General features: G+C 36.1%; 3 protein-coding genes, 1 long non-coding RNA gene and 1 pseudogene across 8 annotated transcripts; 1 reads left to right on the top strand and 4 right to left on the bottom strand.

The window, feature by feature from the left end:
* Positions 1–3,235: 3,235 nt before the first annotated feature.
* On the bottom strand, positions 3,236–9,100 carry LOC142621098 (derlin-1.1-like). Its single transcript, XM_075794415.1, has 8 exons — positions 8,992–9,100; positions 8,368–8,503; positions 8,137–8,210; positions 7,706–7,799; positions 6,853–6,981; positions 5,756–5,916; positions 3,665–3,892; positions 3,236–3,522 (listed from the first exon to the last, which is right to left on the bottom strand). The coding sequence occupies exons 1-7, from the start codon at positions 9,006–9,008 to the stop codon at positions 3,667–3,669; spliced, it is 837 nt and encodes a 278-aa protein (XP_075650530.1). The 5' UTR covers positions 9,009–9,100; the 3' UTR covers positions 3,236–3,522; positions 3,665–3,666.
* A 5,705-nt stretch (positions 9,101–14,805) lies between these two features.
* Positions 14,806–35,484, bottom strand: LOC142618461 (derlin-1-like). The gene is made up of 7 exons (XM_075791403.1): positions 35,401–35,484; positions 35,166–35,239; positions 34,067–34,160; positions 33,849–33,977; positions 26,574–26,604; positions 16,768–16,897; positions 14,806–14,890 (listed from the first exon to the last, which is right to left on the bottom strand). Exons 1-7 carry the CDS (start codon positions 35,482–35,484, stop codon positions 14,806–14,808), a joined length of 627 nt encoding a protein of 208 aa, XP_075647518.1.
* A 1,839-nt stretch (positions 35,485–37,323) lies between these two features.
* LOC142619159 (protein FAR1-RELATED SEQUENCE 5-like) lies at positions 37,324–42,004 on the top strand (annotated as a pseudogene).
* Positions 42,005–42,088: 84 nt separating this feature from the next.
* Positions 42,089–44,432, bottom strand: LOC142621132 (uncharacterized). Of its 2 annotated transcripts, none has more exons than XR_012841709.1 (4): positions 44,180–44,432; positions 43,699–43,763; positions 43,518–43,591; positions 42,089–42,358 (listed from the first exon to the last, which is right to left on the bottom strand). It is a non-coding gene; the product is annotated as an uncharacterized LOC142621132 (long non-coding RNA). The 2 variants fall into 2 exon arrangements; XR_012841708.1 differs by having other exon boundaries at positions 42,099–42,358; positions 43,978–44,432.
* Positions 44,433–46,114: 1,682 nt separating this feature from the next.
* LOC142620005 (ceramide kinase) lies at positions 46,115–58,473 on the bottom strand. Of its 4 annotated transcripts, none has more exons than XM_075793437.1 (13): positions 57,979–58,470; positions 56,900–57,055; positions 56,641–56,808; positions 56,431–56,523; positions 53,562–53,654; positions 52,600–52,834; positions 52,468–52,494; positions 52,214–52,298; positions 48,853–49,002; positions 48,499–48,600; positions 47,243–47,623; positions 46,635–46,701; positions 46,115–46,553 (listed from the first exon to the last, which is right to left on the bottom strand). In XM_075793437.1, exons 1-13 carry the CDS (start codon positions 58,210–58,212, stop codon positions 46,416–46,418), a joined length of 1,929 nt encoding a protein of 642 aa, XP_075649552.1. In that variant the 5' UTR covers positions 58,213–58,470; the 3' UTR covers positions 46,115–46,415. The 4 variants fall into 4 exon arrangements, with proteins under 4 accessions (XP_075649552.1, XP_075649556.1, XP_075649554.1 ...); XM_075793441.1 differs by having other exon boundaries at positions 56,914–57,055; positions 57,979–58,118; XM_075793440.1 differs by having other exon boundaries at positions 46,414–46,553; positions 46,635–46,688; positions 57,979–58,473.
* Between the last annotated feature and the right edge of the window lie 10,880 nt (positions 58,474–69,353).

A 69,353-nucleotide genomic window follows, 5' to 3' on the forward strand; every position in this document is an offset into this window, starting at 1 on the left:
AATTAAGTCATTGTTATTGGAATAACCTTTGCCCTTTGGTAGAATGGATTGATAGTTTGATACAATTCCCAATTTGTAAACTTTCTTAATTTTCGTATCACATGTTTTTTTAATCCCTATTTATGTTAGTTTTGAGTTATTTTTATTGTTTCGAATGTGTAATGGTTTAGAGGCCTCTCTCTCTCTCTCTCTCTCGGAAAGCTTCCAAACGTTATGTTTTGGTTGATTGTGGTGTTTTTCATATATGATTTCCCATATTATGTTTTTCTCCCCTAATAATATTTTGTGTCTCTGCATGTATGGGAATCCATCCCTTAATATTTTATGCTTGAGTTTTAAAAATTGGAAGGTGATTTATAGAGCCATTTAGAGAAGAAGATTCCAGAATGATGTGAGCATGGAGAGCTCCAGAGAGAGAGAGAGAGAGAGCTCCAGAGAGAGAGAGATGGGGCACAGGCTTAGTTTGTATTTGGCAAAAATTATTTTTGCCAACTTATTTTTTCTATTACTCATGGGCACCACTGCACTTTTTTGTTCTATTTATGGATCCCACTATACTATTTCAGCTAACTTTTACTTTTATATACAGTACTTATAGCAAAAAGTTTTCAATTTTAGCAAAATAAGTAGATCCTAAACAGACCCTTAATAATAATTTAATGCTCTCTTACCCGTTAATTTTTAAAAAGTAATAACATGATACAAGTGTTTTTTTAACCATTAGATTTAATAGAAATCAATAGTTTAAAAAATGTGTAATTTTATATATATCAGGTGTAACTTGAACCCATTTATATATATATATTTGGCTTAGTATCAAGTTACCCATTTCTATGTACAAAATGCTTGGGCTGGTGTTTAGGGGGATAAGGTCCGAGATGCAAAGTTAGTAACATATTATAACTTGAAAAAAGAGAGTATTTAAGTTCTTTAACTTGAAATTAATTTTTTGATACGTTGATAGTTAGAGGTGGGGTTAGCATCGCATAAAATTATCGAATATAACCTAAACCTAAGGAAAGAAAATTTACTCAAATCCGTTGTAAAAGGTTACCTTACAGATTTAGGACCTCTCTCTCTCTTTCTCATGAAAGATTTTAGTATCATATAGCAGCAAACGTGGAATCAACAAGGGTAGTACTGTCGGAGAATTCTATATAAAATAAATAAATAATCAATAAATATATATACAAATTGTTACAAAGAAATCAAACAGCAGCAACTACTTCAAAAAATAATATGAAGAAGATCATAGGAATATTCGTTTGTTTGATATAAAATTTGATCGGAATAATTCATACACTAATTCAACGTTCTCCTGTATATATTAACGAATATTGTGTCCTCGAGTTTTCCAAATTCCAATTGTATTTGACGTCTTCGAATTAACATTCATGCATTCTAGATCGAGGATGATCTGATGATATCATGGATGACGCAGAGTAGAAAATACACAAGTTATACTTTCAACATTCTGATGATGATGGTGTGATGATGTCGAGATGACACCAAGTGGAACAACATATATAACGACGAAAGTGAAACAGAACAAGAAAATTCCAGGTTGTGTAAGGCTATACGCCAAAAAAGAAAAAGAAAATGAAGTTGGACCATTCATAGTATTTACCAAAGTATTTACCCACTTGAAATTTTGAATACTGATTGTTTGACGAAATTTATGATTTCAGTTGTTTCACGCAATGTGTATACAGACATGGTATACACGGTCTAACAAGAATTAAATCCTTTAATTAAGCATAAAAACATAAGTTATACGTACCATTATTCCTGTTTCTCTGTATTATGGTAGGCCCAAGTAAGTTGAATTGTGAGAATATATATGGAAATTTTCAATGTATTTTTTTTGGGTGACTATAACAAGACTAACTAAATAAAATTTGGTGAGTAAGCAATAAGAGACTTTTCATCTGTAAAACAGACAGAAATGGAATCTTTCTTTTTTCTTAAATAAGTTAAATATATGAAAACTGTAAGTTCACTTTGGGATGTCATGGTTGCCTACAAAAATATTTTTGAGTGGAAAGAAAAACATCATGATGTGGGTGTGATTTCATAATTATTGATAAGCTACTCCCCATATCTGAATGAAAGCTTTTGCATTAATCACGTGAATATCATTGATTAAAGGAAAATTTTTCAGGTGAATATATAACGTCATAAGGTCCATGCATTAAATTTCAGCTCAAAATAATCTCATCCATAAATATTTGAACGTTATATCTTTATTAGATTTCCTTTAAGCCTGAAGTTATTGAACTTGGCTTTAGGGCGAGTTGTCAATTACTATAATTGTATCAAGACTCAAAAGCCTTACAGGCTCAATTGCCATCTTTTGGTATTTCTAATGAAAATGTCAATACTTCAAATCTTCCATCGTGATTATAACTACTGAATTGAATTTAAAAAAAAAAAAAAATGAAAGCGCGCCATCAGTCATCATGATGTAACTCTTTAAGGACAAGTTCAGTTACTCAGAATTTCAAATCCTCAAAAATTTAAGGTGGCTTCTAGTTAAATAGATGTGAGCTCCCACATCATAACTCTAAAGGCATGATGGGTTGCTAGAATTTCATATCCTCCAAATAACTTCTATCCAGATCGATGAGGGGTCACGCTTGGTTGTGCACACCCTCATCATAGATTACTTTTTCTTTCTCGGGAGGCCCATTTATAAATGGTGGTGGAAATTTGGAGACAGATGGCCCCTGAGTCGGTGGGAGAATTTATTCATTTTAACCAATGTACTATCCAGATGTCTTAAGTCTTAATGGCTTGGAAGAGCTTGTGAAGTAATACAAGTTTCTCTTCTCTTTCACTGCGGTGGTTTATTTTCAAGACTTGTCAATGGCATAAGCTCTGAAGGGGTTATTGGGGTTAGAAGACTCAAAAGCCTCAAAGCATTTCCTTAGTGTCTGAATGACAAAAATGACCAATATGTCAAAATGTGGGGTAACCTCTTGAATACACAAGATTGTGCACCCACCAAATTCACTCCGCTGAAAACAAAGCAGCTATTTGTTGCTGCTGATGGCTCCTTGAGCTTCACTAAGAAATATGATGTTTTCATTCTTAGCAATAGAAGTATAATTATCATAAGGGATAGCAAAATAAGCTGGGAACCAAGTTTCATAAAGCTGAAATCATTAGTTAGAATCTCAATCTTCCCTGTATGATTAATAATACTGGATAACACAATAAACTGGAAATCCCTATCATTTAGCGGAAGTCATTAGTTAGAGTCATCCTTTTTATTAATAAAAAAAGGTGGCATTAAATACAACATGATATTCTCATGTTCATCAAAAAACTAACCATCTAAGATGTAACACAAAAAAGTACTTGTAGATATGACATTTTTAATAGTACGCTGCAAAAGCAAGGCCGCCAGTGTATTAAGGCAACTCACTCTGGCAGCTGAACACATAATTGCATCTTGTGACACAATGCCAGATGGGATCTACCACTTGGTGTTGGTGGACCCCAATATTGAAATCAGCAGTCCTGTTGCAAAAATTTACGAATTACCAAGTCACATGATCATACCAATAATCATATAATGTAATTCAGTTAGATTTTCTTTTTTGATACGAATTCAGTTAGATGTTGGTTTACATGTTATTCAAATATTCACAATGAATATTACCTCTAACGGCCATTAAGCCGATGGCTTCTGCCTCGGAAAGCAACACCATCAGCCTGGTTGGGCTGCTGTGCTTGTGCATGACTATCTGTTTCTGCCTGCCCTGTAGTGCTTGGTTGAGTTCCATTGAGACGGTAGCTTCTTCCTCGGAATGCAACTCCTGCTGATGGATCACGCTGCACTGGGGTATTCATTTGTGTTCCCTTGCCCCAAAATGCAGCTAATTTGTGACTGGAGAGTCATTAAGGATAATACAATTATTTCACAAGAAGTGTCTAACCTTCAATAAAATAGTTGATGCCCAGATATAATCCCAATTCGTATTTTTCTCAATTTTTTTCCTCCCTCATATTACCTCAAATGTTTGCCAGAAGAAAAAATCACAGATCAGGATGTTGGCTATGCTTAATTATTTGCATGATATAATATCTGCTATAGTGTAAAAAACTATGTTAAACCAGTGTTAGATCTATTAGTGCTCAAGGACCCAAACTTGTTGTGTAGTCCACAGTTTTGTAAATTTGCACTTACAGGATAAGTGAAGAATAGGGTTAGACTAGGAATTTTCTTTTAATGCATAAAGGATAGTGTCTATTACACACTTGTGTGGTGTCTGGTAAATGCATTGAAATTATGACTCTAAGTCATGTTTTCAAATTTGAATTCGTGACTTGAGTCATGATTTCAGTGTATTTATACACTTGTGTGGATGCACACAAGTGCGTAGCAAGTGATCCCCATAAATAAGTACTCTTTGATGCATACTCGATTTTCCATGTAGAATTTGAATCAGTAGTCTATTTCTCTAATAGAGTAGTCTGCATGGATCAAAACGACTCCACATACCCATTTTCCTTGATTCTTGATAGCCACAACTACTGTCAATGGGCCTATGCTATGAAAAGATCCATCAAAGGGTGTCTCTTATGGAGATATATCACTAGAGAAGTTCCTAATCAAGTCAAATTAGATGCAGAAATGTAGATTGTCTTCAAGAAACATTAATGACTGAGAGAGTAACACTTAGATTGTCACATGGTTTCTCAATACCTGTGCTCCCTTTATTAGAACATTACTCCGATGTTTAGAGACTGCACATGACATATAAAACTTTCTAGCACAACAGTGTCAAAAAAAATTTCTTGTTCATCAATATCAATATATGACCACTATCATCGCATGCAACAAGAAAAGGCCAATATATTGCTAAATTTAATTCATAAATGGGATCAAACTCGCTTCTTTTGAGCTAAATGTATCTGACATCGTGATTCACTTCATACACTTGATAGTACAGTCATGGAATTGATATCTGTATAAACATGCAAGAAGAAAGCTCAAACACAACGCTATAATTCTATATTTCCACCCTCACTATCTCAATTATGTAAAGATGGACAGTGTAGGATCCTCACACAATGAATACCATTGGGGTAGCCCTAAGGTGGGAATTCTATTTGAGCATTCCTCTCCTCTCTTCATCTTCCTCTCCACTTGCTCTCTACTGCTGCCACTCTGCCTCTTACCTCAGAGTCCTTACATACATGGCACACTAGTTTAGGTCATGCCTCACTGTCTCATCTTTAGCCTTTACTTTCCAATGGTCATTTAGGGTAGGACAGGTCTGAGTCTTTTCATTGTATTTCATGTCAATTTAAAAAATAATTTGCTTTACCTTTTAAGTGAATGTCTTTCGTATCCTCCGTTTGATCTTGACCATATCAAGAACATGTGCATGATGAAACAAGAAGCCTCATTTGCTATGTAGCTAGTGGTAATGTAACAAGGTGATGTGTGCATCAAACATCTTTTTTTATCATGCATTTTTTTTGGAGTCTCCAACATATAATGGTCTATGGTTCAAAACTTGCTGCATCCTTGACAAACAGGAACACAGACACATTGGTCTGTCTTGGGATTTGTGAAATTCTCCACAAGTTTATGGAGAAATACAATTTCAAACTACGAAGGTTCAATTATTTTGAAATCCTACCAGAAAAGCAAAAGAAAATCATAAGAACGAGGTTTAAGAGGTTTCAAATATAAGTCTAATGCATGCATTGCTAAAATAAAATAAAAAAATAGAACGGATACACCCAAAGAGGGGTCTTCAAGATGAATTTCCCCCCAGCATGAGGATGAAGCACTGTTAGGAAGTAATATAAATGTCCTACAACCATCCCTAGAATGCTTGGCTTCAAAGGATTTCCGAGTAACAAATCAACTGCTAGCATTGCATAAGGAAGATAGAATCCCTACAGTAAAAAATAAAAAATAAATAACTAGCCTCTTAGATTCCTTTCAATATCTGATTATGTAATAAACTTCAGAAATGACATGAATTTCCTTTCATTGTCTGTTGCATAAAGGAAAGCCAGAGGCATACAATAGCAGGGAGTACAATTGTACATAAGATTATAAGTTAAACAAAGAAATATTCTTCTTGAAAGTTTGGAACTACCAAAAAAAAAAAGATCTTGAAGATAGGCTGCATTATTTATAATTATGTGTAGAACTATTGATGGAAAGTTTCTTGATATTACGAAATAAATTACAGGTCAAATATAGTGGGCACACTTAACTGGGACCGCAACACCATGATTTCAAGGCTAACCAGGCAAAATTTGGGAGACCATATTTTTTCTTTGGTTAACTTCATCATGGTGGTACCTATTTATGGGGCATACCTCACTCATGATGCATTTTCAAGGGCCTCTAATAATAAAATCTACAGGAACTAAAAGTACAGCAATTCATGCATAAAGATATTTTTTTCCTTTATTGCACGTTCACACTCCAACTGCATTGGTACAGAAATAGTAATGAAAGAAGAAAATGACAAGATAGTAACAAGTAAGGCAAAAAAGACCAAGAGCATTTTTTATGCAGCCAATTGGTTGTGCAGGAAAAAGGCATAAATGAAGTTACAAATGTTGTATCAAACCTTCTTTGATTGATAATCTAGATGCAAAAATGAAGCTTTATAGCATGGTGGTGCAGGTACTGAAAGTTCTAGATATCAAGCTATTTTTAGAACACAGTAGACTCATATTGAATGTTACAGAAACAAAGAGGTCTAATTTCAAAGTCCATATACAGAAAAACAGTTGCTTGCTTATATTGCTCCAAATGCTAGGATAACTAAAACAGAACAGTGGAGAGAGATTAAAACAAAACTGGTAGAAGGGTACCTTCAATGACACAAGACCATAAATGCTTATTCGTGCATTTAGGAACTCACGGCTCCAAACATAGACAAGCATAACTACTAAGGAACCTCCCATGAATGGAGACCATAGATATGGAACAGCAGCCATCACCTAAGATCAAGTAACACCCTTGTCATTATTTTCATGAAATTTTGATTAGTATTGGGGGATTTTGGTTCACTTGTTTTGATATTGTGTTAACATATTATGTGAGGAAATTTCTTCTAAATTTTTAGAAATAATTCTTGTCAAATAAATATAGTAGGAATTATCATCTATAATCTATACCATCAGATGTCTTGATTTTGCATAATTGTTCTCCATACATGTTGCAAAATTCATTTCTAAACTGGGACAGAGTTGTATCATTTATAATTATTTGTTAGGTACTTATACTTTTGGAAATCTGCATCTCCAAACATATTATTTTAATTTTTACTAGACCACCAAATATATCTGGCATCTCTTGACAAAACTGCTTGACACCCTATTTCTCTGTTCTTTCCTTGTCAGTTACTCAGTTTGTCATTGGAAAAGAAACCAAGTGTTTCCAACCCCAATGCTTCCTTAGTTTTCCACCATAGAGCTAAAAGCTGTCTTTCTCTCTCTCTCAACCCCCCCCCCCCCCCCCCAAAAAAAAGAAAAAAAAAAAAAGAAAAAGAAAAAAGAAGATGCTAAAAGCTGTCTGATAAATTCATGTTATTTGGTAAATCATATGGCGGATCAATATTCCCCAAATTTTACCACTAATTAGGATGCATGCTCATACTTTAGTGAACGTTACTGGAAAAAGAAAAAGAAAACTCTAAATATAAGATAAATTGTTCTTACTTACAAGAAGTGATAGTGCTCCAAAGACAAACATCCATACATAATCTGCTGTTCTCTTGTCAAAGGGTCCTCTCTCAAGTGAAACACCATATCTTGCTCTATGCAAATCAGCATGACAAAGTATTTCAAATTTTCAGTATCACCTTGAAACATAGTGTACAGACTGTAAACCTTACATAACTTTTAATCTTGAAAATCAATGATCACAAGTGAATGATAGGGATTAAAAAAGATGTGTATGTACAGGCATCAATTAGATGATTAATGGCTTAATGCAAATGTGGATCTTCATTTAAGGTCTGATATTTCATCTATTGGATAATTTTAATTGCGAATGGCTTTTCCAAAACATTCTTTCCTACCACCTTAACACAAAATTTATAGTGAATGTAATATAATATGGTTGCGGAGGGTAGATAGAGTCAGATATCTTACGTCATTAACAGATGAAATGCAAAGGGAAATGAAAATGGCCCAAGAAAGAAGAAATTTGTAATAAGCCTCCAAACCTGCAGTATGTACAAACATTAACAATCGGGGCATAGGCAGAAAGTGAACCCTCAAATTTTAACTTACTACAACATGATCTTTGCAATACAAAATGAAAAAAATGAATTTAATCTCATGTATTACAGATTGGACAAATTGGCAACTTAACTTGTTTACCTGAAAACGTTTTAGTACCAGGCCATAAAATAATGCTATATTGTAAGGATCATAAAGTTGCAGATAGTATGCAGATGTGGTCATCAAGCACGCCACTCCATAGAACTTGCTTACAGGTGGGAGAGATCGATAGTATCTGAAACATTCTATGAAAAATCAGCTTACTTAAGTAGCAAAGAAGTTATAGAAATCATGAAGTATCAAAATTGCAAGCCTTGATATAAAATCAAGAGCCAGTTGATTTTTTTTTTTTTTTGGTTTAGTGTGTCCAAAAGTAAATAGTCAGAAACTAATGTGAACAAATAAATATATTACTTGCAGCAAGGGCAAGAAATATTGAATGCTTCTGAACCACCTAAAATTATTGATACATTATTATTAGACTGAGGGGCATCTGGTTTGTTTGGAATGAAATCCACAACAAAATAATATTATATATTGAAGAAAAGAAAGTACTAAATTTTTTTTGCATAAAATGATTAACACTACTTTTATGTAAGAAAATTAACCGAGTACCATTGTGTAACATTCAACTAACTAGCATGCAAATCAACAAAAGGTCATATATGCATGTGATCATTGAATGTTTGTGTGTTTGTGCATAGAAGGAAACAGAAAGATTACTCCGCTGGGGTAGACATTGCACAGAATGGTTTTCTTCTGTCAAGGTAGTGTGATGGTGGTGGAAAGAGTGGTCGTAGATTGAAAGACTATAATAACAAGAATATTGGATATGCATTGCACTGGTCTTCAACAATAGTATAATACTAGTATAAAGTATAAACCAATGAACTGGCACTTCAAAGAGACGACTTTGGAACCTGCGGAAACTTCAAAGTCAAGAAAATAATTTTTAAAGTCTTTCCACTCAATGACCATTAACTCTAACACTGCTCATAGTGCCTAGAGCAGTTGGGAGGAAAAAGTCAGCATTTGGATTTTCTTCTTGTCTCGTAAAGTTGGATTGAACCAGGGGCTATAATATGTCAAGGTCACTCAACATCACTTGTATTAACGTAGCTTCTGGGTTAACATGAACGTCTATTCCAATTTCCAACAATAGTTCCAAAGGTGATTGGCTTCTCACTAAAGCATCCAATGATTTGTATTTGTTTGTGACAGCAATTTAATGTGACCTTTTGGGACTCAATTGAGTTAAACTCAAATTTTCAAAATTCATATGATATAATGGGCTTTGAATCAAATTAAGTTTCCCTATGAGAATAGGCTTTCTGCTCAATAAAAAACTTCTTATTGTTCATCAGTTTTTATTGGACCCCTCTCTCTCTCCCTCTCTCTCTCTCTCTCTCTCTCTCTCTCTCTCAGTTTTTATTGATTATATATTTATAATCAATAAATATATAAAAAGTTACAAGCAAATCAAACAGCAGCAAGTACTTCAAATAATATGAAGAAGATCATTGGAATATCCGTTCATATGAACTAATTCATATACTGATTCAAAGATCTCCTCCATTAACTATTGGAATTGGAGATCATGGACTTGATACTTGATAGAGGTGATTAGTAAAATTTAAAAAATTTCCACATATTTATCGAATGTCTTTGAAATAACCATCTGCACTCTGTGTGTAACAGAAATTAAATCCTTTACTTTAGGCATAGAAATTGAAAAACTCTTGAGGCTCAGAAAATTTAATACGAAACATAAGTTACATAGCATTCTCCCTCTTTCTATTTATTATGGCATGCCCAAGCAAGCTGAATTGTGAGAATATATATAAAATTTTCAATGTATTTTTTGGGTGTCCACTATTGGGATGTCATGGTTGCCTACAACCTATTTGGTTTTCAATATTTTGCGTACTAAAATACCCTTATATAAAATTTTAAATTCTCTAAAATACTCCGATCTTTTAGTTAAATAATTTTAAATTAAAAAAATATAAACCGGTTAAAAGAGTAATTTATTATTCCTAAGTTTTAGACTTTTTCTTTTATCTTCTCTATTTAGCATAAAACTTAGGACACTATCTCTATCTTATTTTTAAAGATAATTCTACGTTACCTTACCTTTTTTCTTTAAAAAAAAAAAATACAAACGGTTATTTATATATCTATACTACTATTTAAGAGGCTTTTCCTATTTGGGATCTTTATTTTTTTGGTTTAAAAATGCTCCTCCACTCCTATGTTTAAGTAGAGACTAAAGACAGAACTAAAGAACAATCTAGTAAAAATACAACTCTAACTTCCACTAAAACATTGCCAACAAAATAGGGTCACTCTTTGATTTTCAAATTGTTTTATCTACTTATAAATTCTAAATATGTAATATTAATGAGAAAACGTGTGTGGTGGGCCTTTTGTGATTTTGGGCTGGACTGCCTCTTGCTGTACTGAGGCCTAAGTGTTCTAGATAGAAGAGTTGAGACCAGTCCAATTGCAACCCACCTTGGGCCGGCTTGTGCACAAACTATGCCCCTTTTTGCTGAAACTTTGGTCACATGCCTATAGCAGACGAAATTGCTACAGAAGAGTTATAGCAGACAAGTATGACAATAATAAAGGCAATATGCCTCCTGTTAGATGAAATAAGTAAAGAATCCTTGAGAACAATATAGCAGTAAGAAACACGTTATAAGTGAAATTGAAAAGACAAGAAAGGAAATAATTACGATAAATAATAAAAGCAAAAGGGAAAGGTTAGTCTGTCGTGTTCAATTGTGTTACGGGACCAAGACTAAGGAGTGAAACCACTTCCTCAACGTGGGTAACCTCGCAGGAAGATCCTGCTATATAAACTATCCACTTTGAGGGAACGGGCTTGAATGGCTTATGCCCTAAACGAATTTTTTATCATTAACAGAGGGTAGGTTTTTAGAGGGAGAGAAATGATTAGCTTATTGGTGCATGCTTGCCATCTTATACTCTCTATTTCTCTTCCTGCTTCTCTTTCTCTTTTTTCTCCGTTTTGTTACTTTGATCCTTTTCCACTCTTTTATTTCTTTCTTAATACTTACTCATGTAGTGTTATGGTGATGGTGGTGCTGTGATTCTCTCCTAGTGATTGCTACTTTTGTGGTGATGATACTGTGCACAGCGAGGGCCCTTTATATACTACCTGCCATGACTGGTTTTTATCAATTTACCCTTTAACTACTTTTGTCTAGGTGTGGGTGTACTTCTAGACCACTTACTAGTTTGTCAGTTGCCCGGCCATTACCACTTACTTACGTTGGTTGTACCACACCCATTACCAAACAAAGAATTCTACTTTCTTTGTTCACCGTGGCATTCCTATCCGCAACAAGGTGGGCATTCTCTCTCTCACTATCCCTCATGGCATTCACCTAGTGGTTTCAACTCATCCTCCCTATTTTGGGTAGTATGTCATCCTAGCAGGACATTTCCCCTAAAAGAGTTTGAGTGGAAATCCCAGAATAGGCATTCCTTTCTCCCCACCACTAGACCATACATTCTCTTACCTCTGACACATGACCCACCATTCCTATATTGGCTGGGTACAGGTTGGTGGTGTCTGGGCCTTGTGCGTGCTCCACTTCCGTGTATGTCCAAAACTTGTCTGCTGCTCATGCGTTTGCCATGGATTGGAGGCTTGTTTGTGCATTCTGCCGCTCATTTTTGACCTCTTATGGCATGAACTATTTTCTGATCCTCCATTCTTTATGGCTTGCTTCCCCATAAGGGATGTGCCTTGCTTGATTGTGGGCGTTTCTCTCTTTTAGTCCACTATTTGTTCCTTTCGTTGGCTTGCCAGCATTCCTGTCATGCCATTTTGTTATTCCTGCTGCGATGCTATTTGATCCATGCTTGCTGGGTCTCTTTCGAGCCTACTGTATGCTCTTTCCTCAATTAATTACAATGTCCCACTATTGTCATTGGGTTTAATACTGATGTTACTTTGGGCTTTCTTGACCCATTACATTGCTTGTGGAATCCTTTGGCCCATTTATTCCTCATTGGGCATCCTCGGCCCATTTCCAACTCTACATTCCCATGGGCTTTTACTAACTCTATTGGGCTTCCTTGACTCAATTACTATATCCTTCATTTTTGGGATTCATAGGCTTTCCACCAACTCCTTACTTTCTTACTTCATTACTTTGGGTTTGCTGTGGCCCATTCTCACTTTTGTACATCACATAATATTCATGGATTTACTACTTCTTCCTTTGGGCTCCTGTAGGCCTATTTGCTTTTTCCAAGGCCCATTTTTTACTTTATGGGCCTAAGACCCATCATTCCTGTCATTCGGGCTTGATGGTTTTTTTTTTTTCTCTCAATCCACTAACTCTTTTCCTGCCCATATTGTCTGCTTCTTCTTGCTGTTGGGCTTTTCCAAAATTAGCATCAACAACGTGCAAACCTTAAATTGGAATAAATGAAAAATTATGACACTAAAAAAAAAAAGTCTCATTGCACACGCAAAGCGCGTATGACAAGGCTAGTTATATATCACTTTTAAATATTATAACACTACCAAAAAAAAAAAAAATCATTATTGCATGTGTAAAATGTGTGTGATGAGTCTAGTGTAATTATAAATTTATAAATTTTTATATTTATCAAGTATCATCATAGAATTTAAACTTCATATAATTTATAAGCCTAAGTACATTATCCAATATATTAGCTTAAATAACATGTTTTTCCACAAAAAAAAAAAATCAAATTTTTAACATTTCTTATTATTTTTTTATTGTACCGGCTGAATCATCCAAAATATGCTCATTACAGGCCAAAACGACTTGATTTTTTTTTTTGGGTACATTTTAGAGGAGTACCAATACCGGTTCATTGTCTAGTACGGTATATTCTTCAGTATGGCATGTATCGTTACGATAGTGACTTCTCCTGCTTAAATCTTCCCTCCCACTTTGTTGTAACTATCAAATTGAATTAAAAAGAAAATTCATTAGGTGATAAAATAATTAATATCCCCTAAAATATAAGATAGCTTTAAGTTGATAAATGTGAGTATGCTCGTCATGACCTAACTCCAAAGACATGTTCAGTTGCTGAGAATTTCAAAATTTTAGATAGCTTCTAGTTTGATAGATGTGAGCTCCCACATCATAACCCAACTCTAAAGGCATGATGGGCTGCTAAGAATTTCAAATTCTCCAAAGAACTTCCAGTTAGATCGATGAGGGGTAAGACTTGGGTCCAGTGCACCATGCCCATCAATGAAAAAAACCCAAATCATAGATTACTTTTTCTTTGTCACTTTCTCGGGAGGTCCATTTATAAATGATGGTGGAAATTTGGAGACAGATGGCCCATTTATTCATTTTTGCCAAAATCTTTAGTCTTAATGGCTTGGAAGAGCTTGTGAAGTAATACAAGCTTGAAGCTTCACTTCTCTTTTACTGTGGAAGTTTATTTTCAAGACTTGTCAATGGCCAAGCTCTAAACTCTCCCTTGGCACGGGAAGCTGTTATTGGCGCTAGAAGACTCAAAAAGCTCAAGCTGTTATTGGGGCAAGAACTTGAATGCACAAGATTGTGCTTCCACCAAATTCACTCAGTTGAAAACAAAGCAGCTATATGTTGCTGCTGATAGCTCCTTGAGCTTCACTAAGAAATATGAAGTTTTCATTCTTAGCAATAGAGTTATGATTAATCGTAAGGGATAACACAATAAGCTAGGAACCGAGTTTCATAAAGCTGAAGTCATTAGTTATAAGTGTTTGGATACCGCTTATTTTGCTGAAACTGAAAAATTATTGCTGAAAGTACAGTAGATGAAGGTAAAACTGTAAAAGCTAGTTGAAATAGTATAGTGAGACTCATAAATAATACTAAAAAGTGCAGTGAAGCCCATAAATAGTAGCAAAAATAAGCTAAATAGTAAAATAATTTTAATTTTTAATCTTAATTCAAAAGCAAACTAATCTTCCCTGTATGATTAATCATAATGGATAACACAATAAACTGGGAATCCTTATCATGGAGTGGAAGTCATTAGTTAGAATCTTCCTTTTTATTAGGAAAAAAATAAAAACGCGGTAATAAATACAGCAGGATATTCTCATGTTCATTAAAAAGCTAACCATCTAAGATGTAATACAAAAAGTACTTGCAAATATGACATTTTCAATAGTACGCTGCAAAAGCAAGGCCTCCAGTGTGTTAAGGCGACTCACAATGGCAGATAGGATCTACCTCTTGGTGGAGCCTAATATTGAAATCAGCAGTCCTGTCGCAAAAATATATGAATTACCAAGTCACATGATCGTACCAATAATCATATAATGTAATTCAGTTGGAATTTGGTTTACATGTTATTCAGTATTCACAATGAATATTACCTCTAACGGCCGTTAAGACGATGACTTCTGCCTCGGAAAGCAACTCCATCACCCTGGTTGGGCTGCTGTGCTTGTGCAGGACTACCTGTTTCTGCCTGCTCTGTAGTGCTTGGTCCATTTCTGTTGAGACGGTAGCTTCTTCCTCAGAATGCAACTCCGGCCGATGGATCACGCTGCACTGAGGCATTAATTTGTGTTCCCTTACCCCAAAATGCAACTAATTTGTGACTGGAGAGTCATTAAGAATATTTCAGTGTCTAACCTTCAATAAAATAGTTGATGCCAAAATATTGACCCAATTGGTATTTTTCTCAAATTTCTTCTTTATATTACCTCAAACCTTTTCCAAAAAGAAAAAAATCACAGATCAGGATGTTGGATATGCCTATTACTTGCATGATATAATATCTGCTATAGTGTAAAAAAACCTATGTTAAACCAGTGTTAGATGAGATCTTGTTACTGCCCAAGGGCCCAAAGTTGTTGTGAAGTCCACACTCTTGTAGTTTTGTACTTACAGGATAAGTGGCCTGATCCTACTAGGACTAGAATAGGGCTGGAATAGGATTTTGTTTCTCATAGATAAAGGGAGTGACTATTACACACTTGTGTGTAAATGCACTCAAATTGTGACTCAATCACGTTTTCAAATATGAAATCTTGACCTAGAGTCATGATGTCAGTGTATACAAGTTTTCCCTATAAATAAATATTCTTTGATGTATACTCGATTTTCCACGTTGAATTTGAATCAGTAGTCTATTTTTCTATTAGAGTAATCTGCATGGATCAACCGACACCACATACTCAATTTCCTTGATTTTTGATTGCCACAACTATAATCAATGGCCTATGCTATGAAAAGATCCATCAAAGGGTGTCTCTTATGGAGATATGTCATATATCACTAGAGAAGTTCCTAAACAAGTCAAATTAGATGCAGAAATGTAGTTTGTCTTCAAGAAACGTTAATGACTAAGGTAGCAACTCTTAGAAGATTATCACATGGTTTCTCAATACCTGTGCTCCCTTTATTTGAACATTACTCCGATGGTTAGAGATTGCACATGACATACGGAACTTTCTAGTGCAATGCTGTCAAACAATTGTTCTTGCTCATCAATATCAATGTATGACCACTATTCATAGCATGCAACAGGAAAATGCCAATCTATTGCTAAATTAAATTCATAAATGTCTAACAATATGGGTCGAACTTGCTTCTTTTGAGCTAACATGGGGATAGTGTCAAAGATGTCAAGAGATTCCTCTAGTATCTTGATGCCTATTGTCCAACACAATTTCTGTTGGCACTTGATGATGAACATGAGCCTGTTTGAGCATCTCTCTTTGACTCACTTCCAACACTTGATAGTTCAATCAAGGAATTGGTATCTGTAGAAACATGCAGGAAGACAGCTCAAACACAATGCTATAATTCTATATTAGTTGTTTCACCCTCACTACCTCAATTATGTGAACTTGGACAGTGTAGGATCCTCACACAATGAATTCTATTTTAGCTTTCCTCTCTTCATCTTCCTCCCCACTTGCTCTCTACTGCTGCCACTCCACCTCTCACCTCTGAGTCCTTACATATATGGCACTCCAGATTAAGTCATGCCTCACGGTCTCATCTTTAGCCTATACTTTCTAGTAGTCATTTAGGGTAGGTCAAGCCCAAGTCTTTTCATTGTATTTCTTGTCAATTTGGAAAAAAAATTTGCTTTACCTTTTAAGCGAATGTCTTTTATGTGCATGATGAAACAAGAAGCCTCGTTTGTTATGTAGCTAGTTTCTATATAACAAGGTGATGTGTGCATCAAACATCTTTGTTTATCACGCATCTTTTGGAGTCTCCAACATATAATGGTTTATGTTCAAAGCTTGCTGCATCCTTGACAAACGGGAACACAAGGAACAGACACATTGGTCTGCCTCTGTTATTGGGAGTTGTGAAATTCTCCACAAGTTTATGGAGAAATACAATTTCAAACTATGAAGGTTCAATTATCTAGAAATCATACCAGAAAATCGAAAGAAAATCATGAGAATGAGTTTAATGCATGCATTGCTAAAATAAATAAAAACAATAGAAAGGATACACCCAAAAAGGGGTCTTCAAGATGAATTTTCCCCCAGCCAAAGGATGAAGCACTGTTAGGAAGTAATATAAATGTCCTACAACCATCCCTAGAATGCCTGGCATCAAAGGTTTTCTGAGTAACAAATCAAATGCTAGTGATGGGACTGACGAAATCAACCACAGATGAGGTCAACAAGACAGACGATACCGCTCCCAAAGACGAGCCTAAACAAGTGTCCACGTCATCGACGAGGATGTCAGGATCATTCAATGCCACCAATAATGTCCCAGACGGTTACGAAACCAGCTGGACAGATCGTTGAGGGCATATTAAACCTCATTACTCAGCAGGAAGCGTTATCAAGAAAGGCATTAACATCACCACAATGGCTAGAATCCAAAGCAACATATATAAAGCCCTTACATCGCCAACGCCAGGTACGAATATAATCACAAGACATACTACATTATTCTGACCTGTTATTGTAAACTCCCTTGTACTGACTTTGGCATTGGAGGCGTTGTGGCAGATACCACACCGGTGACCATTTTAGGGAGTTCTTACTTCCACCGTGACGCAAGCGAGCACCCAGCCCCATTTGGACGAACTCCCTACAACTAACGAACCTTTGCTTCATCAGTTTGGCGTCATCTGTGGGAACGACATTTTCGTACTACTGTTTGAAAACATAGTTTCTACCAACTTCAATATTCAGATGGAGTCCAACCAGGATTTAGCGGCCTTGGCTCAGCAAGTCCAAGCTCTTACGGTCACTGTTGAAGAGCTCACCAGGAAAAATCAGGAGATGAGACAAAGGCTTCAGCAGGAGGAGAATCGGTCCAAAGCTATCCAGGAGGATGAAAGAGACAGCCATGGGAGAAGCGACTGATGAAGGACCACTACTCCAGACGAACAAAATTCTAATCTTCTTCAAGAAATGAGGAAGGAGATGGACGAGCTAAGAAATGCCATTAAGGAGAAGACAGATAGGAGCCTGGATAGAATGGTCAGGGCAACAGATTCTCCTTTCACCATGGCAGTCCTGGAACGACCAGTGCCGGCGAAGTTTCGGTTGCCTCAGCTTGAACCTTTCGACGAGCTTAAGGACCCCCAGGATCACCTTAACACCTTCAAAACGACATTGGGCCTCCAACAGCCCCCTGATGAAATAATGTGTCATTCCTTCCCTACCATACTTAAGGGAGCTGCAAGAGAGTGGTTTACAAGATTGCCAACCTCATCCATTGATAGCTTCGAACAGTTAAATAGTGCCTTTCTGCGCCATTTCGTCGGAAGGCAACGTCTTAAGAGACCAGCGAACCACCTACTCACTATTAAGTAAGGGGAGAAAGAGACCTTGTGGTCATACGTGAAACGCTTCACTCGAGAAACCCTAGAAGTGGACGATGCTGACAACAAAGTACAGCTAATGACTTTTAAAGCAGGGCTGAAGTCTAGAGAGTTTGTGGTTTCACTGGCAAAGAATCCACCTAAGACGATGGCATAAATGCTTCTAAAGGCGCAAAAGTACATGAACGCAGAAGATGCATTAGCAGCCATAGTGGACGAAGGAAAGCTAGGAAACGAGGGAAGTAAGGAGGACGAACGCAGGGGACAAAAGAGGGAACGTCCAGGCCGTCGAGGCAGTGACGGAGATAAACGGAAGGACGACAAAGCTCCACGAACGGTAAAATTCACCCCTCTAATTATGCCTGTTGACAAAATTTTGACGCAAATTAAGGATGAACACTACCTCCAGCGGCCGAGACCTTTACATTCATCCCCTAACGTGCGTGACAAGAACAAATACTGCCGGTTCCACAAGGATCATGGCCATTACACGGAGGATTGTCGGGACCTGAAAGGACAAATAGAGGAGCTGATACAGAAAGAAAAACTGCAAAAATATGTGAAGAAGGGAGAGTTCAGCAGGTTCAGAGACGGCAATAAGAGCCAGTGCGAATCCTCGTCCAAGAATGAGGATTATCCATCCCAACCACCCCAGGATGTGATCGGGGAGATAAGTATGATCGCAGGGGGTCCATTTACGGGAGGATCATTCAAATCCCTTAAGAAAGCATGCCAGAGGCAAGTGAATAGTGTCCATATGATACCCCCATTCAAGCAGAGACGGACGAGCCAGGATATGTCTTTCAACGAGGAGGATGCTAGGGGAGTGAAGCAGCCACATAAGGACCCCTTGGTTATAATGCTTACGATTGAAGGGTTCAATACCAAGATGACCCTTGTAGACAATGGTAGCTCTGCAGACATCATCTACCTACCGGCCTTCCAGCAGCTGAAGCTAGATCCTGGAAGATTGCGCCCATTTGACTCCCCCCTCGTCAGCTTCAGTGGGGACAAGGTATAGCCTAAGGGCATAGTGACGTTGAAAGTCACAGTGGGGACCTACCCAAGGCAGCTGGCCCATTAATTGGACTTCCTAGTGGTAGATTGCCCCTCCTCTTATATTGTAATTATTGGAAGGCCTACGCTTAACCGGTGGAAGGCAGCTACGTTCACCTACTACCTAAAAGTGAAATTCCCAACTGAGGACGGTGTTGGTGAGGTAAAAGGAGATCAGGTCTTAGCCAGGGAATGCTACTAGGCTGTGCTGGCTGCAAAGGAAAATCATACATGGACGATCGAGGAGAAAAAAGAAGACAAAGTAGAAGCCTTGGAAACAGTAGAACTGGTTGAAGGAGAAGCAGCCAAGATAACGAGGATAGGAACTACTTTAAGCCCCAAGATGAGGGCAAAACTCGTTCAATTCCTCAGGGAAAACATGGATGTCTTCGCGTGGAGTCACAAGGATATGCCCGGTATATCCCCTAAAGTCATCCAACGCCAACTGAACGTGGACCCTAAGAAAAAGCCCGTCCAACAAAGACGAAAAGTCTTTGCCCCTGAACGAAACCAAGCGATCGCTAACGAAGTTAACAAGCTGTTGCTAGCAGGCTTCATTCGGGAGGTTTACTATCCTGAATGGTTGGCCAACGTCTTACTGGTGAAAAAAGAAAATGAAAAATGGAGAATGTGTGTGGATTTCACGGACCTGAACAAGGCTTGCCCAAAGGACAGTTTCCCACTGCCGAGGATAGACTAGCTTGTGGATTCTACGGCCGGACATAAGCTACTAATGTTCATGGATGCTTTTTCAGGATACAACCAGATAAAGATGGCTGAGGAAGATCAAGAAAAAATTGCTTTCATCACAAGTCAAGGCTCTATTGCTATAGGGTGATGCCCTTCGGACTGAAGAATGTAGGGGCAACGTACCAAAGGTTAGTAAACAAGATGTTTAGTAAGCAAATTGGCAGGAACATGGAGGTGTACGTGGACGATATGCTCGTCAAGAGTAAGGAGGAACTGACGCATCTGGAGGACTTGAAGGAGACATTTGCCACCCTCAGAGAACACTAGATGAAGTTGAATCCTAGTAAGTGTGTCTTCGGCGTTGCCTCAGGGAAGTTCTTGGGATTCATGGTGTCCCAAAGAGAGATAGAAGCCAACCCGGAGAAAGTTCGGGCCATCCTGGACATAACATCTCCCAAGACCGTCAAAGAGGTCTAAAAACTCATAAGAAGAATCGTAGCCCTCAAGAGGTTCGTCTCTAAAGCAACGGATAAATGCCTGCCCTTTTTCAAGACATTGAAGCAAGCTTTTGCCTGGACTGATGAATGTGAAGTAGCATTTCAAGAACTCAAACGTTACCTGAGCAATCCACCCCACTTGAGTCCATCCAAGGAGGGAGAAAACTTATATTTATACCTAGCAGCGTCAACCTCGGTCGTAAGCGTAGCCCTGATTCGAGAAGAGGACAAGAAACAACTCCCAGTTTATTACGTCAGCCAAGCTCTCCAAAAAGCAGAGGCTCGATACCCTAGGATTGAAAAGATAGCATTCGCTTTAGTAGTAGCTTCGCGCAAGCTACATCCGTACTTTGAGGCAAACCCCATCGTAGTAATGACGGACCAACCAATCAAGAAGTCCATGAACAAGCCTGAGGCAGCAGGGAGGATGGTCCAGTGGGCAATTGAGCTCAGCCAGTTCGACATCGAGTACCACCCCAGAACAGCCATCAAAGCACAAGCTCTGGCCGACTTCATTGTTGAGTTCACCCTCCCTGAAGATGAAAACCCCAATGGTGAGACAGAACTGTGGATAATCCAGACTGATAGTTCGTCAGCTCAAAAGAGGGGGGGGGGGAGTAGGAGTCATCATAAACACCCCTAACAGAGAAATGCTTAGATCCGGAGTTCAACTGAAGTTTCCAGCCACCAATAACGAGGCCGAGTACGAAGGAATACTGACAGGGTTGAGACTCGGGAAAGCACTCGGGGCTAAGAACCTGATCATCCAGAGCGACTCGAAATTAGTAATAGGGCAGATCAAAGAGGAGTATGATAAATTGATAAATTGGAGTTCGTTTAGATCCCAAGAGGCCAGAATATGGCAGCAGACGAGATCGCAGAAATGGGCTCGTCAGAGGAAGGGTCAACGACCGTGGAGTTAGACATGGAGATTCAGAAACAACCCAGCATCGAAGAAGTTCCAGCATTTGCAATCCTAAGCATAAACAGCTGGATGACATCGATCGTGTCTTTTCTCTAAGACGAGCACCTCCCTCATGACGCCATGGAGACTAAGAAGATCAAGAAGAGGGCAGCCAAATTTATGATCCTAAATGGCACTTTATACAAGAGGGGCTTCTCCATGCCTTACTTAAAGTGTGTCGACGAAGAAAAGGCCAAATACATCCTTGAAGAAATCCACGAAGGAATTTGTGGAGACCATGCTGGCCCTAGATCCTTGGTAAGCAAAGTCATTCGAACAGGTTATTTTTGGCCAACTATGGAAGTGGACACGGTGGAGCTCGTCAAGAAGTGTGATAAGCGTCAGAGGTTCAGAAATGTCCAACGACTCCTAGTAGAGAAACTGATGACGATAGCTTCCCCACGGCCATTCGTGCAATGGGGAATTGATATCGTCGGCCCGTTTCCCCTGGGAAAAGGACAGGTAAGGTTCCTACTCGTTGCTATTGATTACTTCACAAAGTGGGTCGAAGCAGAAGCGATAGTGACCATCACAGAGGCACGGATCCGCAGCTTCGTGTGGAAGAATATAATTTGCAGGTTCGGGATTCCAAGGACGATCATATCAGATAATGGGTGGCAATTTGATAGCCAAGGCTTCAAGGACTTCTGCTCGGACCTAGGCATCAAGAACTAGTTCTCATCCGCAGGGTATCCCCAGGCAAATGGGCAGATAGAGGTGACGAATCGAACACTGCTCAAGATTATCAAGGTCAGGCTGGACGATGCAAAGGGTGCCTGGCCAGAGGAATTACCCAATGTCTTGTGGGCGTACAGAACCACGGCGAGAACCCCAACAGGAGAAACTCCCTTTAGGCTTACTTATGGCACTAAGGCGGTAATCCTAGTTGAGGTAGGAGTGGCCAGCACTAGGCGGGAAGTATTCCATGAAGAAAACAACGACGACTAGCTATGAATCAACCTGGACTGCTTGGACAAAATAAGAAACAAAGCTTCCAACAAGATGACGAAGTATCAGCAGAAGATGGCCGAATACTATAACAAGAGGGTCAAGCTCAGACGACTTGACATAGGCGACCTCGTCCTGTGCAAGGTCACTATAGCGACTAGAGATTTTGCCCAAGGAAAGCTCGGCCCCACATGGGAAGGACCCGACTGAGTCGTCCATTATTCCAGGCAAGGCAGTTATCACCTGGAAACCCTAGACGGACAGAGGCTCCCACGACCATCGAACATTGAGCACTTGAAGAAGTACCATCAACAGATGTAACAAATAAATGTACTCATTCTTGAAGTTAATAAAAGAATTGTTCAGCTAATATCTTCGTGCAAACAGGTCTGGTCAGCTGTAAGTCACCAAAAAACAAAGATGGATAAGTAATAAGATTCCGCCTACACGGATGTACATTACTGACGAAGCCAAAAGAGATAATCTTAAAAAAATCCTAAGTAATAAGATTCCGCTTAGACAGATGTACATTACTGATGAAGGCAAAAGATAATCTCAACAAAAGCCTAAGTAATAAGATTCCGCTTAGACGGATGTACATTACTAACGAAGGCAAAAGATAATCTCAAAAACGGCCAAGTAATAAGATTCCGCCTAGACGGATGTACATTACTGATGAAGGTAAAAATTATCTCAAAAAGACAAAGTAATAAGATTCCGCCTAGACGGATGTAGATTACTGACGAGTCAAAGAAATTGACGAATCCCTGAAAAGTGTAAGTCACAACAGAAAGACGATAGGCAAAACTCTTAGGAGCAATCGCGAGGAAAAGGAAAAGCCACTGCTAAAGATACGGACGAATGCAAAATACCACAAGTATAACACGTGTATGCAATCACAAATGCAAGTAAGTACATAGCTATAAAAGTTCAAAAACAATGAGCAGTTATTTTTGTTTTTACATCTAAAAGCCCATAAACACTGGGCTAAAAATATTGTTCTCAAGGTAAATTATAATAAAACTGTTCTGGAATTTGAGCCCAAGACACAACGGGCACCCAAAAAAAAAAAAAAGAAGAGAGAGAAATTTTTCACAAGTGTTAGGTTCAAACGTCCGCGGCAGCATCATCATCAACATGGGCATCAACGGCTGGGGTGTCAATGGCAGGGGCATTCCTGGGGGCGTCAGTCTCAGTGGTCAAAGATTGAGCAGCCTCGTTAGCAGCCATCTCCTTGTCCACTTCTTCCATGTCCAGCGTCTCCAAGTCTACCCTAGAGGGGTGCTTGATACAGTATCTCCTCAAAAGCTCAAACCCCTTGAAGTACCAGTTGAAGAGCACAAAATTGTACTCCTCAGTTTGCTGGAAGCCCTCAATGGCCTTGGCAGCAATGACTTTGATTTTCTCCCTGGTGGTCGCAAGCTGCTCGTTCTTCTCCAAAACCAATTGCCGCTCAACTTTGAGGTCGTCACTTAGTTTCTTGGCCTCCTCTTTGGCATGATTAACATCGCCCATCGAAGCTATCAAATCTTTCTTCAACTTCAAGTTCTTCACCTCTAGGGCCTTTATCTGAGAGAGCGCAGACTCGACCATAGCCCCCTGAGCAAGATACTCCGAGAAAAGATGAATGCTCTCCCCCAACACCTAAAAAAAAATGCGCAAGGGAATTGAACCTCAGAACACGTAAAAAAAAAGGGGGGAATAGAGAAGAGATAAACTTGCACGAACGCGTTACATGGACAAGCTTATGAAGGTGACGACCCACCAACTCATTTGGAGATGAACCCGAGAATACCTTAAGATCTTCCGCAGTCAAGACCCCATGAGCCCTGTCCACCGCCAGCCTCTCATTGTCCCAGATAGTAGACGAGCAAACACCAACTTTCCCCCTGTCAGATGTGCGTGGCCTCTTAGAAGCGGGGGTAGGGATCTCTTTAATCGAGGTGGCAGGAGAGGCCGTCCTCGTTGTCTCAGTGCTAGAAACAATTGGAGTGACAGAAGCAGTCAGAGTGACGGACGGACCCGTCCCTTTGACGCATACCACCTTTTTTCCAATGTTGGACAGTGGCTCATCCTTCTTGGACCGCATTATCTCGTACATGTCTTTGTTGAACTTGGTCGTCATCTCTACAAGAAGGAAACATTTGTAAAAAAAATCAAGTGCCGATAAGGGGGTCAATACTGATGAACTTAACACTTACTCTTCTTTCCTTCAATGTTGATACTCCGCAGGACGTAGGGGGATGGATAAGGACCAAGATTGTAGAAGGCAAGTGTCTACGGGTCTACCGAATTGTCCCAATTTTCGATCGTCTGGGTGTATTCAATTGCTTTTTCAACATGATCCTTGTGCCTGCTTTTGAGCTTAGGCCGTCTCTTAACTGCACAGGACAATAAGCAAAGAAGTTAGTGATGATAACAGCAGACTCAATGAAATTAAAAATAACAAGAAGAAATACTAACGCACCTAAAGTCGAGGTTCCCCACCGACGGAGCAACCTCGAGACATCACCCTAGTCCCTGCTAGAGGGAGTCTCAAAATCGTCCTCAGACACAAAGAAAAATTCTGGACTTCCAATACCTGAAGGATGAAGGTAAACCCCTAACAATCCTTATTCTCCTCTCTCAGGGTACTAACTCATAGTATCCATACTCTCTAGACTCTTTCAAACGGTACAGATAGACGAGTTCACTCACCTTAATCATATCTCCGTTAGTGGCCAACCACATTTCCATACAATTGACCACTATCCTCCACGAATTGGGTATAAGTTTCCCGGGAGCAATACCAAAGTAATCTAAAAGCTCCATCATGAATGGATGGACAGGGAGCCTAAGTCCACAAGTGAAAGCGGCCTCATAGAAGCACACTTCACCAGGAAAAAAGTGGCAAGCCCATTCCTCATCATTAGGCCGACGAACATGAACCCACTCCAAAAATTGAAACCTATCTCTAAACCTACCCACAGTGTTAGCGTCCAGCCCACACGCCTCCACGAGGGCATGAAAATCCCTAACCTCTCTAAGGGTCAAAACGGTCGTATCTCCCCCTACCGGGTCACCACTAGACAATAACCCAGTCTCGAGTTCACTGGACCTAACCTCAGACATTGATCCTTGCTGCCTCACCAAACCTTCGAACCAGTCAATCGATTGACGAAGCAAGGGAAACAACTCAGCCAAGACAACGCCCAAGCTATTACCCTCAAAAATGAAATTCTCAAGGTTTGGAAAAACACCTAAAGACCCCCCTAAACGCGTGAAAAGGAAGGAAACTGAGGGGCAAGCTATCCTAACCTCAGAGTTACTAATCATGGACACCCAAGAAAGACATAGGAAAATAGGAAAATGCTAAAATTCCCAAAAACCAAGAAACAGAAGCCAAAAGAGAAGAAAAGAAAATCAGATGTTTACTATCGCCAAAGAAAGAAAACAAGAAGAAAAAGAGAAAGAAAAACGTACCTCAGTAAAAGAGAAGGCGAGAAGCCCAACACCAAACATGCACCGGCTTGGAAGAGAGTGGCAAAGAAAAATTGAAGGAGAAAATGCTCAGAGAAATAACTGAAAGCTTGGGGAAAACGAAAAGTAAAGTAAGGAGAAGAGAAGTTTAAAAAATCAAGGCAAAAACTGAAAACCAGCAGGAAACCCAAGAGTCATACAATGAGAACATAAGCCCCCTCCAACCAGAACACGCCACGTGGCCACGACCAGTATGACGCCGCCACTACGCATTCAATGCGGCGCAAAATCCCAAGAGTCGCTTGCAGTTAAAAAAAAAACCTTTCATCTTCTATGGTCGTCATGACACGGCATGACAACCACAGAATCCGGGGGCAGCTGATGAGACTGACGAAATCAACCACAGACAAGGTCAACAAAACAAACGAGACCACTCCTAAAGATGAGCCTAAACAAGTGTCCACGTCATCGACGAGGATGTCAAGATCATTCAATGCTGCCAATAATGTCCCGGACGGTTACGAAACCAGCTGGACAAACTGTTGAGGGCATATTAAACCTCATTACTCAGTAGGAAGCGTTATCAAGAAAGGCATTAACATCACCACAACGCCTAGAGTCCAGAGCAACATATATAAAGCCCTCACATCACCAACGCCAGGTACGGATATAATCACAAGACATACTACATTATTCTGACCTGTTATTGAAAACTCCCTTGTACTGACTTTGGCATCGGAGGTGTTGTGGTAGGCACCACACCGGTGACCATTTTAGGAGTTCTTACTTCCACCATGACGCAAGCGAGCACCCAGCCCCATTTGGACGAACTCCCTACAACTAATGAACCTTTGCTTCATCAGCTAGCATTACATAAGGAAGATAGAATCCCTACAGCAAAAAAAAATTAAAAAAATTAGCCAGCCTCTTATATTCATAAATGTCATGAGTACATCCTCTCGTAAATGTCATGAATAATGCATAAAGCAAAGCCAGAGGCAAAAAAAGGCAGGGAGTACAATTGTACATAAGAATATAAGATTATACTTGAAAGTTTGTAACTACCAAAGAAAAAAAAAAACTGAGAAAATAGGATGCATCTATATTTATTTATATTACTAAAAGCTAAAACGTAGCATTTATTGTTGCTATACTCCTGTTGAGCTACATCAATAGCCAAGTTATTCATTTATTTTTTATATTTTCTTTTCTTTATTTAAACTTTTTTCCCCCTATTTTCCAAAAAAAAAAAAAAAAACTTCTTCTACCTATTAATTCACATACCTACTGTTACGCTTCTTCCAACCTTTCTCTTTCCTTTTTACCTCCTCATCTCCCCACTACTTTACCGTTATACTTCCTTCCTCTTTTTTTATATTTTGACTCTTCTTCTACCCATTTTATTTTGTATAAATTTGATATCGTTTTTCCATTCAATCCATATTTTTCCCACACAAAACTGCGAGTACTCTCTCTCTCTCTCTCTCTCTCCTTTTTTTCGGTGAATTTTTGTTCTATCTTTTAACTCTAATTAAGGTTGATGGTTTTTTTTTTAATATGTGTTTTGGTATTGTGTTTTTTTTTTTAATATCCCATCAGAAAATCTTCTCTTTTCAATTTATAGCTTTGGTTGATTTTAGTTTGGGTTAATACTTAGTTTTTTTGGGAAACAAGAATTTGAATATGCCTACCAATTGTTTGAGTAATAAATTATTATAAAACCTAATATTTATTCCTTTAGTTTCATATTAATTTTGGCTAAGATAATATTGTAATTTTGTAATGGGTTTTAATTCTTATGATAATTTCCATATTCCTTAAGAGATGAGAAATTTGAAACTTATAAAGTTTAGTTGTATATTAAGCAAATATAATACACTACAAAAAAGTTCGAAGAATATGGTTCACCTTAAAAAAATATTAATCAAACATAATAATAATAATAATAATAATAATAATAATAATAATAATAATAATATGATATATTTGTTGAGATAAAAAGATAAAAAAAACTTATAGAAATCTTTTTTTTTTAAACTAGACAATAGTTGTAGTGGTTACTTTTTATATATTATAGCTCATTACATAATATTTATATTCTCACGCATTGTGTGAGTCTGCAACTAGTTATTTATAATTATAGGTAGAACTATTGATGGAAATTTTGGTGACATTACACAATAAAATACAGGCCAAACATCATTCTCAAAATAAATAAATAAATAAATACAGGCCAAACAGAGTGAGCACACTTAATTGGGACTGCATCACTATGATTTCAAGGCTAACCAGGCAAAATTTGAGAGTCCAAATTTTTTCTTTGGTTAACTTCATCAAGGTGGTACCTCTTTATGGGGCATACCTCACTCATGATGCATTTTTAAGGGCCTCTAATAAAAAAAATCTACGGGAACCAAAAGTACAACAATTCATGCATAAAAATATTCTTTCCTTTATTGCACGTTCACACTCCCACTGCAATGGTACATAAATAGTAATGAAAGAGGAAAATGACAAGAGATAGGAACTAGTAAGGCCAAAAAGAGCAAGGGAAAATTTGGTTGTGCAGGAAAAGGTAGAAATGAAGTTAAAAATGTTGTATCAAACCTTCTTTGATTGATAATTTAGATTCACATTGATACTTTATAGCATGGTGGTGCAGATACTGCAGGTTCTAGATTTCAACCTATTTTATAGAACACTAAGTAGACTAATATTAAATGTTACAAATGAAAATATTGCAACAATGGTGTTCACACAGTGAAACACTCAGTGAGAAGCAATAAACGTAGAGAGAAATAGAGAGAAAATCCAGAGAGAGATACAAAGGAAGAATTGGGATTTCTGGAATAATAATTGCTCAACTATTCATTACACTTGATGTACAATATATATATTACAAGAGTATCAGTAACTGCCTAATCAGAGATCCCTAAAACCTCAGGATTGATTCGTAAAATGTGGAGGGAAATTAGGAACTGATTAACTACCAATAATCACCTAATAGACTAATCTAATGAACCAATACAGTAGTACAAAATGCAGCGTATCAATGAACTAATAACAGAAGGACTAAACGCAACGTTTCATTAAATACATTTACAACCTTACGTTAAATAGAATGACACCGTTCTGTTGCATATCTGGACTAGCTGTTGGAAAACTAGTCGTTGGGCATTTGAACCTTATTCTGGTTAGACATTTGAGCAATGCTCTGTTGGGCTTTGGATTTACTCTTAACATCCCCCCTCAAACTCGAGGCAGTGTCAACCAAGAGTTTGCTATGTAGACAGGAATAAAGGCCAAAGCAATAGTAGAGTTGTTATCACACCAAAGGATGGGAACGTGAGGAAGAAATAGCTTAAGTTCCTAAAAGAGAGTGCGAAGCCAAGCTAACTCTGCTACTGTGGAAGCCAAGGTACGATACTCTGCCTCTGTAAAGAACGTGAAACAGTGGATTGTTTCTGGAAAGACCAAGAAATTGGGCTTGAACCAAGGAAAACCAACATCCTAGTAGTAGATTTCCTGTCAGTGGGGTCACCAGCCCAATTTGTGTCAGAGAAGGCAGAGAAGGTAAGTGGACCAGGAGCAAGGTGAATCCCAAAATGTAAAGTACCTCTCACATAATGAAAAACATGCTTGGCTGCCTCCAAATGAGAAGTAGTGGGATAATGCATAAATTGGCATAGCAGATGTACACTAAAAGCCAAATCAAGGCGTGTGAAGGTCAAGTACTGGAGAGCACCCACCATACTTCTATACTCAGAGGGATCAAGCAAAACAAAACCATCAAAAGGAGTAAGACGTACATTTGGACAACAAGGTGTATTCGTAGGCTTAGAATTCTCCATCTTGAATTTATGAAGCACATCAGATGCATACTTGGATTGGTATAAAGTGAGACCAAATCTGGAAGACACAATTTGAATGCCTAAGAAATAAGAAAGAGCACCCAAATCCTTTAGCTCAAAAGCCTTACTAAGAGCAGTGACAAGATGAGAGACTTGTGAAGAAGAATTGCCTGTGATTATAATATCATCAACATACACGAGGAAATAAATGATAGTTTGATGAGAGTGAAACATAAATAAGGAAGAATCTGCCATGGAAGCTTCAAAGCCAAGATGCAACAACTGAGAAGTAAATCTGTCAAACCAAGCTCTTGGGGCTTGTTTCAAGCCATAAAAAGATTTATATAATCTGCAAACATGATGAGGGAATTGTTGGTCTACATAACCTGGTGGTTGCTCCATATACACCTCCTCATTTCGGAAACCATGGAGGAAGGCATTGGAGACATCCAATTGTCTGAGAGGCCAATTAAAACTCACTGCAATGGAAAGTACAAGCCTCACAGTAGCTGGTTTCACAACTGGACTAAATGTCTCAGTGTAGTCCACACTTGCTTGTTGGTGAAAGCCCTTAGCAACCAATCTTACTTTATAACGAGCAATGGTTCCATCACTATGTAATTTCAGCTTATACACCCATTCACAACCCACTAAATTGATGACATGCACAATAGGAACAAGAGACCAAGTCTTTTGTCTTTGTAAAGCAGAAAATTCCTCATCCATGGCCTTAACCCACTGAGGAAACTTACAAGAAATTCTATTTGATGGGGGCTCAGTGTGAGTATAATCAACCATAGCCTTGTAACACAATTTAGGCTTGGAGATATCATTCTTGGATCTTGTGGTCATAGGACGGAGATTCACAGGACCAATGATAGAAGCAGTGGCAGCAGAAGGTGAAGAGGCAGTAGGAACAGAAATAGGGTGAGTAGGCTATAAAGGAGCTAAAGAAGTAGGAATAGATGAAATTGGAGGATGTGGAGGTGTAGGGTGAGAGATAGAGACAGGTGGAGATGTAGTAGCACAAATTGAGGCAGATGATTAGCAGAATGTGGAAGTGTCAAATTGGGGAAAATGACAAGAAGTGTGAGACAGAGGAGTAGGATTAGTATTTGTGGGGTGAGACATAGGAGTAGAATAAGGTCCTAGGATAGAAGGCTGATTAGATGAGTGTAAATATAGGAGGTTAGAGAGCCAAATATCTGGATTAGGAGTATGAAGGATTGAAGTAGAAGAGGGTGAAGAAGGAAAGGGAAATTTAGCTTCATTGAACAAAATATGCTTGCAAGTATATAGGGTGTGAGTGAGCAAGTCAAGACATAATTAACCTTTGGAAATGGTAGAATAGCCCAAGAAAAGGCACTCTATGGTCCTATGATTAAGCTTGTGTTTGGTGTATGGTCTAAGAAAAGGATAGCAAGCACAACCAAAAATTTTTGGAGAAGAAATATCGGGATTTTGACCATAGAGCTTGTACCAAGGAAACTGAAACCTAATGTAGTAGTGGGAAGTAAATTGATTAGAGACATAGCTGATTGAACAACAAATGACCAGTATGAAGAAGGCAAGGAAGCTTGAGACAGAAGTGTGATAGTAGTTTCAATTAGATGTCTATGCTTCCTCTCTACTAAGCCATTCTGTTGAGGGGTATAGGGACAAGAAATTTGATGATTAATCCCATTGGAAGATAGAAAAGATTCAAAAGACTTAGAAGTGTACTCACCTCCACCATCTTATCTAAGAGTTTTAATAGTTGAGGAAAATTGTGTTTTAACCAAAATTGTGTTTTAACCATAGCATGAAACATGACAAATTTTGAGTAAACTTCAGACTTAGCAGAAAGTAAGTATAGCCGTGTAAAACAAGTGAAATGATCAACAAAAATGACATAATATTTGTGGCCATTTATTGAATCAAGAGGTGCAGGACCCCACAAATCAGTATGTACAAGTTCAAAGGGAGAACTAGCTACAAATCTTGAACTAGGAAATGGAAGTCTGTGCATTTTGCCTTGAAGACAATGAATTCAAGACTTGACAAAATTAGCACTAGTATTGAAAGATAGTCCATTATTTTGTAACAAAAGCTTAAGAACTTGAGAGTTTGGATGGCCAAGCCTGCTGTGCCACAGATGCCAACTACAGGAAGAAAGCTGCACTAAATTACACAATTTATTAGGAAGCAAAAGTTCATTGGCCTTGTGAGAATAGATGGGGTACACACCACCTTCACTCTTGCCTTGGTAAAGAGTTTTCCCCATGGCCAAGGCCTAAATGAGCAAGGTTTTTTCATCAAAGTAACACCAACAGTTATTATCATGACAAAGTTTGTGAACTAAAGCAAGATTAGAAGCAATAGAGGGAACCCTATAAGCATATTTCTAAGTTGAATAGGAGCATTGGAAGCAAGGATTAGAGAGTTACCTATGTGAGTAATGGGCAAATTCTGACCATTGCCAACTATGAGATGCTCCTAACCTGTGTAAGGCTTAGGAAAGCTCAAATGATTAAGACTTGAAGTGACATGGTCTGTAGTTGCACTGTCTGCCAGCCAAGGTTGCTTCTGAGCTATCGTGGAGTTGGAAGAAGCTGCCATTGCAACTAGCTTTGAGGGTGGATGTTTGCCTTGATAGGCATAATCCATCCTATGGTAGCAGTCTAAAAGGTAAGATGACCTACCTTACCACAAATCTGGCAAATTGGCCTCTCTGATCTAGCATTAGAACCTTGAGATTGTGAAAATTGAGATTGTGAAAACTGGTTGAACTGATTAGGTGATGGACCTTTGCCTCTACCTCTTCCATTGTTATTTCTTCCTCTTCCTCTATTATAAGACTAGTTGTGATTATTATAACCACCAGTGTTGTTAAATCTTGGTGCAATGTTAACTGCCATTGCAGAGGTGGAGTCTTTGACCTCCATTCCTTCATTCAACGATTCCTCTTCTACATTTAACAAAGTAGCTAGTTCATCAAAACTTAATTTGGTGCTTCTGGTTCTGGTTGCTGGCCTGAATGCACTGAATTCTTTTGGAAGACCTTTGATTGCTACATGAAGCATCTTTTCATCATCCAAGAATACACCTACTGCCATAAGCTTGTCCCTTATCACTTTAATCTTCTGTAGATATGCATCGACGAAATCAGATCCTTTCTTCACATTATGCAGCTCACCCTTTAGATTCATCACATATGACCTTGAGATTGAAGAAAATCTGTTTTTAAGAACCTTCCAAACTTCTTGAGCTGAAGAACATCCAACAGTTATAGCCAAAACTGAAGGAGTGAGGGTTGAGCTAATGAAAGTAAGAAGTGCCTTTTCCTTTGATTTCCAAATGAGATAATCTGGATTCAGCACTAAAGTGATGGTACTAGATAAATCCTGGAGAAATTTCTCAGGAACAAGTGGAACTTCATCAAGAAGCTCAAACATGGAGTAAGTTTCTAACACCATGGAGATTTGATGCTTCCAAACAATGTAATTGGAAGAATCTAATTTAACTGTCATCATGTTTGACATATTCGACAATAATAGCAGAGGCTGATTTGTGAGATTGATGGAGGTAGATGTAGAAGTTGAAGGCACAGTTGTTGAAGGTGAAGGTGAAGTAGTTTTTGCCATTGATGCTAGGATCGATTGTTGCTCTGATACTATGAAAAGATTGCAACAATGGTGTTCACACAGTGAAACACTCAGTGAGAAGCAATAAACGTAGACAGAAAGTTCATAGAGAGAATTGGGATTTCTAGAAGAATAATTGCTCAACTGTTCATTACACTTGATGTACAATATATATATTACAAGAGTATCAGTAATTGCCTAATCAGAGATCCCTAAAATCTTGGGATTGATCCGTAAAATATGGAGGGAAATTAGGAACTGATTAACTACCAATAACCACCTAACAGACTGATCTAATGAACCAATACAGTAGTCCAAAACGCAGCGTATCAATGAACTAATAACAGAAGGACTAAACGCAACGTTTCATTAAATACATTTACAACCCTGTGTTAAATAGAACGACACCATTCTGTTGCATATCTGGACTAGCCGTTGGAAAACTAGTCGTTGGGCATTTGAACCTTATTCTGGTTAGACATTTGAGCAATGCTCTGTTGGGCTCTAGATTTACTCTTAACAACAGAAACAAAGGTGTCTAATTTCACAATCTATATCTATATACAGAAAAAATGTCACAAGCCTATATTGTTCCAAATAGTAGGATAACTAAAACAGACCAGTGAAGAGAACGATTAAAACAAAACTGCTAGAAGCATACCTTCAATGACACAAGACCATAAATGTTTATGAGTGCATTTGGGTACTCACGGCTCCAAACATAGATGAGCATAAATACTAAGGAACCTCCCATGAATGGAGACCATAGATATGGAACAGCAGCCATCACCTAAGATCAAGTAACACCCTTGTCATTATAAGATAAATGGGAAAAAGAAAAAGAAAACTCTAAATATAAGATAATTTGTTCTTACTTACAAGAAGTGGTAGTGCTCCAAAGATGAACATCCATACATTGTTTGCTGTTCTCTTGTCAAAGGGTCCTCTCTCAAGTGAAACACCATATCTCGCTCTAAGCAAATCAGCATGACATAGTATTTCAAATTTTCAATATCACCTTGGACATAGTCTACATACTGTAAACCTTGCATGACTTTTAATTCTTGAAAATCAATGATCATAAGTGAATGATAGGAATTAAAAAAGATATGTACGTACAGGCATCAATTGGATGAATAATAGCTTAATGCAGATGTGGATCATTATTTAAAACCTGATATTTTATCCATTGGATAATTTTAATTACCATTGGTTTTTGCAAAACAATCTTTCCTACCACCTTGATGAAGAACAGATTGGCATGACCTTCCTAAACATCAAGGGCACCTGAAATTGCACAAAGCAAAAATACACTAGTAGAAATCATTTGGGTAACATGATCAGAATTGCATGAAATTTGACAGGTTGAAGGAAAACGACTTTCTGATCTATAGTTGTCGCTTTGCCACAAGGTGTGCCCTAGTTTTGGCGAATTCCTTCATTTAGGCCCTGAAAACAATGATTTTATGTTTTTAGTAATTTTTGTTTCCTTAATAACTTTTTGCTCAAAAGTCAAAATAAAGTCCCACTTATTCTAGAACGATCCTTAAGGTCAGTAGTTTATAATTTTGCATTTAACTAAATTTTACCATTTTTGGTAAAATTCAATATTTTGCCACCTAATCTCGTGATTAATGCGAATTAAGGTTTCAGAAAATTTCCTAATCATCCTAGGGTTTACTTCTTCAATGTAGCCTCCAAAGGCAAATGAATTATTATTAATAAAATTCAGACTTTGTCTATTCTTTCTTTAATGGATTCCAGACCTATCATCTTATGGATTCAATATATAAACCCCTCATGGATTCGAGGTTTAATAGCAGAAACTAATAGTTTAGTTTATGTTCCATTAAAGAGTGTATCGTGTTTGCTTTCTTCAAACTTCCACGACATCACACCTTAATCACACCTTAACCCAAAATTTATAGTAAATTAATATGATATGGTTGCAGAGGGTAGATAGAGTAAGATATTTTACATAATTAGCAGATGAAGTGCAAAGGGAAATGAAAATGGCCCAAGAAAGAAGAAATTCGTAATAAGCCTCCAAACCTGCACAATGTACAAACATTTACAATCGGGGCATAGGCAGAAAATGAACCCTCAAATTTTAACTTATTACAACATGATCTTTGCAATACAAAATGAGCAAAATGAATTTAATCTCTTGAATTACAACAGATAGGACAAATTTGGCAACTGAACTGTTTTACCTGAAAACGTTTTACTACAAGGCCATAAAATAATGCTATATTGTAAGGATTATAAAGATCCAGATAGAGAGCAGATGTGGTCATCAAGCATGCCACTCTATAGAACTTGCTTACAGGTGGGAGAGATAGATAGTATCTGAAACAATTTGTAAAAAATCAGCTTATTTAAGTTACAAAGAGGTTATAGAAATTCATGAAGTATCAAAATTGCAAGCCTTGATATAAAATCAAGAGCCGGTTGAAATATTTTTTAACGAGTCCAAAAGTATCAGTCAGAAACTAGCATGACCAAATAGATATATAACTTGCAGCAAGGGCAAGAAATATTGCATGCTTCTGAACCACCTCAAATTATTGATACATTATTATTTGACTGAGGGGATCTGGTTGGTTTGGAATGAAATCCATAACAAAATAAAACTATAGATTGAAGAAAAAAAAAACTAAAGCTATGATGATTACAGTTACTCAAAATCAGTAGCAGAGTGATATGTCGTATATAGAGACACATACGTGCCAAAGAACACTACTTTTATGTAAGAAAATTAACCAAGAATAATTGTGTAACATTCCAATCAATGACCATTAACTCAAACACTGCTCATAGTGCCTGGAAAAGTTTGGAGGAAAAAGTCTGCATTTGGATTTTCTGCTTGTCTCATAAAGTTGGCGTCAAGGTCACTCTATCACTTGTATTAACGTAGCGTCTGGATTAACATGAATGTCTATTCCAATTTCCAACCATAGTTCCAAAGTGGAAACATCCAATGATTTGTATTTGTTTGTGACAGCAATTTATTTGTCCTTTTGGGACTCAATTGGGTTAAAACTCATAAAAATTTCAAAATTCATATGATATAATGGGTTGTGAATCAAATTAATTAATTAAGTTTCCCTATGAGAATAGGCTTTCGCCTCAATAAAAAACTTCTTATTGTTGTTCATCAGTTTTTATTGGAATCAGTCTGAAGACTCTAAACTTGAGTTTTCATTTCTCAAAACCGAAAATGATATGCAACCGAAGAGAAAGAACTTACTATGTTTCAGTAATGAATCAATACTAATTTACATTAGGAATGCACAGAATATAAATTAGTCCCAAAGAAAGGGAATAAAAAAGCTTGGTATCGGCTTTTGAGCCACGAACTTGGCTTAAATTTAAAACGACTTTAAGTATGCCCAACTCATATTTAAACAAGACAAGCTAACGCTTAAAAATACTGGACTCTTCCTGACCTGGCCCGTTTTTATTTTTCCCTCCGATTATTCACTACATTGGCTTCTCACTTCGGCTAGTGTAGAAGTAAAACAACCCGAAAAAATAACTTACTGATATTTATCAATGACAAAATCCAGTTGATGCATGGTTAATTGATGACTTATCTATATATATCTAGAAGTTGAACCATAGCATTTATTGTTACTGGGCTTTATTGAGTCACATCAGCAGTCACATTATCTACGTAACTACTCATTTCTCTCCACTACTTCCAACCATAACTTCTCTTTTTCCTTTTTATCTCTCCTCTACTCTTAACTTTAATGTCACTCATGGAGTCCTGGTCTATCTCTTCCTCTTCCGTTTATTTTGACTATTCATATCCCTATTATATTACTATAAATATGACATTCTCTATCACATTCTATATATATTTTCTCACATGAAAAATGTTATTTCTCTCTCTCTCTCGGATTCAGATCTTCTAGAGTTCCTAGGGTACTCTACTAGGTAAATTTCTTTAAATCCTTACCCCTCATTTAAAATTAATAGTTTAAGATTCTGCCACATCATCAATCCACTAATTTACTCTTTTAAAAACACAAATAAGAGATAACTTTAGGAAACAGCCGTGAACCTTAACGCGAGCAAATGGATTTAAACTTTCTTTTTTTCTTTTCTTTTTGGATGGAACAAATCATCAACCCACAAATTACTCCCGCCATTTTTCCCATCAGAATCCAAAAGTCACTCCTGGGTAAGAAGAAAACCGGACTTGAGATTGCAACTCTCCTAAATCCTTGAAATTTTCAATACTTTCAATCACAAATGATGGATCCACCCAGCTCAATCCCTTCAAACCGTCCATGGATGACCATTGAAAGCCCAATGGAGGCCAGGTATATTAGCTATCTTACTCTGTCTTTGGCCTTTGTTCTCTGTCTATTGTCTACTGTGCTATCTTACTCTTTCGTTTTTTTCGTTCAAGAAAGGCTGTGTTTTTTTGGGGCTATATCCTCTGCCTGCAAGGTGTTTGATAAATGTTCTAGATAAGAAATAGAGCAGACAAAGAAGATAGTTGTACTAGTTTGGGCTTCATGGTATTGTTGATTTTTAAAATTCTTAGTCTTTACTTTGTGTTTGCCCCACTCTGTTTATAATTAAAAAGCCAATGCCTGGTTACTAATGATTTGCACTGGACAGATAAGATACTATCTCCTGTTTAAGAGTTTAATTATTGGAAGTCTTTGTATCTCATTATCTTTTGAGTCTGAGATTATGGGTTGAGTAGTGACTTGTTCTATTATTTTTTAGGTGATCATGTACTATGTCAAATTCAGGTTTAAGTGAATCGGGATTGTGACTTAAAAAAATATATATTAAAAAAAATAAAAGATGAGAGGATAACGTGCCAAAGTCCATACATGTCTAGACTCTAGAGTATTAAAAATCCTTCATGATCAGATTTGTGTTGTACTAGTACACAAGAATTTTGTTTTTATTGTTTTGTTTGCAAACTAAAGTAGTGGCTTTTTGCTTATAAGGTATCTTTTATGATTAAAATATTTGTTTACGTTGTTGTTTACTTGTTTTGTTCAGTATCGACATTGTGATATGTGAGGTGAGGCTTATTATTGAAATATTTTCTGTGCGCATTGTTATTGTTTTGTGAGGTAAGGTTACTTTACCATTAACATATTTGCACCAAGCAGTTGTTGCGCATAAAAAGATGGTGGATAACTTATCATTCAAGAGGCGACTTATTGGTAGGAATTCGTTGTTTCACATTATCTTGTGATTTTGAGATTGTGAGTTTGAGTAGTGGCTTGTTTTATTATTTTTGAGGTGATCCTGTGCCATGTCAAATTCTAATTTAAGTGAGTCAAGATTTTAAATTACAAAAAAAATACATTAAAAAAAGGAGGATAATGTGTCAAAGTCCAAGAGACGAGTATTGAAAATCTTAGGGTACTCAGATTCATGCTGTACTAGTACACAGGAATTTTGATTCAATATGGTTGAGAAGTGCTATGGATATAGTATTTCTTCAACTATGGTTAAGTAGAATATAGATTTGACTACAATGATTTGCTTTGTGTTTTTGCTAATTTTTCTAATGATTTGCAAGCTGTTGGATTTGGAAATCTGCTTTGGTGCTTTTCTTTTCATGTTATTGGGTTCTGGTATTGCTTTGATTGTTTCAAACTTGTCTATTTAGTTCAAGTATATTAGTAATGGGACCTTGGTATATTAGTAATATTTGAAATATTCAGTTTCAATTAATTGAAATTGAGTTTTATTTTTTTTGTATTTTTATAGGATGATGGACAATTCTTATCAAAGCAAGGATACCGTGAATGATTGTACCCCAAAGATTGGTATGGAGTTTGATACGTTAGAGGCAGCTTGGATGTTTTGGAAAAATTATGGAAAACAAATGGGGTTTAGTGTTCGAAAGCATTATACAAATAAAAGTAAGATAGATGGAGAAATAACATCAAGAAGATTTTTGTGTTCTAAAGAGGGTACTCGTAAGCCTGATAAATGAGATCATCTGACCAGTCAACCTCGACAGGAAACAAGGACTAATTGTCTAGTATGATTGGGTGTTTCATTAGTTTGTGAGACCGGAAAGTACAAGGTGTACGATTTTGTATTGGAGCACAACCATGTTCTTCATCTTGCAACAACTACTTTCATGATGCGATCTGAACGAAAGATGTCTGATGTCCAAGCTTTTGCTATTGATTTAGCTTATGCTTCTGGAATTAAGCCTAAGGAGATACATGAGTTAATGAGTAGAGAGGCTGGTGGAAGGGCTAATCTTGGCTACACTGGAATTGATCAAAAAAACTATCTTCGAACTAGACGACAACGAAGCTTGATATTTGATATATGGTGAAGCCGGTAGTTTATTAAGGTATTTTCAACAACAATTGGTTCATAATCCATTGTTCCATTATGTTGTACAGTTGGATATCGAGGAGCAAATAACTAATATATTTTGGGCTGATGCTAAAATGATAATTCATTATGCCCATTTTGGTGATGTTTTTAGTTTTGACACTACATTTGGCACAAACAAAGAATTTAGACCTTTAGCTGTGTTTATTGGTTTCAATCACCATAGAGAGATGGTGATTTTTGGGGCTGCACTTTTATACGATGAGACAGCTGAATCATTAAAATGGCTTTTTGAGAGTTTTTTAAATGCACATGGTGGTAGAAAGCCTAAATCTATCTTTACTGATCAAGATTTTGCTATTGCAAAGGCATTAGCTGAGGTGATGCTAGAGACGTGGCATGGATTATGTACTTGGCACATAATGCAAAATGGAATCAAGAAATTAGGAAATTTGATGAAGGATGGCTCATTGTTCCTCCGAGACTTTAAAGATTGCATGTATAAGTATGAGAATGAGAGTGAATTTGAAGAAGCTTGGAATAAAATGATTCAGACCTATACAATTAAGGATCTTAGTTGGTTAAATGGTATATACAAATTGAAGGAAAAATGGGCTAATTGTTACATGAAGAGGGCAATTACTTTGGGAATGCGAAGTACTCAGCTTAATGAAAGTTTGAATGGGGATTTGAAAGATTACTTGAAATCAGATTTGAATATGGATGATTTTTTTGAGCATTTTGAGATGGTAGTAGGGCAGAAGCGGGATAAAGAGTTAGAGGCTGAGTATAATGCTAGGGAAAAATTGCCTCCTTTGTGCTTGAAGAATTCACCTTTATTGAAGCAAGCATCACAGGTGTATACCCCTACAATATTTAAAATGTTCCAAAATGAGTATGACTATGCATCAGCTGCAATAATAAAAGATCAGAATTGTAGCCAGCCAGTGCATGAATATACTGTTGTGCTTCTTGAGAAAGTTGGAGAATATAAAGTATTGTGTAGTCCTATTAGTAGGACAATCTCATGCAGTTGTAGGAAGTTTGAAACATTTGGGATTTTGTGTTGTCATGCTTTGAAGGTTTTCGACATACTTGATATAAAGATAATTCCTGATGGTTACATTTTGAAGAGATGGACAAGGGAAGCAAAAAATGGGTATGTCATTGACAGTATTGGGAAGGATGTCCATGGGGATGTTAACTTAAAAGTTACACAACGGTATAGAAGATTATGTCTCAGGTTAGTTAGATTAGCCTCACGAGCTGCTGAAATTGAAGAAGCATATGCTTTGGTGGAGAGTGTTGCAAAGGAATTAGAAAAGTAGGTTTAAGATATTGCCATGAAATTTTCAAGTGTGAGTCTTGATAATTCTAAAGATCAATTGTCATTGGGTGGTAGTGAAATTGTGGATCATGGAGAACCTATAAAGGATTTAGTTGAAAAGGTTAAAGGCCTCAAAAAGAAAGAAGGTCGTAAGGGTCGAAAAAGATGTAAAAGTTGGGTTGAACAACAATCAAGGAGAAAGAAAAAAACTTCAACGAAAGATACTGTTAGACAACAATTATCCAAGGTATGCTCTTGATGCAAAAAATATTGACAAATTTACATGCACTGTGTACAAATAGTTTATTTTTTTATTCTTGGTTAAACTAACTCCTTATATCTTACCATATAGGAAAACAACAGCTCTTCTCTCATAAATTACAATAACTCTATCTCACCTGTGCAATGCTATTCACATAAGGTGAGTAATCTTGTGAGTTTGTAGGTAAGCAATTTTAAAGAACTTTTACTGCTAAAAATTTGAAAGTTTTAACGAGAATTATTTGTGATTTATGATATAGGAAACAGATCAGTTACCTAATTCAATGGCACAGATGACATATGAAGGTCTCCGAGATCTTAGATGCCAAAACAGTTTCATTGAATCATCAACGATGAACTTGTTCATTTAGCTTTTTTAAGCTATTAATAAGTGGCATGTTCTTTTATGCAATGACATAGATGACACCAAATCATTATAATTTCTTGTAGGGATTGGATGTTGGGTTTGATCAAGCACAAGTTCCTTTGGGTGACAGAACAAATAATTATGATGCTCACATGAATTTTCTTGGTAAATGATTAACAAATGATAGATTTTTTTTTTTTTTTCTTTTTTGCCTTTACTAAGTTGTCAAAAGATAACCTTGGGTTTTTGAAATATGTACAGGTATGTGATTTTGATGCTGTCAATGCTATGGACGTTGTAAAAAGAGAAGAGGAGATAGGCCTTTGTTAATGCCGCCAATTTTACATTTTTCTTTTGTTAAGATTGTCCTTGTTGTAAAAGAGAAGAGGGGATAGGCCATTGTTAATGGTGTCAATGTTACATTTTTCTTTTGTTAAGATTGTAGGCCTTTGGTATGTAGCATTTTCCCTTCTTTAAAACAATTGTACCTTGTGCAAAGTTGAAACTTCTAGATTTTAAATCAATATTATTGGCAATTTGAATGTTTAGCAATAAATTACATTATATTACTTGTATGGTTTACAAGCACCTCTGAAATAACAAAGTAAGATAAGAGTGATAAAACTGATATTATTGCCAATAATCATTCATTACATATCTATAACTATTGAAACATTGGTAATACATGAAGCATTTTAGCCACTATTGATACATATTCTTCTTAAATATTGTGATCTCTAGTCTCTACCACTGTCTTTTTTCCAAAGAACTAAATCCTAAAAGCCACTGTGAATACCACTCAGTGATAGCCACCCGCATAACTAGTGTGCAATCATAGATCATCAACATCCAAGCTTTCAAGTGAACCTGAAATTAGAAGCTAGGAAAAAAAAGTGTCAAAGTGGGACCGTAAAGATCAATATGATACATTAAAGTAAGTGTCAAAGTGTTAAAGAAGACTCAAAATTATCATTTGAGTGAAAATAAAGGGTAATAAGCACTTATCAAAAAAATTTCATCATACAAATTTCCCCAAAATCATCATACAAATTTCATTGAATCCATGTGAAAAACCAGTCAATTCAAAAGTTCTAGATTTAATTAAAAGTCATGAAAAGCATGTTTTTGTATAGATTGAGAAGACTGAACCCGGGTCTAAGGTTGAAATGCAATTTTCAGGTCACCACATTGACAAAAATTGCTGAATAGTTCCCTCTAAACCTTTCACAACATTTTTATTGAGTGCAATTTCAGCACGGCTAACATATATATATATATATTTTTTTTTTTGATAAGTGAAATAGCAGTCCTTTTTTTTTTTTTTCTTCAGGTTTTAATAACAAATGCAACTAAAACCCAAACAGCATCTGTCAATAATATATTCCCACACAGACCCATGCAACCCTTATTGAAACCCCAATTGGTCTTCTTTCAACAGAGACCAACCAATTTCTTTCCTCCATAACATCCACCACCAAACACAAAAGCCCCTACCAAAAAAAATTCAAAACCTAACATCTTAATAAAAGTCATAAATTGTAAAAGAAACCATCAAGCCGGTCCAAATATCAAATATATTGGTTTTCTCGATATGCCTTGTTTTCTTGACTCTTCTCAGTACCTGTAGTGAGCAAGCTTGTATGGACCCTCTACAGGGACACTAATGTAGTCAGCCATGGGATGATGCCTACAACCAACTTCCCAACTTCTTTCCATTTTTACTAAGAATCATTCTCATATTGCTGGAAAATTTGCAAATTTATAATCATATTAAGTGATGGATAAATTTCCAAATAGTAGCCCATAGTAAAAATCACTTTTCATAATTTTCTAACATTGATATAGCAGCTAAAAGAGGTGAGGTCTTAAGCTAAAACCATCACCTGGCTTCCCATAAACAGAGGTCCATAGAAAGGGGGCACAAAAATAGATCAAATTGTACATCAATATCTTACCAAAGCAATTAGTGAACTAGTGACTTCGAAGTTATATGATTATAATGCGAAAGCCATATAATACAATTAATTAATTAATTATACCATCCATCCTTTCCAGTCACTCCTTTGCTTGGCAGTGGACTGAAGTCTTCAACAACCAGACGAGGATACTGGCTCTGTATAAATCCATAGATTCAGGATAAATTATAAATTCAGTTTTTAGAATTTTCAACGGTCAGAGGGTACTTAGTAAAGCAGAAAACTCAGAACTAGTATTGCAGACCTGATTAAAAGTATGAATTTCTACATTTGCGCCAGAGTATCTTATTTGACATAGTACATGATCACCTAAAAAATAATAGAACAAGTCACTACTCAACCCACAATCTCAGACTCAAAATATAATGAGATACAAAGACTTCCAATAATTAAACTCTTAAACAGGAGATAGTATCTTATCTGTCCAGTGCAAATCATTAGTAACCAGGCATTGGCTTTTTAATTATAAACAGAGTGGGGCAAACACAAAGTAAAGACTAAGAATTTTAAAAATCAACAATACCATGGAGCCCAAACTAGTAAAACTATCTTCTTTGTCTGCTCTATTTCTTATCTAGAACATTTATCAAACACCTTGCAGGCAGAGGATATAGCCCCAAAAAAACACAGCCTTTCTTGAACGAAAAAAAACGAAAGAGTAAGATAGCACAGTAGACAATAGACAGAGAACAAAGGCCAAAGAGAGAGTAAGATAGCTAATATACTTGGCCTCCATTGGGCTTTCAATGGTCATCCATGGACGGTTTGAAGGGATTGAGCTGGGTGGATCCATCATTTGTGATTGAAAGTATTGAAAATTTCAAGGATTTAGGAGAGTTGCAATCTCAAGTCCGGTTTTCTTCTTGCCCAGGAGTGACTTTTGGATTCTGATGGGAAAAATGGCGGGAGTAATTCGTGGGTTGATTTGTTCCATCCAAAAAGAAAAGAAAAAAAAAACGTTTAGATCCGTTTGCTCACGTTAAGGTTCACGGCTGTTTCCTAAAGTTATCTCTTATTCGTGTTTTTAAAAGAGTAAGTCAGTGGATTGATGATGTGGCAGCATCTTAAATCATTAATTTTAAATGAAGGGTAAGAATTTAAAGAAATTTACCTGGTAGAGTACCCTAAGAACTCTAGAAGATTTGAATCCCTCTCTCTCTCTCATGTTTTATTTTTGAGTGAATTTTTCATTTTATATATATATATATATCTCTCTACTTTGGATTGATGTATTTATGTGTTGTTTAGAATTTTACTTTGGGTTGCAATTTGGTTTTGTATTTTTAAGTTATTATCTTTTTTCCTTTTCTATAATTGTTAAATGTTATTTTATTGCATATATATATATATATATATATATATATATATATATAGTTTGCAAGAATATAATGTTATTCTATTATATATCATGACTTAGATAATTTAGTGTTTGACTTATGAATATATTTTTTATTTGATACTTCTTTTTCTCATTTTATTTTCTATTTCTCTCTCGAAAAAGGTAATTACTCTCTCTCTCTCTCTCTCTCTCTCTCTCTCTCTCTCTCTCTATATATATATATATATATATATATATATATATATATATATTCTTTTTTGAAACCTTACTTTAGGTTGATGAATCATTGTATTTTTTATATAATACTATTTTTGGTTAATATGATTTGGTAGTGTGTTTGATTTTTTAAGTTTTCTATCACAAGTCTTCTCTCTCCTTTTAGCTTTTGTTTTTTTTTTTTTTTTGGACATAATATTTAGTTATTTTGGAAATAATTTTGAATTTATATCAAAATACAATGTTGGCTATGTATTTGAATGTGTCTATCAATTATTAAAATTATACCGCCCAAGATGAATATGCATAAACAATATTTTTATTTTTATTTTTATTTTTCATTGATTTATTATTTAGTTGTAATATCAAAATTAAAATAAATGAATATGTAAAGTTAAAACTATCTCGGATGAATTTTTAAAGCCAATATATTTATATATTTAATATTTTCAAAAAGTTAAAAGTAAAAAAATAAATATTAAAAAGAGTAATGATGTGACAAATGAGAAGGCTCAACAGAAGCGTAGTAATAAAATTACGATATGAAGATCCAGTTAAAGGCAATAAAATCTTAATAAATAAAAGTGTATGTAATTAAAATAAAAAAAAAAGATCTTGTTCTCTTAATGTTCTACTGATTATTTTCTTTCATTTCAATAGTTAAAGTGTTCAATTTTAGACATAAAATCTATTTTTTTCCTACATATTATTTTAAATATTAATTTATAATATGGTAAAGTCACTTAGGAATGTTTAAGAAAGATGCAGTTCTAATTTCATGCATCTACATTAGTAAACAAAACTCAATCAATAGTTCGAAACTACTCCTATGATAAGGAAAATTACAAATATAATAATATTCATAATGAAAATTTTGATTAATATATTTGAAACTCAAAACAGTTTAATTGTACAGGAAAAACAAATTAGGAAAATATAATGCACGATAACATAATTTATCAAAATATGGACCGCCTAAAAAATGAATAATATCAATCAAATAAATCCAAATAATAAAATGATGATATAGTTTTTGGGATAAATAAATGAAAAATAATTTTAGAAATTGTTTAAGTTTTTTGAGAACAAATTATTTTCTACAAAATTTAGAAAACAAATTACATATTATACCATAACTAAAATATAATTATTTATTCCCACACATCACGTGGGTCTGCGACTAGTCCTTTTAATAGTAGTACAAATTGAACATCAGCATTGCTTGATGTCTTTTTCTCCTGCTTAATATCAGAAGTGTTTGTTGAACCTCACACTCTTAAACTAAAGCCCCCTGAAATGTTCTCTAAATTTCATTATACACACTAGTCATTTGTACAAAACTGATTGACTGGATATAGGGGAATAGTTAAGATTTTCTCCAACAAACTCTTTTTGCAAGTCTTCTGTTAGACTTCAGGACCAGACGCAAATAAGCTAACAAGGCCTCTAAATACTTGTGCTGAGAGTTGGTGAGCTTGAAATGGCTCCCCATCCATATTCCATATACTCTCAGTGCCATAAGAAGTAAACATAAAAGCTGTCGTCTGTACACAAGAAATGAAATAATTACAAAAATAGATATTGCAAAAACACAAGAAAGATAAGACCCAATTTATGAAACATACTTTATGATGTTCAACGAACTTGAAGTTCAGGGGACTTCCACCTCTCCTTGCAAGCTGGGTTAGGTGCCTGTAGGTATCAATCAATTACGGCATAGGAGTTCAAAAAATAAATAAATAATAAAAAACAACTCCAAGGAGAAGGAAACAGAAACTTAAATGAAAGAAGGGTGGACAGTAACAGAAGCAGCAAGAATATCTTCATAATTAGTATCACAACCAACTTCATTGAGATGAGTTACAGGTACAACAGGACCCAACTTTGGTAGGATTGCAGAAGAAACACCCTAAAAGATGAGGATAAGAATATGATTTTGCATTACTATGTTACTTGTGAGACAATAGAAGGTTTTCTTAGTAAATGAAAGAAGTTTTCAAATCTTTCACTTTCAGAAAGAAATCAATTGGTCATTAAGTGTTTGATAAAGACATTCTCCGATTCTCCTGCATCATGTGCCACATCCTAGCAGGTTAAAAGACTCAACCAACTCTGTTTTCAAACTTACTGAGTTCAAAATTAACCAAATTTTCTCTCCTTTTTTTTTTTGGAGGGAGGAGGGGGGGGGGGGGGGGGGGGGGTTGGCAAAGATAGTCTCCATCTGTCTACATACCATAGATACAAAGCATGAGGGCAGTCTTTAATCAATATGAGATGCAGGAAACCATCTGAAAGGTGTGCATCAGCCACCAAACCATCTGGTGCCTTTTCATTTCGGCAGGAGATTATGGCAGCACCAATGCTAATATAACGCCCTTTAGATCTCAACCATCTTGTTTCCTCTGGAGGTGGGTAAGGCACTGATCTGGGACTTCCCATGGATACTTCATCTGCTTTTTTGTTACAAACAGTGCAATTAACACGACAAATCACTCTTTCAGATTTATTTGAACTTCGTAATGGTCGAACCCGACCACTCAAGCGGCCTCTTTCAAGAGTCGAATTTTTTTCTTCTGATTTGACTTCTATGTATGCTACTTCTGCCTCATATGACCTGAATAATATCATAGATCAGAAACTATTACCAATTGGCACAATTAGCATTAGTCATGGTCACACGGTCACAGTCTACAAGTAGCTTATGGAAGAAAACAATAACATGCTTATTGGGAGTTCCACATCAAAACCAGGGAGAAAGAATAGATTAACAATGTTTCTCTCAAATACACAGGATAACCATATTTATGAATCACAATATAGCATATATGACATGACACTAGTTACAAACCCGAAATTAACACAGTAACTTATGCAAGATCTCAACATGGTGCAGATATGCCTCCAAAATAACAAAGCTCATACAGCAGAACTGTTTCGTTGATCAGATTTGGATGCTTTTCTGCCATGAAGCAGAAATACCAGCATGGTGCAGGCCTACAGGGCAGTGACTGAATACTAAAATCAAATAATAGCAATTAAAGACCGACACTGATCTGTTTCTTTTTCTTTTTTTTTCTTTTTTCTTTGCCCCCTTAATTTTTAAAATTATTATATTAATATTGTTAAATTACTAATTGTCCCAAAAACTTAAACTATTGGAATATGATAAATTTAATCATTTAACCACATATTTCTAACACTCCCCCTCACGTGTGGGCCAAAACTACCTTTTAATAGGTGAAACCCAACACGTAGAAATTTAAATGCGAGGTAGAGTAGAGGAGACAAGGATCAAACTCAGGTTCTCATGCTCTAATATCATGTTAAATTACCAATTTTCCCAAACACTTAAGCTATTAAAATATGGTAAATTTAATTATTTAACCACATATTTCTAACAAACATAACCAAATATGCAAAGTAAAAAGAAGTATTTATTTTAAATACATTGCAACTGAATGAGGGTAGCTCCATTGTATTCAGATATACCTGTGCTTCAAAAAAACTTTTGTGCCTGCATAATCATAACGTTTGGGTCCCATCCAACGAAACTTTTCACTCTCTGTAATGACATCTCCATAAAATCCATACCTAACATATTGAACATATGGATTTAGAAGAGAGAACATCCAAAAAAACTGTCTTAAATTGTAAAACATAAAATTACACGCATACTAGGGACTCTTTCTATTACATGAAACCCTCACTAGATGTTGCAAGAGGTGTGATTATGTATAGATTAGTCAAGGAATTGTGTATTTTTGGACCCAAATCATTTTTAATAATAAGAAAATATAACATCCTGGTACAAAAAGTACCACATCAAAGATAATGAGAACCTACCCAGCAAAAGAAGCCGCATAGCGTACATAAGGTTCAACTTTTGATTCAGGCGTTGTTTTCCATCTCACAACTTGAGCTATATCAAGGCCCACCCTATTACCTAGGACAATGTGCAAGGCAGATGTTATAGGATCTCGAGCTCCAGTGGTACTGCAAAACAAAGTCCACCATATTACATGTAACCACATAATTATATCAACCAAGACAATAGATGATACTAAAAAATCTTCCTTGAAAATTAGCAAATTATACATACTCGATGTCAAAAATAAGTACCACTGCACATGATCAATGAAACTAAAGTAAATCAGAGCATTTTGTACTGTCTATTAAATATACAAAGGTGAAATTCCCATGTACTTGAATTGTGTCTTTCCTTACACACTAAATCAACTGTGATCCAATTCAGTGCAAAAAATAAAAATAAAAATCAACAATGACCCCTCAACTCTCCTCCCTCTACCATTGTAAACAGGATCTAGGCTTCGTTGAGTTGAACTTAGGTAATTTTGATGATTAGCGCTAGAATTGTGCAAAAAACCAACAGACCCAATCCACCCGCCTGGCCAACAGATGGTTTCAACAAAATTATCAGTCGGCAATGGGGGTCTCAAAGTCCAAAAAACTCCAATTGTATGTTGGAGATTGGAATTCCAACACATTTGCCTGAAGCACCCAATCACTGACCGCTCTTCTCAATCTCCATCACAACTTATTCCTTGAAATTTCAAGGTTTAACTCTGTTTGTATGAGGCTGTGGCAGCAAAAAAATTAATAAACAATCTCCCTACATCTTGGACACCCAAAACATAGGGTAAGTAGTCACACTTCTGGATCTACACCCATTGCAAAAACAATTTATATTCAGAACATCATCCCATCAATATGCAGGATGGGCTTATGATCCAGGATATTGGTTTATGGGCATCCACTACAGAGCTTCTTCAGCACTGAATCTGCATTAAATGAATCCCATCAAGGGTATCAAGGAACTTTATCAGTATGATAAAGATACCCCTGAAAGTGTTCTATGAAGGTAGGGGTTCAGGTGATAACCCAATGGTATTGGCACCCTTTGTGGCGCTCAATGTATAAGGCTCGAACACCACCTCCCCCTCCCCCTCTATTTACCTAGGAAAAAAAAGAGTTCTATGCATGTAGGATCATGAACCAGATCCTAGTCTCACCTGTCAATTCAACTTTTTTCAAAATTATCATTTTCGTAATGAAAAGGAAAAAGGCCTAAATGAGACCAGTGAGATATCCTATACAAGGCTTTTATCTCCTGTTCATGCACAGACACAAACAGGGACGTATGCAATGCAACTATGTCTTAGTATCTGATTGTGCATCCAAATTAGGAAAACAATAAAGATGTTCCTAAAAACCACTAAGCATTTACTAGTCACTAAAGTCCATTAAGGAGCAGTTGTTCCGCAAACCATCATTAATTAGTGAAAGATACTATGTTTAAAGTTAATCAAAGAATGCTAATCTTCAAATATAATCCCACTCCCCAAGTCTTAAATGCTCAAAATAAATGGGGCAAAGATTATAGTCTTTCTTGTGCAGAAGCTCAATTCTGTAAATTGATAATCTTAATGAATTTCAAATGCTTGTTGGGGAGATAAACTTCTTGGGGAGCCTTCTTGAGTAATTAGTATAACATATAGAGACACTTTAACCTAAAAGGCTTAAGCCCACTAGATATGTGCACAACTTTGGTATATTAACCGCACATTCTTTTCATCATTATTCAATGTGGGACTTCACTTACACGTGTAAACCCAACAATCTTCCCCTCACGTGTGAGTCCTTGCCTCTCTGTGGGCTTCAAGACCTCTCCATGACCATGAACAAGTCCTACTCGCTCCCCCTTGCCTAATGGGCTTTTTCCTTCACTAGTGCATCATCCATGGGCCTCCACATGTCAACCCCACATGTCTTCATCAATGAGAACTTCGCATCTCACCGTTTTCTTGCACCATTGGCAATAATACTCCTTTGTTAGGCCTTTTCTCAAGATCGCTTGTGTGGGCTTTTATGGGCTTGCCTTGTGCAATATACTATCCACGCTCCAACTATGAAAAAGAACCATCCCTACTCCATTTGCGAAAGGGCTCCACCAAGTACACACACCCCATTCCTGCTCCAACTGCAAAAGGAACCTCAATAACCTTGCCACCTTTTTGCCCCACACCACCTTGGGCTTTGATACCACTTATTGGAGAGATAAAGTTCTTGGGGAGCCTCCTTGAGTAGTTAATATAACATATAGAGACACTTTAACTCAAAAGGTTTAAGCCCAATGGGTATGTGCTTAATTATGTTATATTAACCACCCAACAATGCTTACATTGGAGAGAGAATATTTTTTAGTTTATGCATGACTAAACAACTCAAAGAGCCAAATTCCCTCTTGAATGAAAGACATTTGACATCATGGCTATAATATCTTTGCTTTTTGCCCAAATATTTTCCCATTTCTTTTAAACACCATAAAATGCTATTTCTTGTTTCTACTACGTGCAGTTATTTGTATTTTTCCTTATAAGTATCTCAATCATATCTATTTTCTGGTTCCTGAACAAAATATGAATCAACACTTGAGTGTATGTTTTTAGGATTTAATTTTGGTTTTTGAGCAACTATGAACATTTGATATATTTACAAAATACACTTCACAAAAGGTAATATTTAAAAATTTAGTTTTAGTTGCCTACAATAGTACCTATGAAACTAGACCAACTAATTTACAGGCAAGCAAGGTCTTATGCCTCTTTGATGTGTATTAGATTAGATTGTTACTTGACACTATGGAAAAACATGACCTAAACAGAAACTCAAGGTTGTAGAACCTAAGAAACATCACATACTATATACGTACTGCATAGCTCATGCTTGAACAATAAGTTGCCAATAAGGCCAGAATGACATTTTTGGGAAACGTATAAGGCACATTCCTTTAGTGACCCCTGAGGTGTGAGACATGTAGTTCATAATGCAACTAAGAAAAGATAACATGGAAGTAACAACCATAGACACTTTTTATTATTATTTTTTTTTTATGACATAGGAGAACTTCACTCATATTAGTTGCATGTCGCAAAGCATACTGTACAACAATCCTCACTGTTGATCAAACTCCTACGGGCAACTGACCCCACCTGCCAGAATCAGTTACCAGGTAATCCAAAGGCTTTTCACCCTTGACGGGCTAAGCTATTGCTGATAAGTTCACAAAATTATATTAAGTTGATCTTAGATATGAAATAACAGTCATGCTTTATACTAGGAAAAAAAAAGAAAAAAGAAGAGAGAGAATAAAGAGTGCAAAAAATATAATTATGCAATAAATTACCACATCACAATGGCATCAGTTGAACCAGCAGGAATGATTCCAAATCTAAACCGATCTTTGGCGAAGGACAAATCACAATCTTGATCTGTTGAATTCTCAAAACAAGAAAAGAGCAATATCAGAAACTAGACATTTTTTAACAATAAAAGAACACTACCCATGAAGGAGATGGAGGGTGGGGGGAGAGTCAGCAACATTTTCAGTATACTGACATCATATATAATATAAAATTGTGAAGTACGGAAAAAACTAACCAGTGTTGCAAGAACCATCTTCAGTTCCTGTAATTTCAGATAGATTTAGTGATATATCAGATAACCATCAATTACAATCACAATCAAATCCATGGTTGGTTTATATAGAAACAAAGTGATTGTGATACGTACTGGAATTTGAGAATCCAGATCCATTTTGTTGTCTAGCACCTGAGAGGAGAGGTGACTGGTCTTCATTTTGATAAGAAGCAGTCTCAGCAACTGTTTCACTTGAACCATGATGAATTACGAAACTGCTATTTCCATCAACCGAACAAGTAATATCTGAAGGGCTAGGTGGGTAAGGAGCTTTATGCCTTGAAGAAAGAAACCCATTAAGGATTTCATTGAAGAAACCATCACCACCCTGGAATCAGATCAATTAGAAAGCTACCAAAATAAGCAGGAAAGACTACTTAGAACTTAAAGGTATGAGTGGAATAAATCAAAGAGAAATTTAGAGGTTTTCAAAAAGCAAAGAGATTAAAATCACTGCCAAAAGGATGGTCTTCTGAAATAGACAGCCAGGGAAAAGAAAGAAAAGGGGGAAAAACTTTCTTTACTGAAAATTATCAAATCTGAATTAAAATATGATTACAACAAGGAAGCACACCTTTTTTTTTTTTGTTGCTAATGTGGGTGTCCAGAGGTATTAAGCAAACAGTATACCATAGAAACCCTAATTATAATTAAATCCTAGTCCTAGAACATAATAAAATCTCAGCCATCCAAAATAACCTAAATAAATGACTATAAAAGACAAACCCCCCCCCCCCCCCAAATAAAAAAAACTGAATAATAACCTGCAAGCTTTTTCCCTTCAATATTAAGTTTTCTGTTCCTCCATCATATATACAGTAAAGTTCATAACTCAGTACATCTGGCAGCATAAAGCAATTATCACATGGTATGGAATATTAAACATGGAACGTGAAACATACAAGAGCACAACACTCACTATGCCATAGACGAAGTTGATTCACAACACTAGCTAAGCATAGTTCTGTAAATTATCAACTGGATGGCCTAAAATTTATAGCTTACTATTATTCTACAAATGACAAATGACAATTGAAGGGGATCTCATTACGTACAACTGCCACAACACCATCATATGAGTAAAGCTCCTTGTTTGAAGTAGAGGTCATCACATGTAATGCCTGTCCTGCCCTCTGTGTCACGATCACCTGATAAAGGGAATTAAATAATAACTATTAAAAAAGAATATGAATTAAAAAGGTTTCAAATACTGTGGGTTGTGGGATTGTACATCCAAGATTATGAAAACAAAAGCTAACACCATACTCTCATCCAGCAAAGACCTATTGTTCATACTCTTCTGTTTGGCTGTTATACCCATGTCAACATGACACAAGTACTCAACATAGTTGTGGGCAGGGACAACTGTCAGGCCCTTGGCTAAAACTACAGACACTTTTTCCCTTGCAAGCCCACTTACAGAGAAAATCCTCCACATTCTCCCTAATCCATTGCTGCATATTGATTTTTATAGAATTGACGCATAATCTCCATCTTTTATGCCTTAGTTTAATGTTTTACAATAAAATTAGCATAGTCATGACAACGATTGACAATCTTTGTAATTTTTATTCTTAGTTGCTAGTGTATTTCTTGTATGCATCTAGTGTACATGGGCTGCACCCTTTTTGTGCTTTTAATGATTGATTTGGCCCCTTTTGTGTTCATAATTATTTTTCCTTACAAAAAAGAAAGAACTTATGACAATGATTGAAGTAACAAATATTGACCTAGGAGTCAATATTGAGAAGCAAAGTTCTTCAATCATTGATAGTGCTTTCAATGATTGAAGTAACAGGAAAATAAATGAATATGACCTAGGAGTCAGAACCTAAGCCTGGCTTGGAGTCAACACCAGACCAAAGAGAGACCAAATGACCATTTTTTTTCATTCATCAAAATATCAACTATCTCCTCAAGGAGTACAATAGGTTGCTTATAAAGGAAGCTAAACCCTAGTTCTAATTGGCTAGGAAACCTTAATTGCCTTATTACAAAAATAACCTTGCTTCCAAATTAAAATACTAATAGCTTAATAAACTACTAGGACCTAAAACATAAAAATACAATTGACTTGCAAACATAAATAATACTCAAAAAAAATAAAAAATTGCGTCTCCCTCGTCATTATGAGGCTATTGGTAGAGTTTTAAGAGACAAATGCGCTGGGATTCTAAAACAAATGCCTTGGTCATGATTACCTTATGAGGCTGTTGGTGGGATTGCAACAGCGGCAGTAGCACTAGGCAAGTGAGGGCAATGGCAGCGCAACATCAAGAAAGGGATGGTGGTTGCGTGAGAAGCAACCAGATCTGACTATTGAGGTTTGTTGGTGGAGGAGTGGTGCAATGGCAGCGATGGACTCTTATTTCTCCTCTTGTTGTCTCTGGTTGCGAGGGGTTTGGAGACTTGATTGTGGGTTTTGGATTGGATTTTTATGGTTGGCTTGAATCTCTGGGTTTTCTGATGGGCAACACAACTGTTTCACATAAAGTTTTATGGTACCAAGTAGAGAAATTGCAAAGACAACTTTCTGGTGGTGGAAAACACAACGGTGATGGGATTTTTTTTGGTTGGTTTTGGATTCATTGCGGTGATGCTTCAAACAGATCAGTGTTTACTCTGATACCAAAATTGACGTAGGACAACCAAGAAAATAAAGGATATGACCTAAGAGTCAGCACCAAGCGAGAAAAACACTAGGAGTCAATACTAGATCAAACGGCCATTTTTTTCATTCATCAAAATATCAACTATCTCCTCAAAGAGTACAATAGGTTGCTTATAAAGGATTGCTAAACCCTAGTTCTGATTGACTAGGAAACCCTAATTGCCTTATTACAAAAATAACCTTGCTTCTAAATTAACATACTAATAGCCTAATAAACTATTAGGACCTAAAACATAAAAATACAATTGATTGGAAACGTTTTTTTTTTTTTTTGATAAGTAATAAAAATATATTAAAAAGAAGAGGGGTGTCACCTGAGGATATAGGAAGTATACATCAAGGACAAAAACAAATCAAGTGCATAAAGTACAAAAGTCCATAAAACCATGGACTGAAGAAAATGAACGAAAGCCTAACACTGTAACCCAATCCAGAAGAGTCTTAAGGAAGAAGAGTTTAAAATCTGAAACAGAGTTTAAGATCTGAAACTGATCTCTCTGAATCCTCAAAATGCCGGTTATTCATCTCCCACCAAATGCACCACATCAAACAATGGGGCACAGCTATCCAAATAGCAGAATTCCGATGCCTCCCAAACTTTCCTTGCCAACAAGCCAACAGCTCCACCATTGTTTTCGGCATAACCCAATGAAAGCCAAACAAAGTAAACACCATAGACCATAAATCAAAAGCAATAGAGCAATGGATGAGGAGGTGGTCAACTGATTCCCCATAAATAATACTAAATAAAAATCTTCTTGCGTCTCCCTCATCACTTCCATTGACTAATTCCCTTCCAAAGCTATCAATGTTTCACCATAATCAAAATCTAAAACCTTGTCTGTCCTTAATACATTTCTGTCTATACATTCACAAAATAAACTCCCAAGTGCATAAACTTAAGTGAAGTCAGATAATGAAAATTTTAAAACCAAAAATAAATAAAACAAAAAAGTCCTAGTAGACAGTGCGTGAAGTGCAATAATTGCACTGAACTGACCACCATGTAGCCAAACTATAATAGTAACAAAAGAAAGAGAACCATTCAACACTAACAAATATGCAAATGCAAAGATGCTTTTAAAGCATAAGATATTTCAGCATTACACAATTGAAAAAGTTATAAATCGATATTTTGGCACAAAGTGTCGCAATCAAATTAGTAGGTATGTCAAGTATGCGAACAAAATGTGTAATTCTCAAAGAGTATGAACCATTTATTTATAGAGGCATCAAGTACGCTGAAATCTTACCTTTGTTTTGACTTTAGCACGTGAGAATATAGGTTCCACAGTTTCCCAAGTTCTACAACCACTCCCTTTCCCACTCCTTGGATGAACGAAAACCTAGTAAATCAGAGACAAAAACCGCAAAAACTTTACTACCACATTTTGAGCAACCACCCAAAAGACAAATATAATTGAAGCAAAAGACACAATAATGAATTATTTCACAGAACATACCAGAAGATTTCTTGGTCTCCCCAATTCAAGGTTTAGAGAGGCATTAATTCGATCCACCCACATCTGACACGTCTGCAGATCCTTATGACAGAATGTGTATACAGCCAGAACCCAAAGAGAAGACTGAGTTTTTGACCTTTGGAAACCATGCACCATAAAGCGGTACATCTGCATCAGAGTAAATAAATTTTCCATCCCCTGAGATAATAGCCAAATGTGGACTAAAACTGCATAAGAAAGAACATTAATGAGAACAAACCTCATGGTCATTACCCAAAAGACTTCTTCCACCATTTAGAAGATTTGGTTCATGAACCAAGCCATAGTCAATGAACTCAACAGCATAAACATCGGAAAATTTGATCTTAGTTGCAGCCTTCGGAGCAACTTTTCTGCCCAAACAAATTGACTCATCCTGTTTATTTTTAAAAAAAAAAAAAAAGTGTTACACTATCTTATTAACCTTAGTAGTTGAAAGTTAGAAAACATATCTTAAAATACTTATAATTGTTTAATAGAGATTTTACACAACCATCCATTATAAGATGATGATGCCAATTAATAGAGATTTTAATAAATAAATGATCAAGCAATGCAGAAATTATATTGTACTTGATGCCATACTGCTTATCTACATTAAAACATGATAACCTAACTGGTTATACCAAAGATTAACCTATTGAATTTAGATAAATCACGCAGCAAACCAACTTCCAAACCATTCGTTTATTACAATTTTAGTAAAAAGTCAACTTCCAAAATGACCCCCCTAACCAAATTTTTACCAATACATAGAACATCATTTTGAAAACTTATATGTATCATAACCTTGTTGTAGAAAGCGGCATTTTGTGGCATGTGCCTTCCACCAAAAGTGGCATGTCACGGTTTCAATTTTAGAGTTTGGTAATAAGCCCCTCCAAAAATAAAAATTGGAGGTAAAGCTTCCAATCAATCACCTCTACCAGACCCTGCAAAAATGGGACCTTTGTGCACTAAGTACAACCTTTTAACCTTGCCAAAGAAACTAGAAACCAAATTACTAACCTTGACACGGATCTCAAATTACTCCAATTCAATATTACAAGTCCCAATTGACATCAGGAAGGTCAGCCCCATTAAGCATTAAAACAACATTCATTCCTTGAAAACCAAGCAATCCCCATTAAAAAAAGGATTTTTTTTTTTCAAACGAAACAAAACAAAACTAGATACAAAAAGGATCACAAATTGGTATTGGATTAGATACGACATGAACCAAATATATACACATACAAACATTATAACTATATGAATCTGATAAATTTTATCCAAACATAAAAAAGAAGAGAGATTTACAAGATTGAAGGAGGAGTGGTGCAATTTTTCCCAAGACAACCCATCAGAATTGAAGGTGAGGATGACTTGGCCAACATGATCCAAGAAAAGGGTAGTGCTCAAACGCGATGCTTCTTCAGCATCACCACCATGAAGCTGAGGCTCAGAGTTGTCATTCGACTGAATCGGCTTGGAACTCTCTCCCACAGCGATACCATTACCATCTTCTAACAAGTTATCTTCGTCTCTCTCCATTTGCAATTGGAATTTAGGCAAAACTGTTGTGTCCCAGATAACTTTTTCTCTCCCAAGAAATTGAAAATACGGAAAACCAAATCTGGGTTGTTGTTGTTGTTGGAAAATGGGACATACCCATCTGAAATAAAGTTCTCAGAACCGTTGATTCTTCTTTCTTTAGTTTACTTTGTCCGTCGTCTGTTTTCTGTTTTCGACATCCAAAAAAGAATTGTTCCACCAACTTTTCATATGTTGAATTTCCTATATTATCAGAGATTTTTTTTTTTTTTTTCTTTTCAGAATATATATTATCATAGTCAAAAATTTAGTTATGATTCTTATTAAAACTCGTGTTACCTCTAAAATATATAAAGCAATTTTTTTTTAAAAAAGATTATCATATATTTTAAGAAATTTTTAACGAGGAAATAAATAAAAAAAATAACTTACTTTTATTTACAAGTTTTTATATTTTCCAAAACAGTGATGTTAAGCGGTTAACAAATCATATATGGAAAGCATCTTGACTCATAAATAAAATATCCATCTACAAATTTATGCTAGAAGTTAATGATTAAAATATTGTTGAGATTATGTTATTTTAGTTAATTAAATAGAATTATTTCATTTATGAACTTATAAAAATTAGATTCACTAATAATTTACATATAATTTATATATTTTAAACCATAACATCTGCAATAAAAGAATTTACCGATTGAGTTAACTGAAACTACAAGATCTTTACTGTTTAGTGCATAAACTATATGAAAAGGAAAAGTTAGATTCGCATGGCACGAGGAGAAAAAGTTGAAAAAATAAATTAAAAAAAAAAAAAGAAGAAGAAGAATAAAGAAAGAGAGTGAATGTCCCCCCCTAGCATAATCACAAATATATAAGGTATAAATTTTATTATATAGTATTAGCAATATTTTCGTAGTATGTTTTTGTGTTAGAAACTTATAATCACATTTCCTCTCTCTTGCACGTGTTTTTTTTTTTTTTAAGCCTCACATTTCATAATTATACCAAAATTTAAAAAATTACTGGGAATTGAATAATAAAATAATTGTTAAAAATAAGTAAAAAAACCTTTTTCAACTAAAACTATTGAATAAGGCAATCCTCTTCAACTAAAAATTATGGAAAATTATTCAAATAATCTATATAATTGTAGAAATCAAAATTTTGCAACCAATCATAAAGTGCCACATGCAACTTAGTGTGTTTCACTATCATTATTTAGAGACCAATGGAAATATTCCAAGTGTTTCTAAGTAAAAAATTGCAAAGAATACTTAAGGGTTAATCGCACGTCGACACATGTTAATTTAAATGACATAAGTAGTCAAATAAAATAGTGTCATGTATTATTTTAAATTAGAAACACTTTGACTAATCAAATAATGCCATGTATCCTTTAGAGAACAAGGCATAAAGTCCCTCCATTTAAATTATGACATGTGTCACTGCTTATAGCAAATCACGTGTGATCACACCTAGGGGTGTACATGGTTCGATTCTGTCAGTTTTTAGAAGTTTTTTGCACCACACCTATAGGGTGCGGTTTCACCCTATGCTTAACCGCACCTCACTTTTGGAAGTTAAAATCCAGTCTACACAGGGTGCGGTTAATCTTAGCAACTCGGTGCGGTTCATTCGGTTATAGAGTATCAAGTCTCAAGTCTCAACTGTAACATAACTTAAATTCAACCTGTCAAACTAAACATGTGTTTATTAAACACATTAACACATTAATAAATCTAAACTTGTAACAACATTCTAAATCAAACACACAATTATAAAATACCAAGTCTCAAGCATGGCAGCAACATTAACATTAATATCTCTATCATAGTAATCACATGAAATATACAAAATGGTCAAGTAGGAGTAACATTAATATCCCAAGGAGGAGTAATAGTGCAGCACTACAAAATAGTCAAGTAGTGCTTGAGAAGCACTATACAAATATACAAAATGGATGTTGGACCAGAATATACAATTGGTACACTACACAACAAAATATTTTTCACAAAAAATGGAGGTAGCAAAGAAGCATCAAGCCAGCAACCAGCAGCAGCCCATGCAGCAACACACTCCTAATTTGGTCCTCTCCATAATTAAGTCAGCAATTCAACCACAAATAATTTCTGCAAATCAGCTAGCCAACAACTCCAACTCTAAGTCATCATATACAAAAAAAACTTCATCCCTACAATGTCAATCCCCAAAAAATAAAGATAAGTAGGAAGTAGAAAGAAATACATAACAATTAAGACCATTACAAACAGCAGCCAACAAACATAAGCAAATTACATAAAACTTTTAAGTTACCTTAGATAGCTAAGTCCAAAAAACAACCCCACCTTCCAAATCAGTCTAGAACATAATCGATACCCACAGTGGGTTTTGGTGCAAGCTCTAAAAGGAAAAAAAAATGTATATAAGTAATAATTCACAAATAAACACATAACAAAAAAAAAATAACAAGAGAATTTATAAACAACAAAAGCAGGAAAAATTTAGAAAAGAACATAAACACATTACCCAATTCAAGTTCATAGTTTTCCACTTCATCCATTGCCTCTCGTAGGTTAATTAGTTTAGTTGAATCCTTGGAACTCAACCAATTTTGTTTACAAATCAAAGCTTCAACGGTATTGGGAGACAATGAGCTACGGAAAGGATCCAAAACACGACCCCCTGTGTTAAATTCAGATTCTGATGCAACAGTAGAGACGGGGATTGCCAAAACATCACGGGCAACTTGAGAAATGATCCTACATCTTGAAGAATTCACCCTCCACCAATCAAGAATATCAAAGCCTTCCGTCTCCAGATCTACACTAGCTTCTAACAAGTATCGATCCAATTCAGATTTGCATTCTACACTATTCTCATCTGCTAAGTGCTATTTGTATATGATATTGTACCTCTTCATCCTCTCTTCTGCACTACCAAAGCCACTTAGAATGGAGGACATGGCAGCATCATCACTACTACCAACCTCACTAGTTCAACTAGCACTAGCCCCACATGGGGTCCCCATTGCTCCACTATAGTGCTTGTACAATCTATTCAAAGTTTCTCTAACTCTCAATCCTAACACATCAGCCTTCTCCTTGTCATACCATTGCTTAAACTAAAACTTCACATATTTCAATTTATATCTAGGATCAACCACAACAGTCACAAATAACATCAGATTTATTCTATCAACACTTCTCCAATACTTATCATACTTCAATTTTATTCTTTGTGCCATACCCTTTAACAAAGGATCATCCCTACTATTACACAATTGATTTAACTGGTCTTGAAGACTAACAAGCTCATGGAAATACACATTAGTAGTCACAAACAAGGAACTAGAAAATCTTAATGTTGCCCATAGAACATACCAAGAAACTTTGTAAAAAGTCTTACATTTTCTCAATCTAAAAACCAAGGGGGACCACTAAATGAATCCTCAAAATAATGAAGGAAATGTCCATCATCTTCCTCCATCCTTTCAAATGCAGCCACAAACTTTTGTGCACTTTCTAACATCAAGTAAGTTGAATTCCACCTAGTAGACACATCAAGGCACAACAAACTTTTGCTTTGAATTTTTTCTTTTTCAACACATGCCTTAAACTTCTCAAATCTATTAGAAGAGGATTTTACATACCTCACAACATTACAAACCTTAACAATTGACTCATTAAGGTCCTTTAGCCCATCTTGCACAATTAAATTCAAAATATGGGAACAACAATGCATATGAAGGAACTCACAACCCAAGAGGCTACCCACCCTATCCTTTGTTTTCTTCCTAAGATATTCTATGGCCACGTCATTTGAACTTTTATTATCAACAGTAACTGTAAAACTATGATCAATTCCCCATTGAAGCAAACAAGACTCAACCACCCTACCAATGGTCTCACCCTTATGATCAGGTACTAGGTAGAAATTCAAAATCTTTTTATGATAAACCCAATCAACATCAATATAATGTGCAGTCAAACAAAGTTAATTAAGGTTTTAGATTGAAGTCCAAATATCAGTTGTCAAACACACTCTTTGACTAGCCATTAAAACCTTTTTCAAATTCTCTTTCTTAATAATGTAAAGTCTAAGACAATCCCTTGCAACAGTAACCCAAGAGGGAACTTCAAACCTAGGCTCTACCTCTGCCATAAAATCAATAAACCCACCATGCTCAACAAACCTAAAAGGTAGCTCATCAACAATTATCATCCTAGCCAAGGCCATCCGTAGTCTTTCCACACTAAACTTCCTCAACACCAGCTCATTATCACCCTCTCTCTCCCCCTTTTTTTTACTTTGGTAACTCAAAGTGGTTTGACCTTTATCACGCCTATAGGGGTACTTCTTACAGCTAGATTTTATATGGGACCACATGACGGAGGTTCCATTTCTTTTTGAGTGACAATTATAACTCTTTTGACAATAGTTGCACTGTGACTTAGGGTGAAGGGGGTCACATCCCTCTATTTTAGAAAAATGGTCTCATATCTTAGAAGACTCTTTACCACCATTAATAGAAGCTTGTTGAGTTTCTGTTTGTGTTTGAGGGGGTGCAGCACCTGATGGTGGAATGGGAGATTGTGTATTTGGTTGATTAGCCTCAGCACATGAACTAGGAGTAGGCTCAGTAGGGGGGGTGGAAGAAGAAGCACAAGCAGCCATGATCTAATTACATCAATATAAACAACAATCACATATACATGGTAATTATGGAATCAACAACAAATAAATTATGCAATCAACCTTTAACTTAAACACGCAGTCATACACTAATTTCAATAAAATATTAGTAAACAAAAACTATACAAGCAGCTTTCTCAGTACTAAAATCACAACAACAAGATAATCAACTAAAATCACAACATATTAGCATGATATAATAAACTAAAATCACAACAATATAATAAACTAAAATCACAACAGTATAATCAATCAATAGGATGATCAACAAATAAATTTACAATCTTTGAACCCTAGAAACAAAATCAAACAACAAACAACATGTGTGAACCTTAAAAAGAAATATTATATATATATATAACACTAAAATCACAACAGTGTGATTAATCTAAAAATAAATTTACAGTCTTTGAATCCTAGAAACAAAACCAAACAGCAAACAACATGAGTGAACCTTAAAAAAAAAAAAAACACTAAAACTAAAAGCAAAATCAAACACAAACATGAAAATTCAACACAACATGGTGAACTGAAAACAAAATAAAAAATAATCCTTAAAACAAAATCAAACAAAGAAGAAAAAAAAATAAAAAATAGTGAACTTAAAACAAATATAAATAGTATGAGAAAATACTTAGGCACTATTTAAGCCTTTGAGATTTATTCCTTCACTAGGCTGAAGCTGAATCTTTTAAATTACCCCTAAAATTACAAGAAAATAACAAAACAAAAAAAAAGAATCAACAAGAAACATTTAGTGACCATAAAATAAAACTAAAACAAAGTAGGGGTTAGGGTTACTAAAGACAAAACTACATAATGGTAGAGACAAGGTGGAGAACGGAGATGAAAAAGAGTTTGACTGACTTAGGTATCAGGAATTTCGTGAGACCTTGAAAGGAAAATCTTTCTTTGTGAGAGAGTGAGACTGAGAATTAGAGATGAGTCTTGAGACTGAGATTGAGAGCTTGTGTTCTTAAATAGTGGAAGGTTAGGTTGGAGCCTAAGATTGAGGATTTGAGGGGGAAAAACTACTGTTTGTTTGGAGGGATTAGGGTATGGAAAAAAAATTATGTGGCTGAGTGCAAAAGAGAAGAGAAAAATGGTTGGTGGGAGCCTGAAAATCTGAGATTGAGAGGGAAACACTACTAATTGTTCGGTGGGATTAGGGTTTGGAAGAAACATTATGTGGCTGAGAGCAAAAAAGAAGAAAAAAATGGTTAGGTGAGAGCTTGAGATTCTGAGATTGAGAGGGAAAAACATATTTTTGTTCGGCGGGATTAGGGTTTGGAAGAGAAATGAAGGTAGTTGATGACAAATTCAGTGACTTCTGAGTCTGAAAGGCAAGACTGTGAGACTTGAGTGAAGGCAGAAGTCTAGAGAGTGAAGACTGAAGAGGAGAAATGAGAGATGACTAATGAGAGTAGCTGAGTTGGAAATGGAAACAACTCAGCTACTCTGTGACCGGAGATGACTAATGAGAAAAGACATCTATGGTTGAGATCAAAAGAGAAAAAAAAAAAATATTGCACAGTGACTGACTAAACAGTGATAGGCATCCTTTTTTAATTTATTTTTTTTTCAAAAAAATGCAAGTGGCAACCCATGCGGCATTTATATATATATATATATATATATATATATATATTTTTTTTTTTTTTTTTTTTTTTCAAAAAACGAAGTGACACAACTGTAACCCACTAACCCATACGGCAATACAACATTTAAAAATTTTTTTTTTTTTTCAAAAGATGCAAGTGGCAGATACTAGTTTGTCTTAGATAAGACCACTCAAGAGTCAAGAGTCTCATACCCACCTGACGCACGTTAACTAGCTTTTTTAATTCAAAATTTCTTTTTGATAAATGATAATTGATAAGGACGTTAGGATGAACGTTAGACCTCTTCTTAGAATTCAATTTTTTTTTTGATAAGAACAACTCTGTTCAGTGTTCATGGATGAATGTCTTAGAACATCTTCTTCTTCTTAATTCTTATACATACTAACACACACACACACATATATATATATATATATATATATATATATATATATATATATATATATATATATATATATATATATATATATATAAACCATGCTTGGGTTGGTTCGGTCTTCGTTGATGTGCAAATCTCGATGCCGATGGCCGCACTGGTTCGACGTCAGCACTAAAAATCTACCGCCGACCACTGTGCCGAAAACATTTAGCAGAGCCCTAAGCGGGGCGGGGTGGTGCGGTCAGACCGGTTTTGCCAGTGCCGGTATATCCTTGAACATGCCTAATCACACCTCTCCAAGACTCCTATAAATAAAGACCATTCTCAGCCTTATGAGGGAATTCGGAAACTTTGAAAAGTCTTAAAGCTTTGCTAGAATCAAGCTCCAAAGCCTCCAAGAATTTCAACCTTCAAATACAAAAAACATTCAAAACAAAAGCATTCAAGTCGTCTTTCTAGATCTCAAAGCTCATTGGAATCAAGCTCAAAAGTCTCCATAAACATTGAGACACTACAAATTAGTGAAGCTCTGTGGATCCAAGCCTCCAAAACCCCAAAAAACTTTCACTACAAATCTTCGAAGACAATGGACATTCATCCAAATCATTCTTCCAAGTCTCAAAGTTTTACTGGAATCAAGTTTCAAAGCCTCCAGAAACTGCAAAGACTTTGATCCACCGAAGCTTCATCAGACTCAAGCTCAAGAGCCCCAAAGAACTTCCATAACAAATCTTTGAAGATTAAGAAAATTCGAAGAACCCACAAAAAACACAAAGAAAAAAAAATCTCTAATAAGCACACAACTAGAGATTCATCGCAATTTCATTTTAAAGATCTTTCAATCCACTTTCCAATCCAAGTGGAGGACATCTTGTGTTCGAGTTAAGACTACATCGATGCAATACTTGAATTGAAGACTTTTCTGAGTAGATCGAATAAGAGGATTATACCATTGTATTAGAATTGTACTACAAATTCATCAATACAAATTTACATTTATGAAACATATTCAATTGTTTGATTCCCAAACATGAGATTTTGTGTTTACAATGATATCTAAAACTGAATTGTAATATTTTATTCTTTGCTACTATGGGAGGGCAAGATTCGAACGCATTGTAGAGCACATGGGCCCAATCCGGGGATGGAAAAAGGCCCATTAGCACACTAGTCTGGGCTAGACACGTGAGTAAGAAAATGAGGAAGGAAGACGTGGAGGCCCATCACCCGAGAACCATGAAGAGCAAGCACTCCTCGAGAACTCTTCAGCTAGCCACTTGCACCAAAGGACAAGATACCGAGGAAGGCAATAGAGACATGCAAGCAAGAAAGAGAGGAAATATCTAGCTAAAGTAGCCATTACTTCCGCATTCAATGCACTGTACCAACTCAGCTGGCCACATCAATAAAGGAATGACCCATAAATAGTAATCTCATAGCTCACAATACACTCTACCACCTCCAGCAGAGTCTTGATGGGATAAGCTTCCAAACTAATATCTTGAGCTGTATAGTTGGAGGGCTCAGATGCAATGGGAGAGATTATATAAAGAAAAGAAATCCCTCCAAGGAGGGGGACGAATCATTGAGAAAATATTAGGAGTTACAAAATATCATCTTGTATCAAGCACTTAAACACTTTTTTTATGAACACTGCCTCCTCGGCTAGACCCGAGGAAGTGTTATATTTATTTTTGTTACTTCTTTTTGTTGTTTTCTAAGCCCTAATTCCACTGACCTCATATTTGGATCATACAAGAGCATCAAAGTTGACTTTGCAAGCCCATACTCTAACAAATTAATTGCACTAGGCCTGAAAGATCTAATTCCACTATTCTAATTGGGCTAAACAATTTTTGGGCCTTTACAACTATGTTTTTGTTGAACCACATCAACAATCGTATCATCATTTCTTTAAAAGAAAAAATGTATATAAATATTAATATATGCATTAATGCATTATGTTTTTACTCATTCCCAAAACTAATTATAACTTATCAATCATGATATGGCAATCACTTTTCACTACTACGACTTTACATATTGTCAAACCTAAATGTCATCTATAATAAAAATATATATGTAATACAAACAGTTTCGGCCAAGACACCATTTATTTATTTTTAGTTTATGCTCACCTAAAAAAATATCTCATTTCACCACTATATTCATATTCGTATGCTAATGTAGTATTAAAGGATAGATTAAAGAGCCTAGTTCTACTCCTACTTAAATAACCATATGTCATTTTCATCAGCTTCAAGAGTATAGATAATAAAACTCTTAACAAAGGTTTCCTCTCCCCCCCCACCCCCCCCCCCCCTCTTTCTTTTTCCTTTTATATAAAATATTACATGTAAGTGGTTTTCCTTATATGCTTTTTTGTGATGTACCAAGTTTCTTTATTTGGTACCATATTCAACTTGAATAAAACCTTCAGTAGGCACATAGAATCACAGATGCATGCATAATAATTTAATTAAAAATATTAATGTGATAACAAAATCTGATTAATATTACTTCTACAACAAACAACTTCCATCACATTGGAATACATTATTTTATCACAAATTATGCCTTTACTTTTACACACTTTATTATTATAATTTTATTAATTTTTCGTGTTTACTAGTTATGGTTCAGTATTCTGTCCATTCTAGCCCAATTTGGCCCCCTTTAGTCTATTTGATCCCTTTCGGTCCATCCACTTCATTTTGATCCCCTTATGTTTATTCAGTCCATTGTGGTCCACTTGGGTCCATTAGATCCAATTTGGTCTATTACAATCTAATTCGCTTCATTTGGTCAACTTCATTTCATTTTAGTATACTTACCTAAGAATGAGAAAAGACAAGTTTGAGTTGAGAGTACAATCAATTATTTGAGTAACATCAATTGTAATAATATGATAAGCTTTTATTATTATGATAATCTCCCTAAAAGAATGAGATATTTGAATAATAAATTCAAAACTTAAAAATTTTAGTTGTACTAAAAGAAATTAGGAAAATATATTGCATAATAACAATAATTAGAGGAATATGGACCACTTAAAAAAAATATCAATAAAAACACCAAAAATGATAAAATTATATATTTGAAAAATAGAGAGATGAAAATTACATTTAGAAATTGTTTATTTTTTAGGGAGGACAAATTATTTACAATAAAATTTATAAACTCATATAATGCTTCTCTGGTTGTGGATAACAGGTTGTTCTCATCATTGTAGGAGTGCCATGAATAACAACCTTTATGAATGGGCTGGCCTAAATGATTTTTAATCACAAAGGCACCCCCATTCCAATTAGCTTTGCGCAAATGCTTTTTTTTTTTGTCAACTATTATTATTGCAAGGTTTCAAGGAGGTAATCCTTTTTTTAAAATCAAATCAAGGAGTGAAACTAATTTAGACACATCGATTGACTAGCTTGGAGAATGTCCCCATCATGGATGATATTGCGACATTAAAAAAGATGATTAAGCATATTCACACCAAGTTGCTCCTCAACTGGTGCTCCAAGAAGTTTAGGGACTAGCAAACATGGCGACAATATGTTTTACAAGGCTCTCTTGGATGTGATTTTATTTGGCGGTGACAAAAAAATAAAAATAAATAAATTGTGGGGAGTAAAAAGACCCTGATGGGGATGTGGGCCTTTGGGCCATGCTAAGGAAGGCCGACCTGCTCTTGGGTTTAGAACTTGTTAGTACTACGGGTCGGCCCGTACGCCGAGGATCCGAGGGTCCAGCCGAGGATGAATTTCCCTTCAGACGGACACCGGAGAACCCGGGACTTCATGGTAAAGGTTAGGGAATGACACGGTCAAGACCAATGGTTTAAGGGGGTGAACCCTTGAATGTTCTAGAAGCACCGATGTTAGAGAAATATCAAAGATAAAGGCTGCCACCTCCACATTAAAGACCCTGCACCTACCACCCTGGCCGCATTAATGGGGAAGTGACGCCTGAACAGTGGAAGGGAAACTTCTGGTTACTATTCAAAGGCACTGAGAAAAGAAATATCTGCGTTAAGGGGGAGTTGGGGCAACACATGTACAAAGTATCAAAAAGAGGAGTATTTAAGAAGCAACCTAGAACAGGAATGAGGGACTTCCTTTTTTGTAATAAAAAAAAAAGAAAAAGAAAAAAGAGAAAGAGATAATATAAGAACGTCTCTCGGCTTACGTCCGAGCAGGTGGATTTACAGTATTCCTTGTTGTTTTCAAGTGTTTGCAATCTTTGGCTTGTCATTTAATCCTCAGACACTTCTACCTGGGTTTCAAGCCCACACTCTACAAATTCATATTGTTTAAGGCTCATTGGGCCTGAGCCCGTAACTGTTCTTGGGACCAGGTGCAATTGTGCACTTACAATTGGCGCCGTCTATGGGAAATCTAGTCTAGAAGAGGTAGGGATATTATGGCAGGCTTAGGCTCTCA

The sequence above is a fragment of the Castanea sativa genome, chromosome 12, assembly GCF_040712315.1.
Source record: "Castanea sativa cultivar Marrone di Chiusa Pesio chromosome 12, ASM4071231v1".
Classification (NCBI taxonomy): domain Eukaryota; kingdom Viridiplantae; phylum Streptophyta; class Magnoliopsida; order Fagales; family Fagaceae; genus Castanea; species Castanea sativa.

Coding starts and splice junctions, on each gene's coding strand:
- LOC142618461 (XM_075791403.1), bottom strand. CDS start 35,484: ATGACCACATCTGCTCTCTATCTGGATCTTTATAATCCTTACAATATA. Junction 33,978..34,066: donor TTGGAGCACTACCACTTCTT/GTAAGTAAGAAC, acceptor ACTTGATCTTAG/GTGATGGCTGCTGTTCCATA. Junction 26,605..33,848: donor ATGGTCTTGTGTCATTGAAG/GTATGCTTCTAG, acceptor TTTTTGCTGTAG/GGATTCTATCTTCCTTATGT.
- LOC142621098 (XM_075794415.1), bottom strand. Junction 6,982..7,705: donor TTGGAGCACTATCACTTCTT/GTAAGTAAGAAC, acceptor ACTTGATCTTAG/GTGATGGCTGCTGTTCCATA. Junction 5,917..6,852: donor ATGGTCTTGTGTCATTGAAG/GTACCCTTCTAC, acceptor TTTTTACTGTAG/GGATTCTATCTTCCTTATGC.
- LOC142620005 (XM_075793437.1), bottom strand. CDS start 58,212: ATGGAGAGAGACGAAGATAACTTGTTAGAAGATGGTAATGGTATCGCT. Junction 53,655..56,430: donor GTGCTAAAGTCAAAACAAAG/GTAAGATTTCAG, acceptor TCCCTTTATCAG/GTGATCGTGACACAGAGGGC. Junction 47,624..48,498: donor AAAGTTTTTTTGAAGCACAG/GTATATCTGAAT, acceptor GATATTATTCAG/GTCATATGAGGCAGAAGTAG.